This window comes from Euleptes europaea, chromosome 7, assembly GCF_029931775.1.
Source record: "Euleptes europaea isolate rEulEur1 chromosome 7, rEulEur1.hap1, whole genome shotgun sequence".
NCBI lineage: Eukaryota > Metazoa > Chordata > Lepidosauria > Squamata > Sphaerodactylidae > Euleptes > Euleptes europaea.
In genome coordinates this window covers 62,104,408-62,155,008 of record NC_079318.1, presented here as the reverse complement: position 1 = coordinate 62,155,008, position 50,601 = coordinate 62,104,408, and the positions used below count along the sequence as shown (strand labels likewise).

General features: G+C 46.2%; 1 protein-coding gene across 1 annotated transcript; it reads right to left on the bottom strand.

Annotated features, from left to right (window-relative positions):
• Positions 1–19,019: 19,019 nt before the first annotated feature.
• On the bottom strand, positions 19,020–47,481 carry MAL (mal, T cell differentiation protein). The gene is made up of 4 exons (XM_056853698.1): positions 47,377–47,481; positions 29,433–29,600; positions 21,419–21,544; positions 19,020–19,094 (listed from the first exon to the last, which is right to left on the bottom strand). The coding sequence occupies exons 1-4, from the start codon at positions 47,461–47,463 to the stop codon at positions 19,020–19,022; spliced, it is 456 nt and encodes a 151-aa protein (XP_056709676.1). The 5' UTR covers positions 47,464–47,481.
• Between the last annotated feature and the right edge of the window lie 3,120 nt (positions 47,482–50,601).

The window sequence follows — 50,601 nt, the reverse complement described above, 5'->3', positions numbered from 1 at the left end:
TAAACATTATTTTCCATCTTGCTGTAAATTTTGTTTCATTTCGAAAAATAAAATTTTATTTGATGGTCTATTGTTTATATTTTGAATTACATATATACGGGGGCACCAAAATCTTTTAAGTGCTTAGGGCCTCTAAAGGTCTTGATCCGCCCCTGGTTGGCATAAAGGGGAAGAGAGGGACACAGCTAGAGCAGCTTGGGAAAGAGGACTGTTCCGGACTTAGGAAGCACCTCAGCGGAAGGCGTACAGATTTGCTTTAAGACCGTCTAGTGAGCTCGTGACTGAAGTGAGATTGGAGAAGGAAGAGATGGCAGAGAAGGGCAACACCAACTGATGAGCTCCTGCAGAACCAAAGGGGAACACAGAAGGAGATGGGAGGAGATAATTAGGAGTTGAGTTGGAAAGTTTCCGAATTCTTTAAAAATATAGATTATTTAAAACAAACGTTTTGTACATGGGTGTTTTAGTATTTACTGAATGGGTATAATTGTGTGTGTGTTTCTTAAGAAATGTAATGGCACAGTGATTAAGCGAAGAACCTGTAAGCCTGGGAATTTCTGGTTCAAATCTCACTTCAGTCACGAGCTCACTAGACGGTCTTAAAGAAAATCTGTATGCTTCAGAGTTCTCTAATCCAGGCCCTGGGATGGTGTTGGGAAAAAATAGTTCTTGAAATGTAACTGCCTGCCAGACAGTCTTGCCTGTGATCACTAATGGGCATCAAAAAGTTGCCCCCTTGGCTGTTTAAACTCTGCTGTTCAGTTTTTGAAAGGAAACACAAAAAGACTGGAGGATAAATGTGTGAGCCAGAAGATACTGTAGACGGCGCTTCCTGCTTTGCATATCAATCACCTCATACTTTTGTCTGTATCCAAGCTGATTTAAGTCAACCCAATGTATGATAAAGCAGAGAGAAAGATAGCAGTTAATGGGGAGAAGCAGTCGCATAAATCAGCCTACCTGGGATGATTTCTCCTGCTCAACTAGTGTTTGCAAAAATACCGTGGGCCAGGCATTCATGTCATTGGCTAGGAGGTGGCAAACATTTTAAATGGCAGCTGCGTGAGTACTCTGTAAGGCAACCATCTTCAATGGCCTGACCCATGATTGATTGGTTTCTATGGCTGTCCATCCACAGGCACAAAGCTGAGGATTCATTATTCAGTGCAGAGCTATCTATATGGTTCAAGTGGAAGCAGTGTTGGAAGCAGTGTATCTCAGTGCTATGAGAAGAAGCTCTGATCCAAGAGGTTGCCAGCTTAAATTTCATCTCAGCCACAAACTCCTTAGGAGTCCCCTTTGCAATATGATATAATAATGCTAGCCTACCTCATAGGGATGTTGGAATAATTACTGGGATGATGTATATGAAGGGCTTTCAATTCTGAAAGTGTTATATAAATGCTAAGTAACTATATTTTTATGAGCCCCATGTCACAGGGTGGTAAGCTGCAGTACTGCAGTCAAAGCTCAGCTCATGACCTGAGTTTGATCCCAATGGAAGTCGGTTTCAGGTAGCCAGCTCAAGGTTGACTCCGGCTTCCATCCTTCCAAGGTCGGTAAAATGAGTACCCAGCTTGCTGGGGGGTAAATGACTGGGGAAGACAATGGCAAACAGTCTACCTAGTAAACCTCGTGATGTGACGTCACCTCGTGGGTAATGATCCAGTGCTTGCACAGGGGACCAGCTTTACCTTTAAATATATTATTACAAACAGGGAACCCACAAGAACTTGCAGGAAGCATCTAATTTCCCCTCCCTCACTATTTCATCTTTCCCTTTTCTGAAAGCCCCCATAAGTGTCTCCCCTTTTTCTGCTTCTCTCCTTCCCTCCCACCACCCAATCTACCTTTATCTCCCACCATGCCTTCAGCTTTCCCTCCTTTTCTCCCTATACAGCGTCTTCCCAGGAAAAGTCTGGCTTAATTGTGGGATGCCAGATCAGTCACAGGACTGGACCGAGTTGTGTGGTGCCAGCCCGGCTGGGCCCAGTTACACAGTGGAGCAACTGCAGTGACTTGGGGGAGCACCTTTCTTCCCCCTATTCCTCCTTCCCACCCTATTTCTCTCCTCTAGGCAGCCCCCACATTTTCAACTCTCTGTTTCCTTCTCTCCTTCCCACCCACCAATGAAGCCCCCCATCTTCAGCTATATTTATTATTTATTGACTTCATTTATGCACCACCTTTATCCCCAATGGAGACTCAAACCAGTTTACATCATTCTCCTCTCCTCCATTTTATCCTCACGGCAACCCTATAAGGTAGGTTAGACTGAGAGTGAGTAACCAGCCCAAAATCACCCAGTGAACGTCCACAGCTGAGTGGGGATTTGAACCTGGGTCTTCCAGATCCTAATCTGAAACTCTAACCACTACATCATACTGGTTTTCATGGTGTGGCTCTTATTGAACAATAGCAAGCAGCCAGGCCTAGTAAAGTCATGCTGTGGTCCCAGCCTCTGAATTTAAGTACCCACAGATGGAGTTATGCTGAGAATTAGATATATTGATGTCTTCTATATACATGGTCTCCACCCCACAACCTAGCCTTTATTTATTTATTTATTATGTTCATTTATATTCCCCTTTCCTCTCTAAAGGAGACCAAAAGCAGCTTATATTGTTCTCTCCTCCATATTATGCTCATAGCAAACCTCTAGGGTAGGTTCCCCGAGGCTAGCCTAATCATATGACTTCCTTTAATGTAGATTTCCTTTGTGGGTGGTATGGTTTAATTATCTGCTTCACAACATGAGAACATCTCCTTTTCAATTGTTTCTCCTTTAAGTAGAATTTAATTTCCTTTCTTTGCTAATGGAATCATCTTCTGAAAGTTTGCATAATGCTTTGTGTGCTGGCCTCCTTCTGCCTCCACTAGGCATAGTATTCCACCCAGTGTCCCAATGGGGTCGCAGTCTGTTGTATCCAAACCAACAAAGAGTTCTGGCACCTTTAAAGACTCCCACACCCTTCCTTGTCCAAGGCTCAGTGGTTTTTGCTCTGCATTGAGAAGTCAAACTGTAACGTGTGATGGTGGAAAGGCTGCACATCAGTTCATCAACATGAAGACAAGACTTACAAAGAGACCCCAACAAGGAATGGATTTCATATCATGGATTCATAGTGGGTGTTTGACAGTCACTTGCTGCTTTCGAGAGCCAACACTGTATATTTTTACACATCACCAACAGCACTGATTACATTGTGCATTTTCACCTTCGTCTCGAACAAATCAGAAGGTGGATTAATTCTGATTTCAAAGGATATTCCATTGCTGCATATATGGCTAATGCTCACATAAGATTATTCTGAACTTCAATGACTGTGTCTGTTATTGAGAGAAGCCATCAGATTGTTCCAGAAAGGGCATGGCATCGGGGTCCTGTGATGGAAACTCTAGATAAGTTGTTATCCCTTAAAGGCAGTCATTGTGTGTTGGGGGGCGTGTAATGTGGGTCAAAGTTGCAGCGCAGGCACTGTTTCCCAAATCAGAAATCCCTCCCAGTGGCCTTACGTCCCAGCAAGGAGAAAAGACAGGTACCCATTTTATACCTGTCTTTTCCCCTCACTGACACTTAAAGAAGACTAGAGAGGCCACTTTCAATTGGAGAAAAGATGAAGAGGGAAGAGTTAACCTCCCTTTTCCTCTGAGCCATAAAGCTAATCTATATCAGACATGCCCACTTTGGTACTGCCTTTTCAGTCTGAACAAATGGGGGACCTGAGAGACTTACAGGGAACGGAAATACACTGGACCCCGATTACTCTCCTCTTGCTCCCTACTTGCACTGCTTTCCCTCCCCCTCACACGCTTGCCACTTTCTCTATTCCCCTCTTCCCCCATCACTGTTTTCTCTCCAATCTAAGCCTCTCCCATCACCAAGGTGATGGAAGCTGCCTGGGTCAGAGGTGTTTTCCCTCCAAGTCATTCCGCATCAGCTGGGTGGCAGTGACAGAACTGGGGAAGAAAGTGTGACCTGCATGCTTTCTGCTCCAGGCTTCTCACTTCTGTCCTCCAGCTAGGTGATATGGGAGAGGGTTGGAGTGGGGGGGGGGGAAGCACCTCTGACCCAGGTACCACCCACCCCTCTGCTGGCAGGGGAAGCTCAGAGCAGAAAGTGTACACCACATGTTTTCCACTCTAAACTTCCACTTTTACCCAACATTTCTTTGAGATGACTTGCAAGATCTTTTGCAACTCTTGAGTAGCAATTTCTGCACTTGTGCAGAAATCATTTTCCCAGTTTTGAACCTCCTGAATATTTTTAAAGTTTTGGGTTTTTTCTTCAAACATGGAGGTTTGAGGGGAAATCCCCCCTTAACTGTGCATGGCCCCATCATGAGAATGATTTGGTCTGCGCTCTTAATCCATCTTCAGAATTAGATATAAAGATAGTTCCAATCAAGGAACTCCAACATCACATATGCATTGGCACCGAAATGTTTTGTAACAAGTAAAGAAATTGATGGAAATGATTCTGAATAAAATTAAAGACACATCCAAGAATGAGTGATTTTTAAAAGGTCATATAGATTCAGTACAAGTGAAGAAAATTATGCTCCCATAATTACGTTCAACAAATTATCTGCAAAGCAGAGTTTTAAATTTGTTTTAATTTTCTTTGCCAAGGTTCTTAAATTTTGTCCTCCCACACTCTGAGAAGAAATAATTAGATTTTAAGTAACAATTGGTGCAGTAGGTACTTGATTTGCCATTTGGGTTCCTCCACTCCTGATTAGCCAGTCTATTATTCAAACATCTAGAGATTTGTAAGGGCATGTAATTCTACCCATGGGTTCTTGTATCAAGTAGTTTGTTGTTGTGGATTCAAAAGTTAAAACAAACAGAAAGGAAATACTTCTTTATGCACCTCCTAATTACCCTGTGAAAATAATTTCTGCGGCATCTGCAGAAGTGGCTTTTGAAAAAGTTTGGAATAATATATGGAGGATAATTTTCCTAGTGGCTGGTAGCCACAAAGCAATCTCCATGTTCTAACATAGGTTGCTTCCCCAGACTGTTTTGCTTAATCTTTCCTCCCAAACTGGAGTGGGTTTTTTTTCCAGAGCATCCACATTATATTATTTATTTACTATTTACTTATTAAAACAGTTATATTTCACTTTTCCTTGTGGTTCAAGGCAACTTACAATAATAGTTAAAAATGTTTTCAGTTAAAATCAAAAATAAAATAGCAAACCCCAAATGTCTCCTCCACTCTCCCCCTTAAAATATGCCTGCCATTCAAACCCCTTCAAAAGCCCTCTGCAATCATTCACCTTCAGGGTTTCCTTCCACTTATCTGCAGTCTTTCCTGAACCTACTTTAGTATGATTTTTCCAGAAAGATAATAATGAATGTAGCTTTTCCCACTATGTGAGCAGCATGGCATGGATTTTTCAGACCTCACCACCCATATTGGCACCATTTCCCCTCAGTATTCCCTCATGTCCACCATGCCTCCCCTCCCCTAAGCTGTCAGTGGGGCTTTTAAAAAAAATACTGGTAGTTGCTGTATCACTATAGCATCAAGACACTACAGCACTACTTTTTAAAAAAAAAACCAGCAAAAAAACAAAAACAAAAAACAAAAACCAGTGCTCCCCAGCAGCAAAGGGCAGATTGGGGAGGATTCTGTGAAAAGCATGGAGAATACCCCCACATATGGATTCTCTGTTGCTGCTGCAAATGTGGCTGCATTCACAGCGGCAATGAGACAACAGGGAATCATCGCCATGTACAGGCAGCCATAATATACCTGTTACTACCCAGTCCTGGGGACAAATGTTAAAAAGATGCTCCACTTGTTTTTTCTCTGTGGTGTGTATGTCCAGTGTCAGAAGACAAAAAGGAGATCTAGATAGATTATTTTGATCCATCCCAGCACAGCAATTCTGCATTAAATTATTGGCATTTAAAAATAATAATCTGCTATCATGAGCAAGTTGATGGTAGTACTGCTTAAAGACATGAAGGCCGGGGGGGGGGGGAGATAACAGGCCATTTTGGGGAGGGGGTACAGTTTTTCTTGTTGTTTCCCTAGACTTTCCTCCTCCCCAATATTTCTGATGGAAAAAATGGGGAATTTCTGGAAGCATAAAATGACGCCTCCTGTAAAATATTGTTTTTCTTTCAGAATGAGTGGCCTGCTTTTAAGATAAGGTTTTACTCACTCTGAATGTATACCATGTAGATAGCTAATACAGCATTAAATTATTGTTCCAATGTATCCTGTAGACATATCAAGCATATTTTAAGGATATGTTTATTGTTAAATTGTGAATAATTTTGACACTATATCATAATGTATTTGATAGTAAATTATTAGAGTACAGTGTTATCAGTGTCATAAAGTTTTAACTTGGCAACCAAATTTACTAGTAGTCCTATCTAATTGTGGCTGTGTGAGGCCTGAACTAGACATTAAGGGCGCTTTCACACATGCCAAGTAATGTACTTTCAATCCACTTTCAATGCACTTTGTAGCAGGATTTTACTGTGTGAAACGGCAAAATCCACTTGCAAATGATCATTAAAGTGCATTGAAAGTGGATAGAAACCTCATTATTCAGGTTATGTGAAAGCGCCCTAAATGTAACATTTGATTGCCATGGGGACTTGCAGCCAAACAGTAGTTATGAGTTTCTCATGGAAACTCATTTCAGCAACACTACAGTGGCCTCATTTGGATTGGGACCATGTCGCGGGGGTAAGAGGGGCTTCAGACCTGACTTGACATGTCCCTGGAGGGCAATTTTGCCCTGTTTGGAGGCCTTGCAGCTCTTCCTGTTTGACTCTGCTCAGTTGGTCAATAAAATAACTGTTACAAAGACACTGTCTCCACTGTTTGCTTATCAAAAGGGAACCACGTTCAGGAACTGTTGTTCTGGAAAACAGGGGTGGGTAACAGAATATTCTTCACTGACCTTTCAGGGGTAATAAAATGGTTAGCCTGCTATGGTATCTGTGCCCTATACTGCCTTATTTGCCGGATGGCTGCTTATGCAGTGGGGGAAACTTGCTATTTCAGAAAGCCCCAGGGCCTGTCAGACTTCTTAAAAAATGTACTGAGATGTTCTGCATGGATTCTGTTACTATAACTCAAGTAAAGCGGGGGTGGTGGTTTTTTGTGTGTGTTTTTTGGTCTGTTTAACAATTAAGAGCCAGAACAAAATTCCCTGACAGGAAAAAGTTTGCTTGGTCATATAAGGGCCTGTGTCAAATATTGTGTCAGAGAAGCCCACAGAGACAAGCATCTTCTACACTATCTGGGTCTCTGTAGCTGCCAGAGGACTGGAATGTCAAATTTAACTCTCAGGAAGAGCCAGCACCACTGAGAAAGAAACCCCTAGGCGGTTCAGCAAAAGGAGAGTGGGTTGTTCAACTGCAAGATTTGGCAAGTGGTGGAGAGATCAAACTGCCACTTTCGGAAGAAGAACAAGGCTGCCAAAAATTGTCTTATGTCTCCAAGCAGTTTGAAAGAAATGCTTGCTGTTTTCCTCACCGATGCGTTCCGCTTGGTCTTCATAAAATGGAGGGGGGGCAGCAATGGTGTAGTCGGGTTGCCATGTCAGCGGTGACTTGACGGTATACACACACAAGAAGACATTGCAGCATTCTGAGAAAAGGTATCCTGCTGCTAAAAATGTCCCAAGAATCATCGGTTCATCCTTTTTGAGAAAGCAGGTGAAAGGCCAAGGCTCAGTGGTAGAGCTTCAATGCAGCTAAAAAGATTAGGTAAAAGGTAATGTCAAAGACCCTGGAGAGCTGCTGCCAGTCAAGAATACAGTACTGACCCTGATAAACCAGTGGCCTGACCAGGCATAAGGCAGCTGCATGTGTGTTTATGTGAAAGCATCTGTGGCAAGGATACTTTCTGTGGCAAGGATGCAACCATGTGTGAAGGGAGGTGGTGGTGGCTGTTTTGCGGCTAACTTAGTAACCATTCCCTGTTCCCAGGGAATTCTAACCTTAAGCAGAGAATTCTCAGTACCCTTCCCCAGACTGTTATTCCAGGGGTTCTTCGGAGAAAGACAAAGTTAAACCAGGCTGCAATAAAACCACTGAACACTTGTTGTCTAGATTTCCCTGTGCAAATTTTTGCATTACCCAGACTTATTCAGGCTAGGGAAATTCCAGACTGCTTGTCAGTGCACAGATCTCAAATGGTGCTGTCCCGCTTGAGTCTTGTTTTACAGCGTTCTTCCCCATAGAAGAGGTGATTGACATTGTCTCAGGGTGTCACCCTTGTTGTTGCACGTATTGCTTAGGAGGGGACTATATGAGGCAACATGCATGCACCAGAGGCACTCGAAGCCCAGGATACTGAACAAAGTGGGGACAGATGGTTGCAGCAGCTGTCCTTGTTTTGACTTGTCTTCCTGAGGAACAGCATTCCTTTCTCGCTAGCTCCGTGGCTTTCTCCACACCATCCTAAGTGGACATTCTTGTGAAGAAGGTGGAAAAAGATCACGGTTGACTCAGTCAAGCAGTATAGGATGAGACTGGGGTCATTTATGCATGGGTACTTTCACTCACGAACACTCCCCCCCTCGGTCTGTCTCAGTTGTTCCTTGCAGTTATGCATGAGTTTTCCATGCATTAGAGATGACCTCACTGCCAGCCCCCACAAATCCTGGGACTTCCCGTCCCTCTACTAACCTGATTCTTCCATCTCCTCTGAGCTCAGACCGGGTGAAATCCCATTGCATAAGGCAAAGTGTGGAACACAGAAGCTTGGTTTCTCTCACAGCAAGCAGTACAGCCAATTACAAAGCAGCGTGTTAAGGGGCAAGGATTCAAATGCTTCTTGCTTCCTCGGAGTTCTTTCTTAGCAAAAGAAAGGCTTTTAAAAATGAGGGTTGGGTTTCTCCACACACCCCGTTCCTTTCAAATAGCGCCATTTTATTTTTTTTCTTAAAATGCTTTTTTATGTGGCAGTTGGATTTCAGGGGGGACGACTTCTAAGCACTACAGCCAATTACAAAGCGGCATTTCAAGGAGCTTGGAGACTGTTGGTGCATAGCTTCACAAGAAGAAAATGTGGGTCCAGCAAGCAATGAACCTCAGGTAAAACTTCCATGCATAAACGACCTGAGACAGGTCAGGCATAAGTAGAAGTGATCCAGATGTAAAAACAGACATGGAATGGCTGGTCCTCTGCAACTTTTCATCAACTCAGGTCTTTAAATATATGGTGATAAATTATGGTGTGGGGGGTGCACAGTTTTTTTTTCCAACCAGTTCCTTTCTGTGGCACAACTTTCTTGAACCCTCTGAAAAGCAAAAACACCACAAAAAGGAGGATTAACAGTGGCACAGAGTGGTAAGCTGCAGTACTGCGGTCCAAGCTCTGCTCACGACCTGAGTTCGATCCCAATGGAAGTTGGTTTCAGATAGCCGGCTCAAGGTTGACTCAGCCTTCCATCCTTCCAAGGTCGGTAAAATGAGGACCCAGCTTGCTGGGGGTAAAGGGAAGATGACTGGGGAAGGCACTGGCAAACCACCCCCTAAACAAAGTCTGCCTAGGAAACGTCGGGATGTGACGTCATCCCATGGGTCAGGAATGACTCCGTGCTTGCACAGGGGACCTTTACCTTTACCTTTAACAGTGGTAAAAGTGGGCTCTAACACAAATGTTAGGCTAATGAAGGCTGACATGCAGAGCAGTTGGCATCTTCTCTTCAAGCAATTGGGGCTTGTCTTTAACATCCATCCCACCCTGCCCCCATATGTGAAAGTGGTGGATAATCGTAAGTTGGAAAGAAAGAGTGGGGAGACCCTTGTAACCTATATTTGGATGCCAGGACTCAGCTCCCAAAAGTGATCTACTCTGAGAGACAGCATGATGCCATCACTGGAAAGCTGAGCTATCCTGCCTTGGGTATAACATCCCCTGGGTGACCTAGCTTTTGGTCTAACCTATTTCATAAGCTTGTTGCATGGATTAAAGTGGGGGAGAACTGTGCACAATGAGCTTTTAGGAAGACCAGGGGCATAAAAAATCTAATAAGAAACCATGAAAGAGAGCACACTTCAGGCACCTGCAGTGTAGAGTTCTCCCCATACTTTAGTCATCTTGGAAATGATAAAAAGGGTAAGGGACCAGACAACCAATTTACTTAACATTAAAGAGCAGTGTCATTATTATACCATGCTAATTCATTCATAACTCAGATGGATAGTATCATATTGTATCCTGTAGTATCTGGAAGTAGGAAATTCAGGTCAAAACCATCTAGGAAGCTCTTAGCTCACTGGGGAACCTGCCTTGGCAAGTCTCTTAGCTTAACTTAACAAGGTTGCTTTGAGATTCAAATGCTGCTCTAAGCTCCTTGTGACAGAAGACAAATGAGTAATGATGTTTAGAAGAAAGGGTTGTCCCAGTTAGAGCTAGAACCCACTGACTGCAAATTGGTGTCAGCTGGGAACCAGGTTGCATAAATGGAGGCACAAGCACCAATACCTAGTGGAAATATTCATTTTTATCTCCCATCATGTTTCTCTTCTGAATTTTCACTGTCTATGATAGACCCAATTTGAAACCTAGTTCATTTCAGTTACTACAGTATAGTGGAGGCACAAACCAGGAAGTCCTGTGAACTCAGTAGCAATGAATCTTCAGCCACCTGTCTTTGACCTCAGCGCCTTCCTTTTGCGATAGGCAGCCTCCATCCCTTTCAAAGCTAGTATAATGATACGGCATGTAAATCCCTATAAGTCTTCTTTTATTGCTGACTGGATAGGCTCACCACATTACCTCACAGCTACCACATAGCAATGGCTGAAGTGCACCTCTTGCCAGCACGGAAGGAGCAATCCATGAGGAAGCAGTTAAAACATGTGCGCATCATGAAGCCCTTCGAGAGACACATCAAGGAGACTGTTCACCTCACAAGTCGTATACATATCCTTAATGTCAACAGGATCCAGACAGTAAATATTGGTGTCAGGGGATTAACCAGTTTCACATAACCACATACACAACCTGCTGAGCCACCTTGTTCATCCATTCTGAAAAATAACCGGTGGGGGGGTGGGGAAGGGAACAAACATGGCTAAAATGGGAAGAGAAAATGCACAGTGTTTGATTTACATGCTTCAAACACAGCTGAGAACCCTTCCAGCTGGCCAGATTCCTCCACCCCCTTCTGCCCTGAATGGGTGCCATATCAAGCGACAAGCCAAAAGAAATCCTATTTACACATTTTAAAGCTGTATTTTGAGTTATAACATACAGGTGCATAGTTGCATCAGCTTGCAGAAGTTCACGGTGGTCTACTTTTAAGGTACTCCTAGTCTGTTTCCAATCAACACAGGTGTAATATTTGAAGGGGACTGAGAACAAGGACGATCTTGACACATTAGCCAGAGAACAGTGATTTGGAGCCAGACATCTTGAGTCATGCAGGCAAGCAGATGGTACCGTCCCTCCAGATGCCTGTAACTGCAGAAAGCCTGCACCTGATTGGCCAGCTCAACACAGTGCATCACAGTCTTTCTGGGCTATCAGCCATCTCATTTCATGGGCACACATCTCATGTGGAGAGGGAATTTGCTAAAGGAGGCATTTCTGCACCCTGTTGTGTGTGCTTTCTGAAGAAAAGGACAGGCAGAGACAGCCCCAGGTTTTGGTGAAGTCTAGATTTAGGCAGCCAAGGTGCCCCCCCTTGTTGCCACAGCAACATGGGGAGCAGGAAGATGGCAGTCACCCCCCTCTGCCCCCTGTACCATGATGAAGCCGAGAGGCAGTGCCGCCCACCTGCCTGAAGTACAGATGCAAGGTGGCACAGCAGCAAGTCTCGCACCCACCCTAAAATTGCCCATGAAATTCCTGGAGATTTGGAGGCAAGTCAAGTCAAGTCAAGTAGACTTTATTGGCATAAAATTAAGTGTATAAAAGCAAATACATAAAATCCATACAGTACAAGAAACTCCATAGTTTTTACAATAAAATCAATTAAGGTGCATTAGACAATTTAACAGTACTAGGCCAGCATTATTTGCACAAAAATAATGGTGCACAAAAGCTCACGTTCTTGAATCGCGAACTGTAAGAATCTTGCCACCAATTCAATTTTTATGGGGTCCTGGGTGGCCATGAGGAAAGACACCTTAATTTTGGCTGGTTACCCAAGCCTTCTTGCCAGAGCCAACCCATTAAGGCAGAGCCTGGGGAGGGCAGAGCTCGGGAAGTAGGGGGAGCTCAGCAGGGGGTTGAGGCCATTGAGTCCACCCTCCAGAATGGCCAGCAGAAATGATCTCTGTAGTCTGGAGATCGTTTATAATTCTGCAAGAATGTCAGGCCCGGCCATGAGGCTGGCAGCCCGAGCCTGCCCTCCTCACTCCTCACACAGCTGCAAAGCAATGCCCGCCCTCCTTGCCTCCCACACCACAGAGTGGCAGGAACCTAATGACTGTCGACCTGCCACCCATTTCCACCACAGTGAGGCAAAGCAGTGAGAGAAGAAGGAAGAGGGCTGGATTGCCCCCCCCCCAAGAGAGAGAAGGAGCACCCACTGCAGCTGGGGGCAACTCCCTGGTCTGCTGTTTGCCATGGCTGACCCCCAGTGCCATGGGCAGGTGGCAAATGGGTCAGTGGGTAGGGGTGACAGGGCTGGTTGCCATTCACCCACTTTTGAAGCCTTAGGCTAGGTGCTCCTAGTGGACTGGTTGCCCCCAATGGCTGGACTTTCCCACTGAAATACAGTACATGCAGTAGACTTTAGAGCCGCTTCCCATGTCAAAATGTCATACATTCCACATTCAGTGGAGATCTCATTTGCAAGGGCAATAGAGCATCCACACAAGAGTTTGTCCTGCAATTTCCTTGTCTCAGCCCCATTGCAGCCAGACACCATACTCCTTCCCCCAATTGGAGGGCTTTTTTGTAAAAAAAAAAAAAAGGGGGGGGTTGCTAGATAGCTGTAACATTATAGAAATATGTTGCATCAGTGTACTACAATTGTGTGGAAACAGCCATGGAGCATTCGAAGGATGCTTAACTCAGTGGCATAGTACACTCTTTGTAAGTGTTACTGCCCAGAGTTTCAAACTTTGGTATCTTTACTTAAGGGGGGAGTGTTAGAATGTCTAGGAAGATGTGCATAGGCTTTCCATTACCCAGCCGAAATAATTACTGGATTACCTTTTTCCACAATTTACCACTGAGCCCAATTTTCTCCGTTCCAAAAACTCCTCAAATGCTTTAGCAAGCTTGCATGCAAACAAATGTGATAGTAATATATTTGTATTTTTTATTAAGCTACTCATACTTAGTTATTTCATGTATGGAATTAATTGCAACATCTAAAACTTTTGTCTCGGTATATTGTCGAAGGCTTTCACGGTCAGAGTTCATTGGTTCTTGTAGGTTATCCAGGCTGTGTGACCGTGGTCTTGGTATTTTCTTTCCTGACGTTTCGCCAGCAGCTGTGGCAGGCATCTTCAGAGGAGTAACACTGAAGGACAGTGTCTCTCAGTGTCAAGTGTGTAGGAAGAGTAATATATAGTCAGAAAGGGGTTGGGTTTGAGCTGAATCATTGTCCTGCAAAAAGTATCAAAGGTAATGGGCTAATCATTGTCCTGTAAGTATCAAGATAATGTGCTAGTGAGGGTGTGGTATGTTAATATGGAACCATTGTATCCTGAAGTGATCTGTTAATGTGTGAAATCCAAAACTAATCTGCATGGCTATTGTGGACTGTAGTCTTTGTTAGTCTGGAGGTTTTCAGGACAGGAAGCCAAGCCTTATTCATTCTTAAACTCTCTTCTTTTCTGTTAAAGTTGTGCTGATGTTTATGAATTTCAATGGCTTCTCTGTGTAATCTGACAAAATAGTTGGTAGAATTGTCCAGTCTTTCAGTGTCTTGGAATAAGACCCTGTGTCCTGTTTGTGTCAGTCCATGTTCAGCCACTGCTGATTTCTCAGGTTGGCCAAGTCTGCAGTATCTTTCATGTTCTTTTATCCTTGTTTGTATGCTGCGTTTTGTTGTCCCGATGTAAACTTGTCCACAACTGCAAGGTATACAATATACTCCTGCAGTGGTGAGGGGGTCTCATTTGTCTTTTGCTGATCGTAGCATCTGTTGTATTTTCTTGGTGGGTTTAAACACTGTTTGTAGGTTATGTTTTTTTAAAGTTTCTCCATCCTATCAGTGACTCCTTTAATAAATGGCAAGAATACCTTTCATATGGGAGACTGTTTTTCCTGAGTTTTCCGATTTTTGTTTGGTTTAATGGCCCTTCTGATTTCATTTCTGGAATAGCCGTTTGCTAGCAGTGCGTGATTTAGATGATTAATTTCTTCCTTGAGAAACTGTGGTTCACAGATCTGTCTTGCACGGTCCATTAATGTTTTGATTATTCCTCTTTTCTGTCGGGGGTGGTGGTTGGAGTTTTTGTGGAGTTTTTGTGTAAGTAGCGATCTGTGTGAGTTGGTTTCCGGTAGACCTTGTGACCTAACTAAAAGTTTGTTTTACGGATGACAAGGGTATCAAGAAATGGGAGTTTACCCTCAATTTCCTTTTCTTTTTGTCTCGGTCTTTACACGCAGTTATGTCCCAAAAACACCTTATGTCGGCTGAGCTTTTTTAGTAGGCCTTCAAAGGAGACAATGAGGTTCTGCTATAGTAGCAAGGACAGTGAAATGTAGATCTGTCCTGAAAGTAAGTTCAAAATTGCCATGGTAGTATAAAGGGGATTTTTTTTTTTTGCCTTTTCATTTACTACCATGTGTGTGTTGATTGTAAGAACCCATTTTAGTGTTTTTAACATGTATACATTGTACAGGTATAATTAAAAAATTTTTTAAGAATGTCTAGAAAGAAATTGGTTCTTGTAGGTTATCCGGTTCTTGTAGGTTATCCGGGCTGTGTGACCGTGGTCTTGGTATTTTCTTTCCTGACGTTTCACCAGCAGCTGTGGCAGGCATCTTCAGAGGAGTAACACTGAAGGACAGTGTCTCCTTCAGTGTTACTCCTCTGAAGATGCCTGCCACAGCTGCTGGCAAAACGTCAGGAAAGAAAATACCAAGACCACGGTCACACAGCCCGGATAACCCACAAGAACCAATGAACTCTAACCGTGAAAGCCTTCAACAATATCTAGAAAGAAACTTTACATGGCAGATTGGAGAGTTGCAACCAGTAGACAATAAATACTGGGCTACTCAGATCAATAACCTGCTTCAATATTAAGCAGCTTCAGGTGCTCCTCTTGCTTCCATCATGAACTGGAGGACACAAGCAACCGTAAACTTCTTCTTTCCTCACCTTTTCACCAATATGAGGGTAATATTGACCTACCTTACAGGGCTGTTGTAAAGAATACTGAAATAAAGAGCTTCAAGAAAGAGTCTTCAGCAAGAAGAGAGGCTAATCCAGGTTATTGTTTTAAACCACTGGGGAGACACTTAAAGGCAGAAAAGATACTAATGCAGTATAGAATCTAACATCATTTCCCCCCCACAGTCTTTCTCTTTTCTTTTCCTTCTATCCCTAACAAACACAGACCTTTCTGTATGTTAACAGATTACTTCAAGAGAATTTCTTGTTGTACATAGGGTTGCCAACCTCCCGGTACTAGCTGGAGATCCCTCTATTACAACTGATCCCCAGCTGATAGAGATCAGTTCACCTGGAGAAAATGGCCGCTTTGGCAATTGGACTCTATGGCATCGAAGTCCCTCCCCTCCCCAAACCCCTCCCTCTTCAGAATCCACCCCAAAAACCTCCCGCCAGTGGTAAAAAGGGACCTAGCAACGCTAGTTGTACTGCACAAAAAAGACTGGCGAGCCCTGGACAAACCTCTCTGCAGAGCCACGCTTCAGGTTTCAATAACCTGCTCCACCTCAGGTATACATAAGTAACAGGTAGAGCTCAGATCTAGGCAAGGCATTTTTTACCCACAAGCTGTTTTGCCACATATTTCACATTGTTTGTCAAAGGTGGGACTAACCCACACACCTTTTACTAGGCAATTGACTCACTTTTAGGAGCAGCATTGTATACAAGAGGGATAATTCCCCTCCTCTCTCAGATGCCTCATTCTCCTTTGTCTTACCTGTACCTTAAGAATTTATTGCACAAGTGTACATCTATACTGTCATTCAAAAAGCAAGAAAATGTTAAGTAAAGGCCTTTCCTTTCCAGGGTCATTCAAAGTTCAGCAACTTTGTGCAATTGTTAGGACAGAGCTAGAAGATACCGGCCAGCCAAAGGACAAATGTCAAGACAGCCTTTTCCATAGGGTTTCCAACCTCCAGGTACTAGCTGGTGATCTCCTCTATTACAACGGATCTCCATCCGATAGAGATAATTTCATCTGGAGAAAATGGCCACTTTGGCAATTGGACTCTATGGCATTGAAGTCCCTCCCCTCCCCAAACCCCGCCTTCCTCAGGCTCTGCCCCAAAAACCTCTCACTGGTGGCAAAGAGGAACCCATCAACCCTACTTTTCCAGCATAGCAAACAGTGCCAAGGAATTGACAGCCTGTAGCTAGAGGATTCCATACATTGAACAACACTTCTAGAATCTGCCATCTTCCTAGCCCAAGATAACCAGTATCCAGGGCTGGCTACCATCCTTAACTTAGTCCCCCTCCCACCAGGCAAGCTCTGAATAACCCAATGCCCGGAGGGAACCCAGAAGCAGAAACCAGCATGGTAGGGCAGGCAGGAGAAGGCCCTAACCAAAAGGAGGGGCCAGCATGGTGTAGAGAGCCAGCGTAGTATAGTGGTTAAGAGCAGTGGTTTGGAGCAGTGGACTCTGAAATGGAGAACCGGGGTTTGATTCCCCACTCCTCCACATGAGTGGCAGAGACAAATCTAGTGAACTGGATTTGTTTCCGCACTCCTACACATGAAGCCAGCTGGGTGACCTTGGACTAGTCACAGCTCTCTTCGAGTTCTCTCAGCCCCACCTACCTCACAGGGTGTCTGTTGTGGAGAGGGGAAGGGAAGGTGATTGTAAGCTGGTTGGATTCTTCCTTAAGTGGTAGAGAAAATCAGCATATAAAAACCAATTGCTCCTCCTCCTCCTCTTCTTCTTCTATTTCTAGAGAGGAGACTGGAGACATAGACAGCCCTGGGTCGGCCTGCAGGAATGTAGGCCAACAATTGGGAAGGGCCAGGGTAAGAGGGAGATGGAGGAGGGAGGTGGGGCCTGATACCCAGGAGGCAGAGAAAAAGACAGACAGCCCTGAAAGTACATTTACTATAGAGTAAGCATGAATAGATTTTGCCAATTGTGGCACTAACATGGACATAAAACAAGTATTTCACAAGTGGTTGGATCAAAATATGTACATGTCCTCTACTTTTTTTCCACCTTCAGTCCAGCGAAAGGAGCTGTTGTTGTTACCCACTCAGACGTTTTCTTGCCTCCTTGGTTTCCAAACTGCGGTGGGGCTTTTGGGGAGAGGTCCATAGACATTGTCCTCCAATTATCCCCTTCCCAGTCTTTCCTCATCCTTGGTATGTCCATTAGCAATTCTGGTTTTGATACAATCTTTCTGAAAAGAATGTAGTCTAAGCATGTTAGCAAGACATCTAGATGGACAGGTGGACAAAGGTCTTGTCCACACTGACCCAGTTTTCCTTCTGTAAGCCTCTTATAGAAGAGCTGGAGCCTCCCTTTTAAAAAAAAAAATGGAAGCTGGGAATTCAAAGCAACTAGATCATGGCAAGAGTTCATCATAATGTTATTGAGCTTTCAGACAACAGCAATCACCAATTTTTAAAGAAGCCCTCAAAAAAGCCTTGAGTTGGTGGGCTCAGAGGAAATGCAAGGGAAATGGCAACTGCATTCACACAGAACTCCCACACAGATGCTTTGCTGACAGCGCAAATGTCTCTGCATTTGTGGTAGCAATGACATGGAAATGAAGAATGCTCATCATGTAGATGCAGCCACTGTAATAATCCAAGAATTGCACCTATGCTCTCAAATCCTGATCACTGCAGTCACAAGCCCACACCAAACCTGGTGGAGTGGAAGACAAAGTCCTTATTGCTACTGTTCTGTGCACAGCGTACACAAGGTTTCTGTCAGCCTCTCAAGAGCTGTAAGGTACCGAGGTTTGGAGGGGCGATCCACACTTCCGAAGAGCCCAAGCTGAGTCCCTGGAGGCACTAAGGGAGGCCATAGCAGTGAGCAAGGGGCGGGTGAGGGACCCACTCGCCTCCTGCGTATAATCCAAGAACAGGGGACTTGGTTCCGCTGTACCAAAGACAGGGATGAAGAAGTCCGGCAGCTCCTGGTGCCCCAGGCCTTCAGGCAGGAGGTCCTGGCCAAGTCCCATGAGCATCCTTGGGCGGGGCATCAAGGGGCTAAAGCTACCCTGAACCGAGTCTTGGCCCATTTCTTTTGGCCCACTGTGGCTCAGGAAGTGCTCCCTTACTGCCCCTACCTGTTGTACAGGCTCCCTTTGAGAGGGTGGCCATGGACTTTATCGGGCCCTTACCAAGGACCCCCTCCTGAAGAATTCCAGAGATCCTTCTGCTGCCAACTCCAACTGCCTCCCCCACCCCTGGAAAGGCAAGGTGTGGGGGGGGGGAGGGGGAAAACCACATTGGCCTCCTGAGTTGAGCTGTCCTCCCCCTGCCCCAGGAAGTCTGGAGCCCCAGGTGCCGTCAACTCCAGGCAGTTTCAATGGAAGATGTAGGAATTACTCTCAAGACGGTAAAGTAAAAAGAATAGTCCACAGAACTCCACCTACAAGTGAACTCAAAGCTTTTTATTATACAAATTTGAGCCTCCATTTACATAACAGGTTTTTTTAATAATAAAAATACATTTAAGAGATTACCAGTATCTCCCTTGCCACACACTGTATCTGTCCAAAACTTTAACGGGAAAAGAAAAAGATTAAGCTAAAATATATCCTGTAAGATTTTCTGGTCAAGGTAAAGCACAACAAGGAATACAGTTGTATACAACAACACATTTCCAGAGTAAGCCAACAACAGACCAAATCCAACTGTAAAACTCTCTGTTGAAGGATGTTCAAGAGTTTTTAAGAAGATTTCCATCTCAATAGTGAAAAAATCATATGGATCACGTAGGTCAGAGTGGCTGCAAAGGCAAAGACCTAGAGAAGAAGAGAGGGATATTTAGTATGTTGACTAGACAAGCTAGTTCACATGTGGATCCAAATGGCCATTTCCCTCCATGCAATGAGCCTCCAGAATACCACCCTCACCCCCTCCCTTACTGCCTCTCATGTCTTAACAGCTAGGGAGTGTAATCTCTCCATCAACCCCCCCCCCCCTGCTTAGCTGAAGTATGTCTTAGGTCATTTATTCATGGCTGTTTGGTGCGGTTTCCATGCTTTGTTGCTCCGTACCTTATTTTTTATTTTTCACAGCTGCCGCGAATTGGCCCATAAAATTCGCAGCATCCCAACAGCAACTCAAACCTGTGTTGCTACGATCTTTCCTTATTCCTCACCCTTTCTGCCGGAGGGTCCCATGAAAAACTCCTGGAGTTGGATTTCTTCTCTCCGCCCATCCCGGCAAATGTCTCCTCCCTCTCCTACGTCTCCCCACCCACAGGGGCGGCTATTGGCCAAGGGTTCTTTTTTTGTTCCGACCAGAAGCCCGCCTCTTTTCGTGCGCTTTGCACGGCCACTAGATCTGCGCTTGAGTGCCGTACCAAATCCAAATCTTTACGGCAAGATTACAAGAGATGTGTGGCCTCCCATGCATAAATGGCCCTAGGCGCTTTGGCTGCTGCACTAATGAAGAAAAAAAAATAAGGGGGAAACAAAGAGGGGGGTGAAGAAAAAAAGGTGCGTGAGCGTAAATCACGAGGGGAGAAGTGAAAAGAACTATTCCAAAGGGGGACGAAGCAAGAAGTCAGGACACACCATCAAAAAGGGGGGGGATGACTAAAAGAGAAACAAGGAAAGCGGACAGAAGCAGAAAACAGAAGTCAACGGGAAAACTGAAAGGGAAGGGGGGGGAACTGTGCCGAGTCAAAGCAGAAAGGGAAACAAAGGCCGTTTACGCAGGGGAGGTTTTGCCTTGGATTTGCCGCTCTCTCCAGATGCATATTTTCCCCATCCAAATTCTCAAAACTCTGCATTGGGGGCTTATTGTTGAGTTTTGAGAATTCGGATGGGGAAAATGTGCATCCAGAAAGCGGCAAATCCAAGGCAGAACTCCACATGCATTCGGTTGCATGAAAGTGGAGTCGAGCGGTTTGGAGCCCGATAGGACTTCGCGTTCCCCCTCTCCTTCGAATGCCTCCCCTCTACGGAGCTGCGATGGGCGGAGTTGTGACAGAGGTGGGGGCGGGCCTCAACAGTGAGCTTGTCGGCAGGAGGAGGGCTGAAAGGTCAGGGCAGACACAACCGCTGTCAAATGCTGCGGCATTTTTCTCATGAGTAATCCAAGCTACATTGGGCTTTATGAATTAGATTCAATTCCATGAATAACCTTTTAAGTTCCGGGGGGGGGGGGTTTGTTCCGCCTCAAGAGAGCAGCAATTTTTTGAGTGAATAATTGACCTTAGTGAATTCATTCACATCTGATTCTTCCTCCTCCTCCTCCCTGGGTCAGGTGTTTGTCTTTTGTAATATACACTGAGGAACAAACCTAACTATACACTGGAACTTCTGTATCTGAAGCTCCCAGCATTTTAAAGACTCAATTATCAGGCACATAGGAGCTCAGTTTGGATCAGGGCCATGCATAAGGGCAGAGAGAGGGAGTTAAGCCTCTCCCTGCACTGTTTTCCTCAGTGTAAAACAGACCAGGGAAGCCGCTATTTGCCCCATTGAGGAAACATGCCAGTACAAATACAGGTGCCTGTATGTTTGCCATAGTAGGCTAAACAGGGGTTCCCCAGACCATTTTAGATCAAGAGAAAGGCAGGGGAGGGGTTAGGGCTCCACATATTAATTGAGCTTTAAAAAACAATACACTTTGGACTACGAGTGGGCATCCTGAAATTACTGAACCAAAAATGTACTCCAAAATGCCTTTTCAGGTCATTCTGTGCATTTACAGAAGAAAACAACAGCACAGTTTTTTTTCCAAGAATTAAGGAAAAAACAACATTTGGGTGGAATAGGAGATCTTTCTGGCAGTCTGGAGCAGCATGTTTCCCCCCTCCCCCAAGAAAATGACACCAAGTTGACAGGGAACCAAGTTTTCCATCTCTCCTAAAGAACTCCCCCCCTAAAGTTTGAAGGGGCCAAAAGGGTCAAATTTTACAGACCCCTGAACAAGATTCCCCCAGCTATCCTGGTCTTTCTTGTTTCTTATAGGAAAAAAAATATCGTTCTTCCTCCAGGGCAAAGATGCCAACTATAGCTAAACAGAAACAGAATCAAACCTGGTCAACTCCTTATAGTACTTAAAATCTGACATTTGTCAACAAGTCAGCAGCCACAAGACACAACAAACTCACCACTGCCGCAATATCTATATGGTAGATTTTGCTTATCACCAAATCCCTAATCCAGATTGTAGTGAAGGCTTGCAAAACCGCAGCACTCAAGTAGAAGAGAGATGCTGTTACCTGGTAGAAAGCATCCTGAAAAAGAGATGGTCACGGATCTTAAGAACACGGCTAGACAAGGCATTACCACAACTGCACAATATTCTCTGGGCCAGGGTACTTCCAATAACCAGTGAGGCGCCAAATAAGCATTCGTTTCAGTAGCAGTTTTACATGATATTATGCCATGGCTAAAGGATTCAGACTACCCTGACCTGCATGGCCTAGGCAATCCCAATCTCATCAGATCTGGGAAGCTAAGCAAGGTCAGCTCTGGTTAGTATTTGCATGGGAGACCACCGAGGAACTCCAGGGTTGCTACTCAGAGGCAAGCAATGGCAAGCCACAGTTGTATGTCCCTTGCCTTGAAAACCCCATGGTATTGCCATAAATCAGCTGCAACTTGGCAGCACACACATGCACACAAAGGTTTAATCATCGAATCATATAGTTGGAAGGGGCCATACAGGCCATCTAGTCCAACCCCCTGCTCAATGCAGGACCAGCCTAGAGCATCTCTGACAAGTGCTTGTCCAGCCTCTGCTTAAAGACTGCCAGTGAGGGGGAGCTCACCACCTCCCTAGGTAGTTGATTCCACTGTCGAACAACTCTTACTGTAAAAACGTTTCCCTAATATCCATCCTAATATCCTAATTATATCCAATATAATTTTTCCTCATTTTTTCCTAATATTTCTGCCTTCAATTTAAACCCATTATTACGAGTCCTATCCTCTGCTGCCAACAGGAACAGCTCCCTGCCCTCCTCTAAGTGACACCCCTCCAAATACTTAAAGAGAGCCATCATGTCTCCCCCTCAACCGCCTCTTCTCCAGACTAAACATTCCCAAGTCCCTTAGCCTTTCCTTGTAGGGCTTGGTCCCCAGGGCCCCTGATCATCCTCGTCGCTATGTTTCAGACAGTGAACTTCTTCAGTGGAGAGGCTTTTCAGATGTAAGGAAGAACTGCTAGCTCTCAAAAGAGCCTGCTCCTTAGGTATGTTTGTGAGGCCATTTATGCAGGGGTATTTAGTTCACAGTCCCTGCTGGACTGCTTCGAGGCTTCCTTTGCATTGTTCATGATTTTAACGACTTTCAGATGTGACTTCGCTCTGGCCTCGTTCTTCCCCCCGCAGTTCTAGGATCCTGTTTTAGAACTATTTTAAATACTGCTTCGAGGCAAGAACAACGCAAATCCCCCCCCCCCAATCCCATGCATAGCTCTTGACTTCGGGTTTCTCTCCCCATGCCCATTTTGGCTTCTCCCTTCCACAGGTCTGTCCCTCCCATCCAACCCCTTCCCTCAAAGCAAAGCACAAAAAAGGGAGATAAACCTTCATGAAACATACAGGAAGACACTGAAGAAGGCTGCAAAGATTGGAAGGCAGCTCCCAGCAGGGAGCTGTTGAAGAAAGGTGGGGAGGAATACCGAGCAAAAGCACACACAGTCCCTTTAAGAGCTGATCCGCCCCCTCCAAGTAAAGTGCAACAAGGCTGCATTTTCAGGGGGTGGGACTCAGAAGCTCTGTGATTCACTGGGGATGCCTAATTAATCACAAGGTATTCCTGGAATTGAGTGGGGGGGAACCCTCATGCATATGATGTTTGAGAATTCGGAGCAGAAAACTATGCCGCAAACCAAACACAAATTTCCCCTGCTTAAATAACCTGAGTGTTCCTGATCTGCCCTCGCGAGGAAATATTTCAACCTGCTTCTTTTTTTCTCCTGGATGCAGATTGAGATACTTCTTCTGATACTTGGGCTGGGCTACAAGGCCCCTAGCACTGATGTAATGGTAATAATATAGACAACAAGTTTCCCTATAATACCAATGATAGGGAAGTGAGCCTAGGGGCTAAGGAGATCATGAGGAAGCTATCTTGGAGTGCTCCCTAGGAGATCTCATGTGTGGAATATCTGGCCAGAAAAGCCCCTGCCTTTAGTTCATAATATTGATATTGGTAATAAGGAGCCCCATGGCGCAGAGTGGTAAGCTGCAGTACTGCAATCAAAAGCTCTGCTCATGACCTGAGTTCGATCCCAACAGAAGTCGATTTCAGGTAGCTGGCTCAAGTTTGACTCAGCCTTCCACCTTCTGAGATCGGTCAAATGGGTACCCAGCTTGCTAGGGGTAAAGGGAAGATGACTGGGGAAGGCACTGGCAAATCACCCCGTTAAAGTCTGCCTAGAAAACGTCGAGATGTGACGTCACCCCATGGGTCAGGAATGACCCGGTGCTTGCACAGGGGACCTTTACCTTTTTAATAAGGATAATACTAATAATGCCTCCCTCCCATTCAGGTAGGGAGCATGCCAACCTTGGCCAGCTATGGGGCCTTACAACTGGAGTTTAGGGTTGCCAACCCCCAGGTGATAGCTAGCGATCTCCTGCTATTACAACTCATCTCCAGCCAATAGGGATCAGTTCACCTGGAGAAAATGGCTGCTTTGGCAATTGGACTCTGTGGCATTGAAGTCCCTCCCCTCTCCAAATCCTGTCCTCCTCAGGCTCTGCCCCCAAATCTCCAGGTATTTCCTAACCCAGAGCTGGCAACTGTACTGGAGCTAAGTTTTCATACTTAGAAGTCTACACCACATGCTGACCAGGATGGAACAGCTGGTGTTAGCAGGAGCCACAAGACAACCCTCCTGTGGGTAGAAAGGCCTCCAGCCTGGCCTACTTTGAAGGAATAGCTTATCCCTTTTAAGGGGGATGCCTGTACCAAGAAACTAAGAAAATAATTTTGGGGCTTTCTTGTTTTCTTGAGTCTTGTAGGGTCTCCTCTCCTGGCAGGACAGCGCCTTGTTGCCATCACTAGCCCAAAGCAAGGAGTGGACCCAGAGACTCTTCCTTCCCATCACAACTTTCTCATACATGAACCTTATTTCTTTTTGCAGCAGAGTGGTGAGAAAGATGCAGGCTTGGGGGGGGGGGCAAAGTGGAGTTGGGCACCAGTTCATTGACACCTGTTAGTCTTTCTGCCAGTGATTGCTTTGGAATTGCAGGAGAGTGCTAGATGATCATGTGCATGCTGGAGATTGCTTTAACCATTTTCAGTTCACTGTGACACACTCTCAGCAATGGGCTCTGAAAAGAGATAGGGTTGCCAGCCTGGGACAGGAGACCTCCCAGCATTGCAACTGTCTCCAGTCTACATTAATCACTTCTTTGTTTATGGACGGACCACGTGGCATTATATCCTGTCCCTCCCTAAACCCCACTCTCCCTGGCATCCCATTCTAATCTCCACATCATTTGAGCTCAGAGATGGCAACCTAGATGGAGAACACCCATAGAATCATAGAGTTGGAAGGGGCCATACAGGCCATCTAGTCCAACCCCCTGCTTAATGCATGATCAGCCTAGAGTATCTCTGACAAGTGCTTGTCCAGCCTCTGCTTAAAGACTGCCCGTGAGGGGGAGTTCACTGTTTTCAATGCAAGTGACTAACAGAGGTGGTTTGCCATTGCCTTCCTCTACATAACAATCCTGGTATTCCTTGGTGGTCTCCTTCCATTTACTAACCAGGGCCAACCCTGCTTAGATTCTGAGACCTGACAAGATCAGGCTAACCTTGGCCATCCAGGTCAGAGCTGTGTTCACTACTCCTCCCAATTTGGTGTCATCTACAAATTTAATGAGTAGTCCCTCCATTCGTCAAACAGATTATTTATTAAAATATTGAAAAGTACCGGGCCCAGAACTGAACTCTGTGGAAGCCCACTGGACCCCTCCCTTTGCCAGTGACAAGTATTGTTTGAGTGCGGTTCTCCAACCCTATCCACCTAACTATTGCAGAGCGCAGTCCACATTCCTCCAGTTTACCTATCAGAACATCATGGGAAACCCTGTCAAAAGCTTGCTGAAATCCAGGTAAACAACATCGACCCCATTCCCTCAATCCAGTAAGCGTGTCACTCGATCAAAGAAGGAAACAAGGTTGGTCTGGCAGGACCTGTTGGGGACAAATCCGTGCTCACTTCCTCAGATCACCACGTTGTACTTCTGCTGCTCACTGACTGATCCCTTTAAAATCTGCTCAAGTATCTTCCCTGGGACAAATGTCAGACTGACTGGCCTGTAGTTTCCTGGATCATCCTTCCTTTCTTTTTTGAAAATTGGGATAATGTTTACAAAAGAGGTCAGCTGGATAGGGCCAGTTTGACAGGGCTTTTTTTTTATGAGAGCAGAACTGGAAGCTGGCCCCGCCACTCCAGGAGTTCATAGGGATTTGGAATGCCAATCGAAACCCAGTAGGCAATATAACTTCTGAAGAGCCTTGAAGTTGGTGTTATTGTGATTTTGTTGTACAATTTATGGTTAATACTGTTAATTGAATTAAACTTTTAAAAAATTTATTGCATTTTAAACCTGATCAAGTAAGCTGTTTCAACTGTTCTGGAGAGGCAAGGTAGAACTTTTCAAATAAATAAAGCATGAACTAGCTGGAAGCTATTTATTGAGCAGATGTGCGACAAACAGAAGACACCCGCCGGTTTTGCAAGCACCATCTCCATGTCACCTCGGTATTTGGATCATTTGTGCAGACTTATACCTGAAATACTGTACCAGAAGCCAGGGCTGTTTTCTCTGCACTACCTTCACATGTGGCCCTGTGGGGTGGCATAAAGAGAGAAGCGCTGCCAGCAGCAAGGAGAGCTACGACTCCTACATTTTTGGGACTGCCTCTCTGTCCAGCCTTGGATGACTCCTCTATGTGTATCTCTAACTTTGCCAGGGGGAAACTACCCTTCAAGCTTCCTGAATATGTCAGGAAGGCATTTGCTCTGCTTTGTTGTATGAAGTGGACATTTTTAGGAGGGGGTTTTCCCTGCTGATAGCTGTGTTAGTATGGGCCAACAGCATGGCCCATTGCAAGCTTATGGGGCTATTTTGTCTGTTAGTTGTTTGTTCATATGCCTTAGTGTGTGTGTTAAGTGCTGTCAAGTCACTTCCAACTCATGGCGACCCTATGAATCAATGTCCTCCAAAATGTCCTATTTTTGACAGCCTTGCTCAGGTCTTGCAAATTGAGGGCTGTGGCTTCCTTTATTGAGCCAATCCATCTCTTGTTGGGTCTTCCTCTTTTCCTGCTGCCCTCAACTTTTCCTAGCATGACTGTCTTTTCCAGAGAGACTTGTCTTCTCATAATGTGACCAAAATACGATACTCTCAGTTTAGTCATTTTAGCTTCTAAGGTCAGTTCAGGCCTGATTTGCTCTATAACCCACTGATTTGTTTTTTTGGCAGTCCATGGCAGTCCACGGTATCTGTAACACTCTCCTCCAACACCACATTTCAAAGGAATCTACTTTCTTCCCATCAGCTTTCTTCAATGTCCAGCTTTCACACCCATACATAGTAATAGGAAATACAACGGCATGAATTAACTTAATCTTGGTGGCCAGTGACACATCCTTACACTTCAGAACCTTTTCTAGCTCCTTCATGGCTGCCCTTCCCAGTCTCAATCTCCTTCTGATTTCTTGGCTGCAGTCTCCCTTTTGGTTGATGATGGAGCCAAGGAATAGAAAGTCTTCAACAATTCGTAACATGCCTAAAATATATAACAGGCCTCCATCTGCACATTGTTAGATATTGTGCTACTGTTGCCTTCTAGCAATCATTCCAGTGTGGACAAGACTGTCTAGTTGCACATGGTTGCTATAGTGCCATGTATAAATGCAGACCTGGAGGAAAGGGTGCTTAAAAGTGACATAAATAATAACTGCATGTCATAGATTGCATTTACAGGGTACAGTAGTGGGTTGCCCTAGGGCCCCCCAGCTCCAGGGACCTGATTACATAAAACAGCTATGCAAACCCTACGTTGACTCCTCCAGTTATCCTGTAGCTGGGCTCGCCTCTCAGCTGGAATGAGCGGTGGCCCCCTGGAAGAGGCCATCCTTCATGTGCAGAATGTATCAGGTCCAACCTTTGACCTCTCCGTTTAAAGGACCCAAGGTAGCAGATGCCACAGAGGTCCTTCTTCTGCCAGAGAAATGGGAAAACTGTTACCAGGCAGAGCAGAAGCTGGGTACCCAAGGTTGGGTGGGATAAATAATATAAATAGATAAAGAAAATATAATTTATTTAAAGCGCTATATCAGGATAAAAATTATTTTAAAATATTGTTAAAACAGACCATTATATATCAGACTAGGCATGTATGTAGGTTGTATAGTATATTTCCAATTATACAATCATCTGGTTAGATTGTCTAAGTTGTTATTCTGGGCTGTATATGTCTCCCATATAAAATGTGTGTGCAATTATCAACTAGGTAAAACAGTGATATATAATTGTCTGTATATGTATATATCTGTAAATATGTATGTTTTACCAGGGTATCAATTGACCACTGAGGAAGGCCAAACAGGTCAAAACGCATCTGGCATGTGGTTACAGTATATCAGCCTAGGACAGTGATGGCGAACCTTTTAGAGACCAAGTGCCCAAACTGCAACCCCAAACCCACTTATTTATCGCCGAGTGCCAATGCGGAAATTTAACCTGAATACTACCCCCAGAGGGGGCTCAGAGGGAGAGGCTAGGGTTGCCAAGTTCCTCTCCGCCACGAGTGGGAGGTTTTTGGGGTGGCGCCTGAGGAGGGTGGGGTTTGGGGAAGGACTTCAGTGCCATAGAGTCCAATTGCCAAAGTGGCAATTTTTTCCAGGGGAACTGATCTCTATTGGTTGGAGATCACTTGTAATAGCAGGAGATCTCCAGCTAGTACCTGGATATTGGCAACTAGTTCCTTAGTGTTTTCTCTCAACATATCAAGACAAATGGAAAAGTGTTTGGAGGATGGCTTGTGGGCACTTCAAAGGTGGAATAGGACTGCACGCCCCTCTGCCCGCGCAGACCCAGAGGGTGCCGGAGAAGCCGCTGGAGGGAAAGAAGGAAGGAAGGAAGGGAAGAAGGGAGGGGGAAGGGGAAGGGAGGGGGAAGGGGAAGGAAGGGAGGGAGGGAGAGAAAGAAAGAAAAAGAGTGCACGCAGAAAAGCCCGTAGCGCACAGGGCGCCGGAAGACCCTTCCCTTCCCGCGGAGGCTCGATGTCCTGCCCCGCTCCTACACACCCATGGAGGGCTGGGGCAGGTCCTGGGTGAGGGAGAAGGAGCTGGGAGAGGAAGGGTGAAGGGGCAGGAGAGGCAGAGCAGCCCAAGGAAGGCCAACAATGCAGCGGTGTGGCTCAGGCCCACCTTCGCGCCCACCGGCCAGCCACGCCCCTCCACCTGCACAGGCCCAGAGGGCGCCGGAGAAGCCGCTGGCCTTGCCGAGTGTGGGCGCTCGGCTTCTGTTCCCCACTCTCCCACCCACCTGGCCGGCCGTGCACGCTCCAGCAGCGGCAATGGTGGCGGCTTCTGTGGGAGTCTGGGGGCCACCGCCAATGATGTCGGAGGTTCCCCAGCCCTGGGCTACAGCCTCCCCCATCCGGGGCAGGGCAGATCTGGAAAGGACAGCTGCTTGGAGGAACTGCGCGTGCCGGCAGAGAGGGCTACGCGTGCCGGAAGTGGCACTCGTGCCATAGGTTCGCCAACACGGGCCTAGGATATGCCATTGTGCTGTTTTAACGATATTTTAAAATAATTTTTATCCTGATATAGCACCTTAAATAAATTATATTTTCATTATTTATTTTATTTATCCTAACCAACCTTGGGTACCAAGCTTCTTTTTTTCAGGTTGGGTCTCATTCCCCTGCTCTCTTTTTTACCAGGCAGAGCAGACCAGTGGTATGACTTCATAGGAGGCAGCTTCAAATGTTCATATCTGGTTTGCTCTGCTGGTGTTTTTATGGTGTCTTTCTTTGACTCACTGCATTGGTTGGTCTGGATTGCATCTTGCCTAGCACACGTAGGGATGGCCCTGCATTTGGGGCAGTTGGTGAACTAGGCGACATTTCATCTCTTCCAATACTTACCAGAGTGACCCAAGAAGATTTTTCTCCATGAGCTCCACAGAAATACAGGAACAGAAGCGACGTTGACACGACAAAGCAAAAGATAGAGACAAACATCACCCAACCTTGAAGCAGTGGTTCAAGCACGGTTGTAGATGCCACCAGAATCCAAACGAGGCCACCAAAAACCTATTAAGAAAAGCATAAGCAGAGTCTGTCAAGAAGAAGAAGAAGAGTTTAAAATTGGTAATTAACATATTACTGTAGCTTAACCATATAGTGATATGTCAATCACCAAAAAAGCTTTTCAGTGTGTGGGGGGGGGGCACAGGGGGCAATGAAAATAGGGTCAATGGGGGCAGAACCCCCATTTTCCCATCCACATAGCATGCAATGCAACTTTGATTGCAATCTTTCTCAAAAAATCATACCAAATCAGGTTTGGGAAAGATCACAGCAAAGCAAGGGGAAACTCAGAAAGTGGACAATATTGGGTGGATGCTCAAAAAAGAAGAAGAAGAAAGAAACCTTCCCTGGTTTAGACACAAAATAACAGGGGGAAACCTCCATGTGGAAGCATCCTTGGAGTCAACCTAAGTGCCATCATATGAACATATGCCTTATACTGACAATCAAGGCGAGTACTGTTTAATCTGATTTGCAGCAGCTGTCCAGGGCAGAGGTCTTTCATCTCACAGACTACCTGGTTCTTTTAACTGGAAATGCTGGGGATTGAACCTGGGACCTTTTGCATTCCAAACAGATGCTCTGCCACTGAGACACAACCCCTTCCTAATCAACCCATTTACTGATTGATTGATTGATTGATTGAGTTACTGATGATATGTATAGGACCATACAGCAAATTGGGCTATTGGGACAGCTGACTTTCTGTCTGCCAGACTGTTTTTTAAACATATTCCAGTCTGAGTCAAGTGAAGGTGACTTTGAGCTGGAGCTGAAATCTCACCCACCCTGCATTGTAGCCTCAGGACATCTTCCTATTTCAAAGCAGTTTCTCAGCAGCAGTGCCCCTTAAGTCCATACTGGCAGTCTATGTCCAAGTTTAACACTTTTTCTCTCCCTCCCTCCTCCAGTTTCTGAAACCCTACAGATTGAGGCAGGCTAAGAATTCGGCCATTTTGCATATAGCAACCTGTCTAGAGACTAAGGAAGACACTATTCTTAACTGCCCAGAAATTAACTCCTCGTGTAGCAGTGAACGGGAAACACAGTCTCATAAATATACATGGTGGCAATCACAAAAGAGAGGGGGCAAAATGTTCTTGAAATCCTGCACGCAAGGAAACAAATCAAAGAGCATATGTCAAAATCCACTCCACAGCCATATTTTTAGTTTCCCTTTGTATGCAACCCCAGCCCCTGATTTTCACAAGGATGAATCTCTTAAGCAACTTAAACCATTAAGTTCCTGGGAAATGTTCAGGGGGTTGGTTCTTAAAGTAGATAAAGATAATAAAAACGCTGATTAAACATTCATGCCCTTACCTACATGTCGTGCTGGGTGGAAATGTAAACTCCACACTAGGTTGTAAAGTATATTGATAGAGGCCAATGCTTGAGTCCTTGGATGCTTTTGCTACAGTTTGTTTTTAATTATTTAAACAGAAACCTGCTAAACCCCACAGTTAGGGTTGTCAGGTCCCTCTTCGACACCGGCGGGAGGTTTTTGGGGTGAAGCCTGAGGAGGGCGGGGTTTGGGGAGGGGAAGGACTTAAATGCCATAGAGTCCAATTGCCAAAGCAGCTATTTTCTCCAGGTGAACTGATCTCTGTCGGCTGGAGCTCAGTTGAAATAGCAGGAGATCTCCAGCTAGTACCTGGAGATTGGTAAGAAAGATCACCAGTACTGTAAAGTTGTTGCTACAAAAAAACAGTACATAGGCAATGATCAATATATTAAAATTGCTACTAAATGTTACAAAATAAACATGTCAAAGTGTCACCCTACATACATATGGTGAATATAAGTGAGCAAACAACATACAAACAAACAATGAACACTTATATATATATGAGCAAATCAGTCCAAAAGCTGAAACAAGATATTTCAGAATAGATTAACAAGTCTCCATGAAATTGACCAGAGTAAGCAATTGCAACAAGGGCTAAATTCACTTCTATACAAAATGTTGGAACGCGTGTCCGAGCATGATGCGAAAAGCCCGGACAAAGTTGAAGTGCCTCGTATGGGACCTAGAAACTCAGTGATCTGGAACAAGCTTCTCAGAACATATCTATTGCAGTCTCTAGGAAACCACTTTATTTTTGGAGAGACTGCAAGAGACATGTTCTGAGAAGCTTGTTCCAGCTCATGGAGTCTCTAGGTCCCATACTAGACACTTCAACAAAAAGTGCTGGCTGAAGAAGCCAAATTCTGTTTGGCGAAAACACAACTTATCGGAAGGCGTTCCTGTGCTTCATCCGGGCTTTTCGCATCATGCTCGGACACGCGTTCCAACATTTTGTATAGAACTGAATTTAGCCCTTTTTTGTGACTGTAAAGATGAGCTTCAAAACATGCTAATAATATCTGGTGACCTTTCATACACTGAACAAGCTTACCAGAAGTGATTCGGGGGTGGAGCTTTCAGCCTAACTCCCTGCTGTTCCCATGAGCTGCAAAACAAACTTATGCACAATTCTGTAGAATTCAGCTGCCCTGTGACCTTGCAAATGTGCAAATAGTTGCATCATCACTGTGCACCACCAGCAGCCCAAAACGTCTTGCTCCACCTTGTTGCTATTGTTGATTCTGAACTGCTACAAGATTTCCCACTCTCCTTCAGACCTGCAAAGAGACGATATCTATGGTCCTTAACAACTACATTGGGAAATCTAGTAACTCGAGTGAGGTCTATACTAATACAGGGGCTTACACCATTGGTTACAGCACAGTTTATATTTTTACTACAGCTGTTTGCGGACCCTTAGCTTGTTGTGGCTGCCATAATACAGTTATTCATTTACAGTCCACCTTTCCCAATGAAACACAAATTACAAAATGAGAAAATATTAGGGTTGCCAACCTCCAGTTAGGGCCTGGAGATCTCCTAGCATTACCATTGAGTTGCAAATGACAGAGATCAGATCCCCTTGCAGAAAGTGGCTGATTTGTAGGCTGGACTCTATGGGATTACACCCTGCTGAGGTCCCTCCCCTCTCCAAACCCCAGGTTCCCAAGGCTCCTCCCCCAATAGGGTTGCCAGGTCCCTCTTCGCCACCAGTGGGAGGTTTTTGGGGTGGAGCCAGAGGAGGTTGGGGAGGGGAGGGATTTCAATGCCATAGAGTCCAATGGCCAAAGCAGCCATTTTCTCCAGGGGAACTGATCTCTATTGGCTGGAGATCAGTCGTAATAGCAGGAGATCTCCAGCTAGTACCTGGCAGTTGGCAATCCTAACCCCCAAATTCCCACAAATTTCCCAACCCAGAGTAGACAAGCCTAAGTGTTTGTGTGTTAACTGCCATCAAGTCGCTTCCAACTTATGGCAACCCTATGAATTCATGATCTCCAAACGTCCTATCATTAACAGCCTTGCGCAGGTCTTGCAAACTGAGGGCCCTGGCTTCCTTGATTGAGGGCTCTTCCACACTGAGTTTTTGATCCACCTTGCTTGCAATTACGTCACTTCCAGTTTACACACAGATGCGCCATAGTGCGACAGGCTAGCGTTTGGGGGGTTTGAGTGGTGAAGCCGCCTGTCACAATTCGGCGCTTCCGGGTGTAATCCAGAAGTGATGTAATAGTATCGTGCGCAATTCCTGCTCTTGAGCTGGCAACTGCCTGCCAATCCAAGTAGGAAACTCCTGGAGATTTGGGGGTGGAGCCTGGGGAGGTCAGAAACTTCACTGTGGTACAATGCCATAGAGTCCATCTTCCAAATGATCCATTTTCTCCAGGGGACCTTATCTCTGTAGTCTGGAGATGAGGTGTAATTCCAGGGGATCCCCAGGTCCCACCTGGAGGCTAGCATCCCAAGAGTGGTACCAAAAACAAAGGCTATCAGGCTGGCATCTGGATGTCACTTCTGAGGGAAACCTGGAAGTCACATCAGTCTTTTCTAGGAGTTACCAGAAACTAATTTTCATAGAGAGGTGCTCTCCATGTCCCTGTGTCCTGGTCTCCTGTGGGTTACCAGGCAATGCGTAGCAAACCTGCCCCCAAGTCCCTCAGAACTTGACTACCTGAGCAATCTCACCTTCCACTATTCATTGGTTACTGCTTTTCAGTAAACACCATGACACATCACATTTCATTAGGGTTGCCAGGTACCCCCTGGCAACTGGTGGGGGTAGGGTTGCCAACCTCCAGGTACTAGCTGGAGATCTCCTGTTACTACAACTGTTCTCCAGCCGATGGAGATCAGTTCCCCTGGAGAAAATGGCCACTTTGGGAATTGGACGCTGTGGCATTGAAGCCCCTCCCCTCCCCAAACCCTGCCCTCCTCAGACTCCACCCCAAAAACCTCCCATCAGTGGCAAAGAGGGACCAGGCAACCCTATGGAGGGACTTACTGGCAGGAAACTTAGGTCTAGGCTTGCATTGCCAGTGCATGCCGGAAGTTATGTCATCATGTTGCTGGCAATGTTCTGGTATAGGGTTTCCAAGTCCCCTTGGCCACTGGCAGGACATAAGGATGTACCGTTGCCATATCCAGGCTGGGAAGCTCCTGGAGATTTGGAGGTGGAGCCTGGGGAGGACAGGAACCTCAGTGGGGTACAGTGCCATATATAGGGTTACCAATGGCAGGGGATGGGGGTAGGATGGCTAGATCCAGATTGGGAAACTCCTTGAGATTTGTACCCTAGGGTGAACAGGGACCTCAGTAGGGTACAACGCCATAGAGTCCATCCTCCAAAACATGCATTTTCTCCAGGGGAACTGATCTCTGTAGTCTGGAGATGAGCTGTAAGTCCGGGTGATCCCTAGGTCTCACCTGGAGGCTGGCATCCCTATTAGGATATTTGGGCAAAAATGTTATGGTATATGTCATTTTTAACATAAAGCTTTTGCCCAACTACTAAAGCACCCTTGCATTGCCAGAGATGCAGGCCTAGGTCTAGTTTTCCTGGCTGTAAGTCCCCAGCCAGTCAACTGATCAGTGCCAGGGGAAGTGCCCCAGGGACAAGGGATCCCTGGCAGAGGCCTGGCAACCTTACATTTCATGTATCACTTTGTAGAGACCACAAAATTTTCTGGCAGGCACCTGGCCAATTTCAGAAGGCACATAGTTAGGGTTGCCCACTGCCAGGTAGTAGAAGGAAATCTCCTGCTAATTCAACTGATCTCCAGCCAATAGAGATCAGATCACCTGGAGAAAAATGGCCGTTTTGGCAATTGAACTCTATGGCATTGAAGTCCCTCCCCTCCCCAAACCCTGCCCTCCTCAGGCTCCGCCCCAAAAATCTCCCGCCGGTGGCGAAGAGGGACCTGGCAACCCTACACGTAGTGGAAAGGAAGGACAGGGATATCGTCATTAAGGAAGCCCAGTACTGTATTTTAGGAACTGTAGTTTACTTCATGGCTGAGGTTTAGACATTTGTCCCATTATGTAGTCTATTGTTGGGCACACTAGACCCCTATGTATAGAAAGGGAAACACACAAGCGAAAGGAGAAAATAAAAGAAAGAGGAGAAAGGAGAGTAGAGACTGTGTCAAGCCCATGGGGCCAAGCCCTGGGCTGCTTCCCAGCAGGGGCTTTCTGTCATTTTCTGCTCTCTCCAATAAAAGGCAGGCACCAGGAGGACCATTTCGGCTGTGCTTATTGCTCAGTTTTGTGTACCCAATTGTGTACAGAATCTCAGCTTTGTGTACCCAATTACAGCCAGGACTCTGGAGGTCCATCTGTCTCTTACTGCCTCCAGCTGTCTCTGTCAAAGCTCTGGTCCCGCTCCAAGAATTCCTTATTTGCTGCCTCTAGCCATTGTACTCTTATTACACGGTTAAGCACTGAGGTAGATGTGTGTGTAAAGTGCCAACAAGGTGCAGCTGACTGATGGTGACTCCTTAGGAGGTTTTCAAGGCTAACAGAGGTGGGTTGCCAGTGCCTTCCTCTGCACAGCAGCCCTGGTGTTCCTTGGTGGTCTCCCATCCAAATACTAACCAGGGCTGGCCCTGCTTAGCTACTGAGATCGGACTATACCATGCTGCCTTCCCTCCCTGAGGTAGATAGGTTCCAAGAAAATAACCTAATACTTTCCTGGCCAGAAGGAATGTTAACTCCCTGGTTCAGGGGAGAACCTTATCCCTTTTGTTCTCCAAGGCCCCAGTCCTTGCCAGCTCTCTGGCTTCCTGCCCAGCTGGCTTTTCTCTTCCCTCTCCTCCTCAAACCCTGGCTTTTGTATTCCCTTTCTTCCTGCCATGTCCACTCCGCCCCAACTTTCTTGCTCTATACTTGAGTAGGCTTTACTCCTAAGGAGGCCTCTATTCCTGAGACAACTTTACCTCCAATTTGGTTAATTGTAATTGGTAATTTAATGTTTTTTTTTTAATTCCGATATTTTTAAACAAGAGATATCTTACTCTTTTATAGGTTGTAGTTGGGTGAGTTGTGCTGGTTATTGCTGTAAATAAATTCATTCAACCTTTACCTCCAAGGAGGCTCATATTGGCAGTCTTTGGCCCTGTCTGCCTTTTAGGTGCTTTCAGGGCCTAGGTAGTCCCACCTTTCCCTCAGCCTTAAATGCCGAAGCACCTGTTGTTTCCCCCACTTCTCATCCTGACCCTGGATATCATAGGGCCGTGTTGGCGAACCTATGGCACGGGTGCCACTTCCGGCACTCGTAGCCCTCTCTGCCGGCACGCGCGGTTCCTCCAAGCCGCTGGCCTTTCCGGCTCTGCCCTGCCCCGGATGGGGGAGGCTGTAGCCCAGGGGTGGGGAACCTCCGACATCATTGGCGGTGGCCCCCGGACTCTCCCACAGAAGCTGCCGCCATTGCCGCCACTGGAGCGTGCGTGGCCGGCCAGGTGGGTGGGAGAGCGGGGAACAGAAGCCGAGCGCCCACACTCGGCATGGCCGGCGGCTTCTCCGGCGCCCTCTGGGCCTGTGCGGGTGGAGGGGCGTGGCTGGCCGGTGGGTGCGAAGGAGGCGTCCTCTGCCCTACCCTGCTCGCCTCTCACTAGCCTGCCGCCACGCCCCACCGAGTGGCAAATCCAAGGCAAAACCTCCCATGCATAAATGGCCTCTTTCTTTTTCTGTCTCCCTCTGTCCTTTTCTTTCCCTACTTTTCTTTCTCTCCCTTGCTCCATTTCCTTCTCCCTTTCTCTCTCTTTTTCTTTCTTTCTCTCCCTCCCTCCCTTCCCTTTCCTTCTCCCTTCCCTTCTTTCCTTCCTTCCTTCTTTCCCTCCAGCGGCTTCTCCGGCGCCCTCTGGGTCTGTGCGGGCGGAGGGGCGTGCAGTCCTATTCCACCTTTGAAGTGCCCACAAGCCATCCTCCAAACACCTTTCCATTTGTCTTGATATGTAAAGAGAAAACACTAAGGAACTAGTTGCCAATCTCCAGGTACTAGCTGGAGATCTCCTCCTATTACAAGTGATCTCCAACCAATAGAGATCAGTTCCCCTGGAAAAAATTGCCACTTTGGCAATTGGACTCTATGGCACTGAAGTCCTTCCCCAAACCCCGCCCTCCTCAGGCGCAAAAACCTCCCACTCATGGCAAAGAGGAACTTGGCAACCCTAGCCTCTCCCTCTGGGCCCCCTCTGGGGGTGGTATTCAGGTTAAATTGCCGCATTGGCACTCGGCGATAAATAAGTGGGTTTTTGGTTGCAGTTTGGGCACTCGGTCTCTAAAAGGTTCGCCATCACTGTCATAGGGTGTCATAGCCTGTAAAAGGAACTGAAAAATAAAACCTTGTGTTGAGAATCCTGCATTGTACTGTTCCTTGCCTGCATCAAGCTACAAAAACTCTGTCCCCAGACAGCTTGATCAGGGAGGGTTAAGCCCTACGCCTGAACAGCTTGGATGTCACTGCTTTAAGTTACCCCCTGTATTCTTTAAGTATTTAATCAAAGTAGTTAAAAAAGATTTTTTTAAAAAAACACAGAAATATACCAGACACCCATCCCATTTTTTTAACCAGAAAGGGTCATATCATGAGTTAAATTCCATTTTAAAAAACTCGTGTGAGGCATCGGTTCTTGTAGGTTATCCGGGCTGTGTGACGGTGGTCTTGGTATTTTCTGAAGATGCCTGCCACAGCTGCTGGCGAAACATCAGGAAAGAAAATACCAAGACCACGGTCACACAGCCCAGATAACCTACAAGAACCGATGAACTCTGACCGTGAAAGCCTTCGACAATATCTCGTGTGAGGCAGTTTGTACATTGGCCCCACCTTGGCTAGAGTGCAGATGTTATCAGGAAGACAACAGGAGAACCATTTTGGTACCTCCTGTAATGTCTAGTTCTAGCCTCAGTTTCATATACTAATGATTTGGTTAGAAGGGAGGAAGGAGGCAAGATAGAAAGTGGTTTTAGCAGCTTTTAAGAAGACACACTCTTGACAAACACATCCATTAGGGCTTGAATTTGTGTCCCTTACCAGAGCTTCTTGTGCCTCTTCTCAAGCAAGACTGTGCTTTGACTTCACATACAAACTGGATTATACCACCTTCCCCCAGCTGCAGACTGCATTTTGAAATTTGAGTGATTTGGTATGACAAGTATGGCCGATGCTGGTCATAAGAAAGGCTTTCTGGGATATAGAGAAACTGGCTGATTCAAAACATTTGTTTCAAGGTGTGTTTCCCAACCATATGCAAACAGCATTTGGCCTGCTGTCCTTGAGTGGTTTTTTAAGCAGAAGTATTCCAATTCTCCCTTGAAATGGGCAGGTTGGAAACATTCTTCCCAACTGCCTTGGGCATGTAAGCCAAATCAGCACGTTCAGAAGAACAGCTCGTTCATTCATTCTAAACACAGTTGGCTCACACAAATGGGGGGAAAATAGGGTAGAACTTCAAGTTATGAGTCAAATATAGGCTGGGATGGTCTTAGCCACAGGACATCTGGGGCAACTACCCTGGGCTCTGGGGGGCCTTTGAGAGGGTTGCCAAGAGTCCTGGAGAAAAATGACCTGTCCCTTTAGTAGGGGCATAATGTATAGAAACAGGCAGCTAAAGCTGTCTGTGGCATGGAGGTAAAGAATGCTGCGTGCTAAGTAACATCCTATTATGCCTCTATTAAAAGTTTTTTTTCTTCAGACAGTTGGCAACCCTAGCCTTTGACAATTCATGGCCCCGCTCTACCTTTAACTGGGGGGGGGGTGGAATAGGCAGGTGGCTCCTGCTCCCATATGCATACACCCCCTCCAGCTCTCAAGTAGTCTGCTCCACAGCGTCCATGCACTCCATCCAGAGTTCAAGCAGCAGCCAGCCAGCTTGGCAACCACCACGCACACCCCTTCCCTCCAGGACACAAGCAGCAGCTGGCTTGGTGGCAGCGGCCTGCACCCACCCACCCACCTTGCACGAGACTAGGTGTCTCCACTGCTCCTGCTGCATGTTGGCTGAGCCTGGAGGGCTGGTGGTCCTAGACTCAGCCAGTCCCAGCCAAGGGATAGCTGTCACTTAATCCAGAATGTCTCCTGGGTCTCCTGGTGGTGAGGTCTTGAACACATGAAGCTGCCTTATACTGAATCAGACCCTTGGTCCATCAAAGTCAGCACTGTCTACTCAGACCGGCAGCGGCTCTCCAGGGTCTCAGGCAGAGGTCTTTCACATCACCTACTTGCCTAGTCCCTTTAACTGGAGATGCCGGGGATTGACCCTGGGACCTTCTGCATGCCAAGCAGATGCTCTTCCACTGAGCCACGGCCCTTCCCCTACCACTGAGCTATGGTCTTCACTGCAGGCTCTTGGCACACGGTTTCAGGAGCTGGAGGTGCCAGGTCTTCCAGCAGCAAGGTCTCAGCTGCAGGTTCTTGGGGTGTGGCCTTGGGAACTAGGGGCTCTGGCTCCGAGGGAATGCTGTGGCACTGAGGTCTCCCTGGGCTCCCTCATCTACCTCAGACAGTGTTTCTGTCTCTTCCTCCAGCTCATCTGGCTTCTCCTCTGATGAATGTGAGCCTGGCTCTTAGCAGAAGACATGATACCAGCCTGCTTTTGCCTTGTAGCACTAACACTGGGGGTGGCAGTAGAAAGAGAAAGAGGAGAGGGGAGAATGGGAATCATTTCATGACAGCCTGAAGAGTTTGGAGCTTTTACTGTTGGATCTTATTCTGTATGCTGCCTGGAGAGCTGTCCCAGGAGCAGTGAAAGGTAGGATCTATAAAACAAAATCAGACTCCCACCCATTCTCCATCAGTTTCTGCCCTTCAGATTCTTGAGAACCAGCATCAAGACCTCAGACCAAACGCTTCGTTTATGGTTCCATAATTCAGGGTGCAGTCAATGGATGCTCTATGGAGAGGCAGCTCAACTTCCAGACAGGAGGAAGGCAGAGGTCCTAGAAGGAGGGAGTGCAGTGGAGCTGGGCAGGTTAGGGGCATCCCCCCCAAAGCCCCCTTGACCACAGCTAAAAGGCAGCAAGCAAGGACTTTATGGTTCATGGTCACCAGTTACACAGAAGGGTGCTGGTGTCTTCGTTCACAGCAGGCAGCCTGGTTGAACAGGTTTGGAGCAGCTGCCGCACAATTAAGATCAAATGGGCCATTAATCCTCTTTCCTCCCCCCCCCCATATGCCCAACTCTTTGCTCTGGAGCTGGTTTCAGTCTCTGTTTTGCCCCCACCCTCTGCTTAGTCTTTGCTCACTATCAGATTCTCTACTATTGTATCAGCTGGGTGGGAAGTTGGTTTTGGCTGTCAAATTCTGCACCCATTCCCTAATCTTTCACTGGGAGGGTACCACCCATGCCAGCTTTAGTTCTTGCTATCTCCGTTGCAGGCCTCCATGGCCCTATCAGTTTGTTTAATGGAGGAAAACAGACTGGGTGTGCTGGAAACTTTCGGCTGTTCCGACAACTATGCCGTTTGGCCATTCCTTTGCTGCTCTCCTCGGTTACCGAACTGGACTCTGGGAAGGGTGTGCAGAAAGATTCTTCTGTCAGCAAACAAGCCCCCCCCCCCCCCGTTGTTCCCAAGCTCTTAAAAAGTTCATGCAGAGGTTCTCAAAATAAAGAAATCAAGCAAAAGACATATATTTATCTGGAAGTTAAACCAGACCCATGTGGTGCTGATCAGAACTTTTTGAACAGGTGAGAAACATGGGTTGCTTTCGCACAGCACTCTTCTTCTGTATTCCCTACCCCCACCCCCACTGCAGTGGATTTAATTTTTGGCTTTCACACAACATTATTGTGCTTCTGCCAGCCTTCTTAGTTTTCCCTGGCTCCACTGTCGTTTCTCCCAAACCTGCTTTGGTACAATCTTTTCTGGTAGGTTGTACCAAGAGCAAGTTGGGAAAAGTGTAGAAGGGAAGGAGTGGATTTCCACATCTCCATTCCCACATCTGCTGCCCTTTTCTCTTTCACCATTGCTGATGGGTTGGATTTTTTTTTTTTTTTTGCAGCTTTTAAAAATTATCACTAATTGGAATATTGCTACAGGCACTATATCAATATTCCACCTATTGATTATATAAAAACCCAGCAAAAAAACCCAACTAATGTCAAGGGGGAATGGCAGGCAGGTAAGGAAAGTATGGAGTAAACCTCTTTTACCATTGTGACTGCATTTGCAGCAGCAGTCGGAGCAGAATGGGCAGTCATCCCTCTGTGCAGAAGCAAACACGGAAACTAAGCAACACAGGTCTAATGGAGGGGGGCACTCAACAAATCATACACTGAAGGGCCTTTTCAGCAGGCACTGGTGAGTTCGGGATAAGAGAGAATGAGTTTCAGAGGAAAAAAGTATAGAGGTTGCTAAGCTCCTACCCCATAGCTTACCTATCCACAAACTGTCATCCCCATCCTACCCTGAGGCAGATTTCTATTCAGATACAAGCAGTCAGCTCAACTGAGGGAAAAGTGTGGAAGATGCTACAGTGAAATAGGGAGCAGGGCCAGGGAATGTTCAGTTTCCATCACCCATGTGCCCCACTTTTTTTGACGCAAGGTCACAGCTGACTTGACGACAACCCCATGGGGGTGGTTTGCCATTGCCTGCCTCTGCGTCATGACCCTGGCATTCCTTGGAGGTCGCCCATCCAAACACTAGCCAGAGTCAGGGCTAAGAGTGTGTGACTGGCCCAAGGACACCCAGCAAGTTTCCATGGTGCGAGTGGGGATTCAAACCTGGGTTTCCCAGGTCCTAGTCCGACACCTTAACCATTACACCAGCCTGACTCTCTACTCTACAAATATTAGGAGCCACCCTGCTTTAAACACAGCCCCAATCATATTTAAGCATCCTTACTGCTGTCTCATCTAGCTCAGCCTTCCTAGTTCTCTGCTGTCCACTTGAGCATCTATCCCAGCTACCATTTGTTAGCATCATCATGAGAATGAAGTATCTGGGGATTATGGGGTTTCAAGAGTCCTTTGGCTGCTCCTGCTGACTCACTCATACAGAAGCCAAGACTATGTCAGTGGCCCTTCAGTGTTTGTTCACTTGAAAATTATGAGGCAAGTTAAAAATTAGGCACTGACCTGGACCAAACTCTCTTGTAACCTTAAGTGCTCTAAGCAGAAAGAGAGAAAGCAATAGTGGAGGATTAAGAACAAGCCAGAGGGGCAGCCACGTGAGTCTGTTGTGGCACTTTTGGGGTAGATGTGCAGCCCATTCCTGAGGTGGGGGGCTGAAAGCAGGCTGGAGGTGGTGTGACCCCGCCGCCAGCATAAGTGGCCTCTTATCACAGAATAAGAGGTATACTGGCAGCAGGGGCAGTTCTGTTGGCACCTGGGCGCCGTGGAACTGCACACTGCTCCTCCAGTGCCACAGTCTCTCTGGGACCTAAATTCCGGAAGAGAAATGTGGTGCTGGCATGGGGGGGGGGGGAATTCCCAGGGGTGGAGTTGATGGGTAGTCAGATTCCAAAGCCCCTCCAGCCCAGGAATGCCCCCTTGAACAATAGCACTGCTGCACCAGGATTTTCCTAGCACAGCATCGCTGTTTTCTATGGCGGGGAAAGTCTGGTTTTCTTTTTAAACCTTTAAAAGAGGCTTTTTAAAGCTTTGAGGCAGCCAGGGAACCTCTTTGGAGGTGCTGTGGCAGCGCCTTGGCTACATTGTCCCCATCCGCCTCAAGGCTCAGGAATGAGCTGTTTGGCTAGTAAGGTGAAGCTTAGATTTAAATAAATCTAATAAAGTGACCCGAGATTTAAAGTGTCTCCTGTTCTGGATGGGGTTGCATCCCCCTGAAGGAGCAGATAAATAGCTTTGGGGGGGGTGCTCTTGGGCCCAGGCCTACTGCAGGATAAGGAGAGGGTAGGGTTGCCAGGTCCCTCTTCGCCATCGGCGGGAGGTTTTTGGAGCGGAGACTGAAGAGGGGAGGGGAGGGACTTCAATGTCATAGAGTCCATTGGCCAAAGTGGCCCTTTTCTCCAGGGGAACTGATCTCTATCAGCTGGAGATCAGTTGCAATAGCAGGAGATCTCCAGCCACCACCTGGAGGTTGGCAACCCTAGGAGAGGGTGACCACAGCCGGGCATGCCTGTTACCAGCATTGCTCAGTTAGCCATGCTCAAGTCAGTACCCTTCAGGAAACCTCTTGCCTCAGAGTTCAGCACCTTGACGGCTTCCAAAGCTTTGGTCCAACATCCTCAAAGGCCTCACAGATTTTCAGCTCATTTTCCCATCCAACGTTCACCTGAAAGGTTTTCTCACAGGACCTGGGGGCCTAAATGTTTATGAGTCAGTATCCCAGCTCCCTTCAGAGTTAGAGCTTATTTTCCTTGTTTATGGTAATAATTGCCAGGTTGTGACAGGAACCAAGGCTATGCCAAGATGAAGAATTCAGACCCAAGTTCTCTAGAAAAAGCACACCGACTCTAATCCCAACCTGTAACCATGGCCCGTTGATTTAAAAAAAAAAAACAGTTCTTGCTTATAGTTGAGCAAGTTTTAAAAATCACATTCTTAGAATCGTAGAGCCCTTCTGAGAAAATTGATACAAGTATAATGAATGAACGTGAGCAAAGCAGGATTGTGACAGCAAACCCCACCCTGTGCATGCTCAGTAGACCGTGAGAAGAGCCCCTAACCCATGTACAGACTGTACACACATAGGCTTGTCAACAAGATTGTAATCACAGTTTGTGGAATGTGAACAGATCATGTTGGATATATTGCCTTGTCCTTTTTCTCATGCCTATCCAAATACCCCTAGTGAGTGTGCCTACTCTGATCATTTTATATCTACTAACTACATGGAATGTATTGCAGCTCAAGTGTTCTTTACTTTATCTCAAGCATGCATGACAAGGTGGCTCTTATCCATTTTGCATTACTGTAATATCCCTATTCCCTTGCCTGTTAGGGCCAAAACACACAATGTATGTTACACAAGTTGAGACACAAGTGCCTGTTCCAACTTGTTTCACACGTAGGATCCAACTCATCACACTCACTTTGAAAGTGTTGTATTGTTCTGTGCAACTCCAAAGGGGGACAGAGGGGCTCAAGGCTTCACTTCTGCACCGTTTTCTCCAACAGAAATGGCTGGGTAGGGAAAGTATTTGCCCCTTCCTTGGAATCCATGTATCCATGATGCCAGATTGGCACCAGCATTAAGTCAATGGAATCTCTTCAATCTTATGTAGGGTTGTCACCCTCCAGGTACTAGCTGGAGGTCTCCTCCATTACAACTGATCTCCAGCTGTTAGAGATCAGTTCACTTGGAGAAAATGGCCGCTTTGGCAACAGGACTCTATGGCATTGAAGTCCCTCCCCTCCCCAAACCCCACCCCAATCAGGCTCCGCCCCCAAAATCTCCAGGTATTTCCCAACCCAGACCTGGCAAACCTAATCTTATGTGCATATTTAAACATTTCAAAGCATGCTACTATATTCTTTGCTTCCCATTTGATCAGAAACTTTAGGGAGCAAAAGATCTCTGGACAGTCCCCTTAAACCCCCTCCAAAAATGTTCATAAGTAGATCTTTAATATCAGGCACAGGTTTTCAGAAAGGCTTTCTTGAAGTACATTGTTTAAAGTATGTATCAAGGGTCACACTAATAGAAAACTAAAGTTTCGGAATATTGTGTGTGTGTAAAGTGCCGTCAAGTCGCAGCCGACTTATGGCGACCCCTTTTTTGGTGGGGTTTTCCAGGCAAGAGACTAACAGTGCCTTCCTCTGCACAGCAACCCTGGTAATCCTTGGTGGTCTCCCATCCAAACACTAACCAGGGCTGACCCTGCATAGCTTCTGAGATCTGATGAGATCAGGCTAGCCTGGGCCACTCATATTTATATCCTGTGTTTCCTCAAAAGGTGCTCAATACAATAAAAATTATTCTCTACCCCATGATGTTACCAATTGTGTTTTGGGGAAATGCCTAGTAATTTGGGGGTGGTGCCTGGGGAGGGTGGAGTTTGGGGAGGGAAGGGGACTCAGTTGGGAATATAGTGCCATGGAGTCTACCCTCTGAATCTGTCATTTCTTCCAGGGGAACTGATCTCTGTTGTCTGGCGATCAGGTGTAATTCCAGGAGAACACCAGGCCCCACTCGGAGGTTGGTAACCCTGCCCTGTCCTCACAACAGCTCTGTGAGACAGCTTAGGCTGAGCGATTGTGACTGGGAGCTTCACAAACCAGATATCCCCCATACTCTACTGAACTTGAGTCGGTAGGGTTTATTTTTAAAAGGTGTAGCCTGTACTTAATGCCTGCAAGATAGCTGACAATGTAAAGTAATATATCCACTGAACAAAACACTTTAAAACAATGACATGAAACAAGAAATGAAACTGCTATAAGGCAGGAAGAACTAGAGGCAATGCAGTATAAAAGCAGTGAAAACAAATCAAGTATCAAATGTGTGGGAAAATAAACTCATCTTAAACTTGGCATCTAAGATAGGGGTCGGCAAACTCATTAGTCAAAAGAGCCAAATATCAACAGTACAACGATTGAGATTTCTTTTGAGAGCCAAATTTCTTAAACTTAAACTATATAGGTAGGTACGCTGTTTATTAACTTAATAAACTTTAATTAAAGTTTTAAGTCTTAATTAAACTATAGGTACACTGAATAAAACTTGATATCATACTTAATAGTGATCTTATTTATTGATAAAAATTTAACTGTAAGTCCCTGCCATTTCCCCCTCCCCGTCCGGAGTCCTCGTCTGGAGGCCTGGTCTACCGCCATAAAAGCTTATTGTAGACCTGGCCTCCAGCTGAGTCCCATTGGGAGGCCAGGTCTACCCATTGGCTTTCTTGGCAGTAGACCTGGCCTCCGGAGGCCCATAGAAGCCAATTGGTAGACCTGGCCTCTGAAGGGGGACTTTTTCCCCTCCTCGGAGTCCAGGTCTACCGCCAAGAAAGCCAGTGGGTAGACATGGCCTCCCAATGGGACTCCGCCGGAGGCCAGGTCTACCAAAGGAAGCCCGCCCTGCCCAACAGCTGATAGGCGGGGGGGGCAGGAACCGCCAAGCCGCCCGCCCAGCAATCGCGCGGCTAGAGGGGAGGGGAGGCTTTAGCCTCCCAACCATTGAGGGCAAGGGAAAGGGGGACCCGGTCATTCTCCACGGCGGGGGGGGGGAGAGACAGCGCGCCCGCTCTCCCGCTCTCTCTCTCTCTCAGGCCCGCCGGCTCCACAGCCCGGCTGCCAATGCGAGTGGGCACAAGAGCAGGGGCTCCAAACCAAGTTCGGAGAGCCGCACTCAACGGGCCCAAGAGCCGCATGCGGCTTGGGAGCCGCAGTTTGCAAACCCCTGATCTAAGAGATGCATTAGAAGCCTTGAATCTCTCTAGGAGGGGAAATGCCACAAACAGACATAGCCTAAATTGCTGCCCTCACCTGAAACATCTGGAAGCCCAAAAGCAAGCTTTCAAAGAACACCTCAAAACATGATCCGATTCATACAAAATGGGCTATCCTTCAGTTTAGCTGTCAGATGCAACCATTTTTGGCACAGACAGTGACGTCTGTCAAAAGCATCACCTGTTGAATGTCTGTCTGTGACGCATCCCCTCAAGGCACCTTACGACTCTGTCCGACAGTGGACCACAGCTATTCTCCTTCTAAAGTAAGTCTATGCAAGAACCAGAAATGTAGGTTCTTTGTCTCAGTTTTGGACTCATTCTCTGTGCTTTTAGCAGAAGTTAAAACGGCAAAGTGTTGCCTGTAATGGAAATGAAGCTGTAAGAAGAACATCCTTCTACTAGGGCTCCGGAGAATGCAAGCTGTAGAAGGCACAAGAGCAGGGGCAGTCATGGCATTGGCAGTCCTATCCATCCCTTAACAGTTTCAAAGTTCCAGCAGCCTTTTTTTCTAGCCACACATTTTTCAAGCCTTTTTTGAGTTTGCGCTCGGGCTTTATTGCCCACTAAAGTAGCCAAGCACCTGCCAGCTCTTGGAATCAGAGCAACAAGCTGTGTTTTCACAGTAAGCTGCACACTCAGTGGACCTTGAAGATTCGCTTTAGTGCAGGCTACCGGTTCAGCTTAGTAATTAGCTGCCTGAATGCTACACACACCACCTGCACCTTAGGAAGCTGGCATGGATTAGCAGCTGAGTAACCGAGAGGGGCCATCAACTTACCCTGCTCTGGTCACAGAATAGAAGGAGTAACTGGGCAAAAGGTTTAAAAGCAGGAGTTCAGAATCCCTAAATCAAATCTGCACGGGGGGGGGGATCCCCCACCTGCTCATTTAGCTTTCGTTTGTTTGTAGATTTTAGCAGAAAAAAAGCTTGCATAGATTTACTCACTATTGATTCCAGCGAAGTTGTTTTAGGGGAAGAGATACAAGCAGATTGAAGACAATGTTTTTGGAAGACAGATTCTATCCACAGAACTGAACTATGTTTTTTGTTGCTTTGTTTTTAAAGCCATACTTACAAATTCAGGGACAATGAGCACATCTGGAAAAGAAATCAGGACTTTGAAGCCACTGGGTAAGGAGACGGAAGTGGTTGCTGAAGACATCTTACTGGTTACTTTCCAGAATCACCAGGCAAGTCCTCACACTGCAGACCAACAGCTCCAGGTCCTTCCTTCTGTTCTCTCAGGCAGGTGAGTTCTTACCTGTTCAGATATGTTAATACTGCCCGCCCTTCAGGGCAGGATCTCAGCTTAGGTATGACCAACCCATTGAAAATACCTGTTTTATGTTTCTGTGCCCTGGAATGCTCTGGTTTTTAATTGTCTCACAGTTGTCATGCCTAGATGGCAAATGCAGCAAACATAATTTTAAACCCAAGTGTTTTGGTTCAGGTAAAGTGGCTATAAATCTAAGATTATAGAGGGACAACCTCTGGAGTGAGTGAAGCAGTGTTATGCTAATTAATTATTGGCTTGTTTGTTCGCTGTAAATGAACTTCTCTGGAATTCCAGAGTTATACCCCCTTCCACTGTGGCCTTTTATGGATGGCTGTTTCCCTCATGGTCACCCCTCCGACGACTTTGGGTCTCTATTTTGATTATGCGTGTTGTTTCCGACCATCAGAGGTCACCTTGCTCTCCCCCCTGTGTTTCCCCACATTTTGCCCACGTTTTCAAAGTTGTGATAAAATAGGTCCCTGAAAATGCAGGCAAAATGTGGGGAAATGCAGGGGGAGAGAGAAGCGACTTCTGACTGTCAGAAATGGCATGCATAATCAAAACAAAAACCAGAAGTCATAGGAGGGGTGACACCGAGGGAAACAGCCATACATAAAAGACATATGTGTCCAAGATCAGTAAATAATGTTATTTTATTACTCAAGCACTCTGTCATGACATAGCCACAAAATAGCATATACTAAAGTTGAGATGGTTCTGTGAATGGACCTTAATAGCTTCTATTAGTTTAAAGTGGAAACCAATCTGTGTTAAGTAGCCTGTTATTTTCGAAAACCTTGAGCTGAGTGGCTTTGAGCAGATATAGGATTCCCTGAAGATAAGCAACTTTTTTTTTTAAGGACATATACAACTCTGAGATTGTACATAGTGAATTTGTCCTGAGATGGTCTAGGCGCACCGTGGAATCTAGTATCCTTTGCCTCAGGTCCTTACCTGGCACATGCTGTGAATTCAGTGTTTAGAACTCCCAGTGGTGTTAAACTTAATTTTAAGGGACACATGGCCCAGATTTGAATGGTAGCACACGGGGAGGGCTTTTCCCCCACCCTGAAATGGCCTCAGGGACACTCTATTAGTCCTGTTTGCCCAGCTCTCCTCCCCCCATGCCACAGTCCCAATCCAAACTGGGGCCTCGGGCACCTCAAAATCAAGCTTTTAAGAATCCCTTAGATCTCAGAATGAGGCCTAGCGAGGCCCTCACTTTCCATCTAGGGCCACAGTAGCTCAAAAGAGCTGTGAGGTTGACAAGGATCCCAGCATGACTGCCGGTAACCATCATCAGAGGCTCTAACTACCCTACTTGTTGGAGAACTGTGATCAGATCCGTCACGGTTTCTAATTTTAGTGAAAAGCAGCTGTGGTGGCCTGAAAATTTGATTTGGAGAAGCAACGCTTGAACGTCACACTGTCCCTCAGCCCCTCCACTGGCCTTCTGTCCCCATTAGGGACCTGGTGCCTTTATATTTAGCTACGTTCATTCTACCATAATCTGATTTGACATCATCCATTGGTTATCTCCTGATATTGCTGTGAAGCCCAATCAGTTTGTGTTTGGCTAAAGCAATTATTTTAAAGAAATGTGTATTCATAGGGAGGCTTCATACCTGGACTTTTGATCTTTCTTCTTTGCACAGCGCTCAGAGCCATCCCACATTTTCCCATGAAACCTTTGGCTGACTTTTTCAGCCTCTTCTCCAGCCAAAATTAAGCTTGAGTACGTGCATGAGTTTCTGGGCACAATTCAAGGTATTAGCTGTGCCCTTTGACTCCCTAAGCAGCCTGGGCCCAGAGTATCTCAGGAAGCACCCAGACGGGTCCTGGGGTCTGGTCGGAAGGCATACAATACAGCAACCATGCTGAATGTAAGCAGGTCTTAGTCTGGTTGGTGCCTGGATTGCAGGAAGACCTGTTCAAGGGCCAAGCAACCCAAGGGGCTTCTCATGACTCCAAACTGGTGGAGGCCAGCAAGGCAGGAGAAGATGATGCATGTTGGTTGTACCTCTTACTATCTGACTGGAGCCTGCCTTGCACCTAGGGTTGCCAACCTCCAGGTACTAGCTGGAGATCTGCTATTACAACTGATCTCCAGCTGACAGAGATCCGTTCACCGGGAGAAAATGGTCACTTTGGTAATTGGACTCTATGGCATCGAAACCCCTCCCCTCCCCAAACCCCACCCTCCTCAGGCTCCGCCCCAAAAACATGCCGCCGGTGGCAAAGAGGTACCTGGCAACCCTACTTGCACCCAGTTGAGATGGCCCAGGAGGTGGCGCGTGTCTCTTGCACCCATTGTCACCTCCTAGACCCATCCTGCTGCCACCCAAATCCTGAGCCAGCCTTGTGGGAGAGGAGACCTTCAGGAACCTCCGGCACACTCCTTTCATGAAGGAAGAATGGTGGCAGGGGCATAGCCAATCTCCCTTGCTAGGTGAATCTGCTATTTATTCAGTGGGGTTTCCAGGAAGTGAACTAATGAAGACTTCAGTACATCTCTAACTAAGCTCAAATATTTGAGCATTTTAGTATTCGTTGCTAATATCCGAAACATATGTTGAGTAAAAATAGGGGTGTTTTTTTTTAAGTTCAGAAGGTTATACCCATTTATTGATTTCATAAAAGTGTTAATTGTACTCCACCCTGCTCCCCATTAAATGTCTTACTACGCTCATCCCAAATGGGGGAGCTTTGCAGGGTCACTTAAATATTGTGAAGGTGACAGCAATTTTGAAAAAGGCAGCAGAAGAAATCTTAGTTATGTCTAATAGATGGAATTTGGAATGTTATCATTTAAGGGAGGGGAGGCTGAAACTGCCACTGATTTATTTCCAAGTAGAAGTTTTCCTATTCTAAAAATAAGCTTTTACTCTTTAAATAGAAATGTCAATAATGAAAAAATCTCTTCCTCGAAAACTTCTTCAGTGGGGCAAATCAGCACCCCAGGTGCTGATGTATTTAATGTTTTACATTAAATACAAATGACTGTGGGTTGGATACAGACTAAAT

What these genes read in the sequence shown, in the direction of transcription:
- MAL (XM_056853698.1), bottom strand. Translation starts at nt 47,463, where the DNA reads ATGTCTTCAGCAACCACTTCCGTCTCCTTACCCAGTGGCTTCAAAGTC. An exon ending in TGCTCATTGTCCCTGAATTT is followed by an intron (nt 29,601 to 47,376) that starts GTAAGTATGGCT and finishes TTTTCTTAATAG; the next exon opens with GTTTTTGGTGGCCTCGTTTG. An exon ending in AATCTTCTTGGGTCACTCTG is followed by an intron (nt 21,545 to 29,432) that starts GTAAGTATTGGA and finishes TCTCTTTTTCAG; the next exon opens with GATGCTTTCTACCAGGTAAC.